Genomic DNA, 54,995 nt, shown 5'->3' with positions numbered 1-54,995 from the left:
ACACACACACACACACACATATATATATATTTACACTTTCAAAATTACCATGTCTTTACGATTTTTAACTTATATAAATATGTTATATTCCAATCAAGGTTTACAATCAGAAGTATATATATATATAAATAAGAATTATTTAAATATATAAATAAGAGCATAATATATATAGATAGATAGTTGCCATGTCTATATGTATATAGATGCCATGTCTACAATTTCTAATTTACATGAAGTACATCAAACATGTATGCAAAAATATGTCTTACATGATTGCTGCAAGATCACAGCTGCCAGTCATTTTCTGGATATCGAAGCCTTTCAGATATCGACAGTCTAGAGGCCGTCTCCTGTATCTGAGACAGCAACGCACTGTGAAACAGGAAGGAAAGAGTTATTATGTTCACATGTTTACAGGCCATGTCAGACTTTCCACTGATGTCTAAAATAAAAACAATAGTAAACTGCATTGTATCTACTGAAACAGTAACTGGATTAGAAGGACTTTTACATGCATTGGTTTATTGGACTGCTAATACAAAGGTTTCCAGTATCAGTTCAGCTAGGACAGGCCCAACTGAACGGGTAACGAGATCCATCTTTCATCATAATCTGTGCCCTCGAGCACGAAACACAATCTTCATTTTTAAAGTGAAAGTACTATTCCATGCAATCATTGTATTATATCATAAAAATTGCATTTTAAAGCAATTGCTCAACACGTTTTACAGTTTACACTTAATAACAGCATGCTGGTGAATCAATAATAATATTCACAAAACAATATTAAACAATATTCAGCAGAAAGGTGTTTTAAACTATCTATTCACAAGTTCACATTCACTCACCTGCATCGGTCTCCACGAGAAAGGCGATGAGTATGAGGACACTCAAAGAGCAGGTTTTAAGGTAAGCCATCTCCAGTATCTCAAAAAGTGTTTAAGTGTTGTTAAGTGAGTGGTAATCCACACAGAGAAAGTTCTGAAGAGCTTTGGCTGAACTTCACTGATGAGCATTCAATTTAAACCCTTCATTTGGGATTTCCCCCACCGTAGGAATTTATGTTCACTCCCCATTGAAATTCTTCAGATGTGAACTTGATATCTGCGCTCGGAGCAGGTGTGTGAGACAGTTAAATATTATCTTGCTACTTCCTGCTTCCATAAACACATGATTAATGTGTCTGATGTTAAACCAGCGAAGGATCAAATATTATTAATGTGCTTGATAATACTAATTAACAAATTAATTTAAAACTTTTTAAACATTTTATTCAAATTTTGTCTTATTAGACAGGCCTTTAGGAATATTTTGTAATGCATGCCTGTGATTATAACTACATTATAAATACAATCAATCAAGCTACTGATTCATGAATTCAAGAATCCATGAATTAAATATTTATAGATTAAAAAGGATTTGCAAACATCTGTACCTCTGTAAAGGTCATATGTATTTATGTTTTAGATGCTGTCAATACATCAATATTGTTTTATCATCTATGCCAGTGATGGGCAAACTTGGCCCTTCCAGGCCACTTTCCTGCAGAGATTTGATCCAACCCTGATAAAACTCACCTGCCTGTAGCGTTCTAGTTCTTGAAGACAATGATTAGCTGGTTCAGGTGTGTTTGATTAGGGTTGGAGCTAAACTCTGAAGGAAAGTGACCTGGAAGGGCCAAGTTTGCCCACCCCTGGTCTATGCAAACTTAAGTATGTGTGGTAGAACCACATATTACATAAATGACATATAAATAATCAGGAAATCATCATAATCATGTTGCACACTTGTGCGACAGAAATGTCTGAAGGTCAGTCATTTTTGTCAACAAAGTATCATACTGCATGTTGAAGAACAAATCCAATTTTTTAAGATGCAACTGATGATAGAGATTCATTTTGGTTAATTTTTACACAGTACAGTAACTGTTATGACTCATCTCATTGGCCTAAACCCAAATAGTTACTCAACACTTTGTACTTATTAACTCCAACAATGTAAGCATTTATAGTTGTCTCACCCTGTTTTCCATAAACCACAAAGCCAGTCATACACTCTTAAAAATAAAGGTGCTTCACGATGCCATAGAAGAACCTTTTTGTCTAAATCGTTCCATAAAGAACCTTTAACATCTGAAGAACCTTTCTGTTTCACAAAAGGTTCTTTGGTGCGAAAGAAGGTTCTTCAGATTATAAAAAGTAAGAAAGAGATGGTTCTTTAAAGAACCTTTGACTGAATGGTTCTTTGTGGAACCAAAAATGGTTCTTCTATGGCATCGCTTGAAGAACCTTTTGAAGCACCTTTATTTTTAAGAGTGTAAGGGTAAATTTTTAGAAATGGAGATTTACACAATCTGAAAGCTGAATAAATAAGCTTTCCATTGATGTATGGTCTGTTAGGATAGGACTATTGGCTGAGATACAACTATTTGAAAATCTGGAATCTGAGGGTGCAAAAAAAAAATAAATAAATAAAAATACTGAGAAAATCACCTTTAAAGTTGTCCAAATGAAGTTCTTAGCAATGCATATTACTAAAAAAAAATTAAGCTTTGATATATTTACAGTAGGAAATTTACAAAATATCTTCATGGAACATGATCTTTACTTAATATCCTAATGATTTTTGTCATAAAAGAAAAATCTATAATTTTGACCCATACAATGTAGTTTTGGCTATTGCTACAAATATACCTGTGCGACTTATGACTGGTTTTGTGCTCCAGGGTCACAAAATATACTTCAGTTAATATTTGATCTCAGCAATTAAGAGACATCTGTTGAATGTGTCACTACTGAAACATAAAGAAATTATCAAGTGTGTCGACTTGATTATGCTTATAAAACATTTACTTGTATATTCATCTGGTCAAGATCATTAAAGGAATTTGTCTTGTGTGAAACACAAAAGAAGATATTTTGAAAAATATCTCAGTGTTTTTTGTCCATACAATGACAAATGGGATCTAGTGGTGTCTTGGACCCTAACTTACTCATATTTTTGGGTGAGCTGTCCCTTTAAGGAACAAACACTTCTATTGGTATACCTTTTTATTATTTAACCTGGATTAACAAACTTAACAACAGTTTGAAAGGAGTTTCAAGCTCCGATTTCAAGTGTCACTTGTGCTTTTAATCCTTTTCACTCTGATCGACAAAATATGCCTAGTTTAAAGCGGTCCTAGTCTTACATTGAGATATTTGCCTTGATGAGAAGCTTTATGTGGTTTATTTTCTTCATTGCAGTTCTGCTGCTTTGTGCAAGAGATCGGTTGTCATGCTAACTTCTAGAATTATTCAAATACAGATTCAATTCATCAGTGAAAGTCACATTAATTACATGTGAGTGAATGAAGCAAATTATATACAGTGTTGCATGAATGAATCTGAAAGAGAAGAAGAGAAAGTAGAGGACTGAAGTGATGGTGCTGATGAAACAAAAAGATGGATGGATATAATTTTTCTCCAGTTGGGGTAAAATGTGCAGAAATAAATGAAAATTAGCCTGTGCTATTTTTAACCCTCACTGTAGTAAGGGTTAAAAATAGCACTGGCTAATTTTGGATGTGTCCTTTAGATGTTTTTAATTGTGAAAAAAGTAAAATGTGAACAATTTTGCATCTGCATGGGCTCAAAATAGTTCCCCCTCTTTTCCAGCTATTGTATGTATTTTGCTTATGCAGAAGTCTAAAATGAGCAAAGTGCTAAATTTAGATGTCATTCAGAGCTATAAATAGCACCCTGGAAAACATTTCAATAATGTTCTGCATGTGAAAACAATGATACGGTCAGACGTTCAGGCATTACGTAGACACGACAGGATTAAAAATGCTGACGTAGAAATAAAATACAATTCTACATTTACATTTAGAACAAGATGAAATAACATTAAAATATTTGTTTTTGTGCATAAGGTCATTTCGATGGGGTTTGAGTATTTTTGTACAGCTTTAAGGTATTTTTAAGTATTTGACATTTGCTTGCTTATTACTTGTGAAATAAGTTCCTCTATATATATTTATATTGTATATATTTATGGTAAACTGCAATTATTTTACCATTGTGCATTTTTAAATGTATTATGCTAAATATATAAAACATATTTAGTGCAATTAAATGTATTTTAACCATTTAAAAAAGTGCAAACTGCATGATTCATGGACTCGAAAATGAATGAATATGATTGATAAATATTTATATGTACTTATTAATGTTATTTATCTTGATGTTTACCTAATCATGTGAGTCTTGAATAACCTTTTAAAATCGTAAAATGCCTGATCAGCTATTAAATTTAACACTACATAATCATTTGGTTCCATTCAAATTTTTCCCACCCTAGTGTTTTTTTGTGGCTGAGCGGGAATTTTTTTAAACATTTGTTAAAAGCACACTCTTCACAAAAAAGGTTTTTCATCAGCATCTGTGGCTTTATGAAGAAGCTTTAACATCCAAGGAACATTTCCCTGTTCTTTCTAGCAGAAAAAGGTTCTTCAGATCATAAAAATGTTCTTCACACCAAGACAAAATTGGTTTTTTTAAGAACCTTTTCTTGAATGGTTCTTCAGTGCCATCGATGTGAAGAATAGACAAGAAGCCAGCAACACTGATAAAGGCATTTTGCAGCACACTTCTTGCATGGTTAATGTTTATCTTTTGAGGAAATTATTTGAATACCAACTATATTTCCATGACAGTTGTTTGAATGCCACACATTTTTGCAACATGGCTAACTCGGTTAATAACTTCTCATAAAATGGTTTGAGTCACACAGATGACTTGCGCAGGTGTCCTTCCCTCTTTGAACTTTAAAGGCACAATATGTAAGATTTTTTAAATTAAAATATCCAAAAAACACTAGAACAGTGTTATATATTTTGCTGACTTGTGTACTTACATTATCCCAAATGTTTAACCTTTTCAGTGGTGAGTTTAAATATTCTAGCGGTCCCCCCCAGAGTGAGTTTTTTTTAGGCGACCGTTATTTTAGAACGTTTCCATGGCAACGCGTCATGCTTGTCACGTGACACACCGCGGCCACAATAACACGGTATGACAGATAAATCGCTTTTATTTCGTTTTTCATTTTTTTGTCAAAATATTCATAAACGTGCTTAACATTTCATGAACACTCTGATATTCCGATTCACAAATGTGTGTAAATTAGTGTGTTTTGTCGTTTAAAGACCTTTCTAAATGATCTTGATCGTGAACTGTAACGTGAGATGGGCGCAGCCATGTTTGTTCGCGCTGCAGTTCAGAGTCCCGTCAGTCGGATTTACAGCACGTGAATTCACCAATTTCTCCCGAAAAACATGCAAATAAGTGGCCGGTGAACTGGGAGAAGGAATAGAGTGAACTTTATAGTTACTTACACTATGTGTATCTGATATGAATAAAACACGTAGGCAAATTATATTTGAATGGATTGTTATTGCTGCTTCCATAAACATCCGTGTGTATTTTACAAACTTTAAATGTGTTGTTTTACTAGTACTTATATGTATTTAAATGTCTGAAACCTAAAATAAACATTGTGGTTAAAAACACTGCATAGTTGTGATTATATGGCAAGTGCAGCGGCGTCTCAGCGTCAGCCAAAGCGCGAAAACGCAGTTTGAATTTGGCAGTTATGTGACGTCACCGAACGTTCTAAATCCCATATGTGGGACCGTACTCCCAGGGGCACGGAAATAAAAATCCCATATGTGGGACTGTACTCCCAGGGGCACGGAAATAAAAATCCCATATGTGGGACTGTACTCCCAGGGGCACGGAAATAAAAATCCCATATGTGGGACTGTACTCCCAGGGGCACGGAAATAAAAATCCCATATGTGGGACTGTACTCCCAGGGGCACGGAAATAAAAATCCCATATGTGGGACTGTACTCCCAGGGGCACGGAAATAAAAATCCCATATGTGGGACTGTACTCCCAGGGGCACGGAAATAAAAATCCCATATGTGGGACTGTACTCCCAGGGGCACGGAAATAAAAATCCCATATGTGGGACTGTACTCCCAGGGGCACGGAAATAAAAATCCCATATGTGGGACTGTACTCCCAGGGGCACGGAAATAAAAATCCCATATGTGGGACTGTACTCCCAGGGGCACGGAAATAAAAATCCCATATGTGGGACTGTACTCCCAGGGGCACGGAAATAAAAATCCCATATGTGGGACTGTACTCCCAGGGGCACGGAAATAAAAATCCCATATGTGGGACTGTACTCCCAGGGGCACGGAAATAAAAATCCCATATGTGGGACTGTACTCCCAGGGGCACGGAAATAAAAATCCCATATGTGGGACTGTACTCCCAGGGGCACGGAAATAAAAATCCCATATGTGGGACTGTACTCCCAGGGGCACGGAAATAAAAATCCCATATGTGGGACTGTACTCCCAGGGGCACGGAAATAAAAATCCCATATGTGGGACTGTACTCCCAGGGGCACGGAAATAAAAATCCCATATGTGGGACTGTACTCCCAGGGGCACGGAAATAAAAATCCCATATGTGGGACTGTACTCCCAGGGGCACGGAAATAAAAATCCCATATGTGGGACTGTACTCCCAGGGGCACGGAAATAAAAATCCCATATGTGGGACTGTACTCCCAGGGGCACGGAAATAAAAATCCCATATGTGGGACTGTACTCCCAGGGGCACGGAAATAAAAATCCCATATGTGGGACTGTACTCCCAGGGGCACGGAAATAAAAATCCCATATGTGAGACCGTACCGCTCAACAGGTTAAATCCAGAGAAATAAGCAATTTTAACTAGTGACACGGACCGTGTCCACAGTGTCGCCTGCCAATGACGTCATACACCCCTCGATTTCCGGCTTTGTTTTGTAGAAAACATGGAAACACCAAAGACGCTTTAATATGTTGTGCGTTTTAATAGACAGGTGACGACCGCGCACAGAGTAGCATTATAACAGACTTTCAAATGTATCTACTGTGGCATAATAAAAGCTCCGCTGCTTTCGAGCTGTGTGTCGCGCTCCTTCAGCGGCCTAGTTTCGCTTCGAAGGCTTTCAGCCTCACCCTGCTTCATTCTATTAGGTTAATAAATCATTAGCTCATCCATGAACATGATTTCTGGCCGAGTCCCGTCGGATTGCATCGGCTGTGAGGATAAAGACTACAACTCCCATGATTCCACACTCAGTCACGGCGTCATCAAACTACGCCTTTGTTTTTTTTGTTTATTTTGAATGCGCGCCCTCTAGCGGCGAAAATTACATAATGTGCCGTTAACTTCAACTTGGGTATAATTGATGTTTAGAGTTAACCAGAGCTTCGGAAAGAATCTGATCAACAATTTGCTTGCATCCTTTTTAAGGTGACGTGTAGGAGGCCAGCACCATGCATTTAGTTATCTATTATAGCCTATATTTTAGTAATAATATGTAGATACAAAATGAGGCCTTTACAGGTACAGAGTCAATTTGAACGCAACAGTCCACATAATTGGATGCTTGTGTATATTCTTTCATGAAAGGACTTGCATGATTCCTGTCTGATAGGCACCCTGATGTTTTCATACAGATAGGCTTTCATATATTTCATGAAATCCCACGCTTACACTGAAACTGTATTATCTGTGCATAAATCAAAGTGTGAGATTATTCTCTTTCAGTCCTTAATGTTGCAACTATGAGCGACTACTACGATGGCTGTCACTTATAATGAAACCTCTGTTTAGTCAAATTCCCTCCTACATAAATTCCCTAAAAGCTCTCCGCAATAACCACTTACTTTGGATAGCTGAACAACAAATATGACATCATGCACAAACACAAGATGATTTCAGTTTTAAATTAGATTCGCTGAAAAGAAATTACGCATTGGTCAACGTTGTTTTATAGGCAAACATCAAGTTAGGCTACCTAACAACAGAACCAAACTTTCTGCATTTCTCACTCATTTTTGGCTTGATTCAGAATGACAAGAGTTGAAACATCCATTCAATAATCATATTTATGTCTCAGAGGTCTGACCAATTTGATCAGTCAGTGTCCCTATTATTCCAAAGCATCACATTCCAACTACGTTAAATATGTTACTTCAAGATCATCTAGACACTATAACTATCTCAAACACCATAGAAATACAAACCCGATTCCAAAAAAGTTGGGACACTGTACAAATTGTGAATAAAAACAGAATGCAATAATGTGGAAGTTTCAAATTTCAATATTTTATTCAGAATACAACATAGATGACATATCAAATGTTTAAACTGAGAAAATGTATGATTTTAAATTTCATGGCATCAACACATCTCAAAAAAGTTGGGACAAGGCCATGTTTACCACTGTGTGGCATCCCCTCTTCTTTTTGTCCATTTTAAATTAGCCTTGGCCCAGAGAAAACGCCTGCGCTTCTGGATCATGTTTAGATATGGCTTCTTTTTTGACCTATAGAGTTTTAGCCGGCAACGGCGAATGGCACGGTGGTTTGTGTTCACCGACAATGTTTTCTGGATGTATTCCTGAGCCCATGTTGTGATTTCCATTACAGTAGCATTCCTGTATGTGATGCAGTGCCGATGGGCCCGAAGATCACGGGCATCCAGTATGTTTTCCGGCCTTGACCCTTACGCACAGAGATTGTTCCAGATTGTCTGAATCTTTGGATGATATTATGCACTGTAGATGATGATAACTTCAAACTCTTTGCAATTTTTCTCTGAGAAACTCCTTTCTGATATTGCGCCACTATTTTTCGCCGCAGCATTGGGGGAATTGGTGATCCTCTGCCCATCTTGACTTCTGAGAGACACTGCCACTCTGAGAGGCTCTTTTTATACCCAATCATGTTGCCAATTGACCTAATAAGTTGCAAATTGGTCCTCCAGCTGTTCCTTATATGTACATTTAACTTTTCCGGCCTCTTATTGCTACCTGTCCCAACTTTTTTGGAATGTGTAGCTCTCATGAAATCCAAAATGAGCCAATATTTGGCATGACATTTCAGAATGTCTCACTTTCAACATTTGATATGTTATCTATATTCTATTGTGAATAAAATAAAAGTTTATGAGATTTGTAAATTATTCCATTCCTTTTTTACTCACAATTTGTACAGTGTCCCAACTTTTTTGGAATTGGGTTTGTATGCTACTTGGTACATGCACTTTCTTCTGAGGCCCAGGAGGAAATGCATGTGATTTTTAACTTAAAATCTTCCTCTCCACAGAGGCGAGCTGTTAAATCAAGAACCGCTTTGACTGGATGAGTGAAGCAGATCGATTCATGACAGAATCACTTATTCAGAATGTTTTTTTGTTTGTTTGTAAGAACTGAGATTGCATTGAAAAGAAAATATATATAAATAAATAAAAGGAACTGGACTGAATTAAGCTGCATGGTTGTGATGTTAACGATTAGCTTTATCTAGCATCTTAAGTCATGTTTTGATTGGAAACTAAAATATATTCCAAAACATGACATGTTTCCATAGAGCAGTTGAGGTTAAATGTATTTGCAAAATGTGCAGGTGTGACCTTTAGGTAAAATCATATCACATTATGTCACCGACAGAAAGCATTACATTAATACTGGATCTAAAACAGTAAACTCAATCACAAAAAAATAAATAAAAAATAAACAACACCACAGAGACACATGTGAAAATGTACAGAAAACACTTTCCTTTACATGATACAGAACAGGAAATGTTACAGTAACAATGTGTATATCCTTATAAAATATTAAATTTCCATTCGATTCTTAGTCGTTGTCGATTTCAAATGTGTCTTTTCCTTTTGACAATGTTCCCAGCAATTGCAACATTTTCCATAGCTTAAACCAGAGGTGCCCAAACGCAGTCCTGGAGGGCCAGTGTCCTGCAGAGTTTAGATTCAACTTGCCTCAACACACCTGCCGCGAAATTTCTAGTATGTCTAGTAAGAGCTTGATTAGCTGGTTCAGGTGTGTCTGATTGGGGTAGGAGCTAAACTCTGCAGGACACCGGCCCTCCAGGACCGAGTTTGGGCACCCCTGGCTTAAACTGTCAGCTATTTGAAGGCAGTCAGATGACTTGTTTTAACTAATAACTGACATGTGACATTTTATGGGAAAACAAATAGTTTCAGCCAGTACAGTGGCTCAGGAGTGTGAGTCTTTTGCATGTCTGAACTTCATTCACATTCCAAGTGTTTTGCAATTCAGAAACAAGTTGGCATTTTGTCTCAGACGCAGCCTGAAAATCCAGTTTACAAATCATTTAAGTCAAAAGGCAGAGAAAGACATCTTTCATCGTCACATCACTTTCGGTGCACACAGCGGAGAAATAATATTAATTAAATAGTTTAGACGGAACATTGGTGCTCAAAATGCTACCGTTCCCACGATGGATCAATGCGTACAATGCATAAACATTCAAACACAGCATATGAAATGTTAAACAAAAATCAACAAACAAATCATATATAAGAATCTGTGAGCCTGGGACAAGCACTTTCGGTGTTTTGATCCAATCTATCTTCAATGTAGATCTGTAACAGACTATAGAAAGGCTGAATAAACCTGAATTTGAACTGCTACTGACACAATAGGCCACTTCATTCTTAAGAAAGAGGATACATGTTTGTGGAACGTGGATGGCGGTTTAAGAAAACCACATAGTTTGCTTTTAGCAAGACTAGTCTTGCACATTTTTATAAAAAAAATGACAGTCAAGCAACACTTGAAGTACAAGTAAGTATCGAGTGCTACTCAAGTTGCAACTGAACGTTATGACTAGTTTATGTTTATTTATCTACATAGTGGGGTTAATACATCTAAAGAGGCTCCTTAGCCCTGGTCCGAGAGGTCTGTGGTCATTTTGTCCAGACAGTCCCTCAAAAAACTTAATATGAATAACACATTTTCCAGACTTGTTAAGATAAAACAAACAGAACCTTAGATAGAATTTCTATAATTTAAAATGGCATGATCTGAAGTCTACCTACGTTAAGTAGGTAAAACCGTTTGCTCTGCTGTCTTAGGCCCATTCCCAAGTTACTTGGAGAGGGTCAGATGACCCTTCCCAGCCTGGCAATGTAAAAAGCGGAAAGTGCAGGCTGTCCTAGATAGAGCCGTTTACATCCTCATGGCTTTTCCTATTGAAATCAAATGGGAGAGGTTGGACAGGTTGAAAACATTTACTAAAAGTAGCACAAAAACATTAGGTCATAGCAGAAAGACAAGTAAACATGTCCAACTGGGGCAGAGCGTGACATAATTACAAGGTTAGGGCCAGTAAGGGTCTCTCATTATAGGGATGTATTATGCTGGCTCAGGTGTCGGTCAACTTCCTGCTGCTTTCATCCTTCTGAATTTCCCTCGTCATTTTTGACCTTTCTAAGCCCTTTATTACGGTGTCTCTGAATGGATTTCCAGATACGACACAGCGATCCTCCCCTATAGTGGGAAATAAATTAAATATTTAAATTAATTGCAGACTTTTTCGTAGAGACAACGAGTAACTACAAGTGTTCAATCCTGGGAAAAAGTGCGTAGCTCATAATGTCTGAACACTAAGCTTCTAATGGTCTTAACACAAATTACTTGTAAGAAAGTCAGCAAGAATTTATTTAAATGCATTCCTTAAAAAGCCATTGCTGTCTGTCAAAGACAGAACAAAGTTTTTGTCAGAATACAGGAAGTTTGATTCAGAGTAGTTCGGTGGATTTTAGGGTATATGCAACGCACCAGAGCGGTGTCTGAAGATCTGGTGAGAAGTACAATAGTTAATTTATTTCTATCACAGTGAAGCATGGAGGATGATGCTTTGGAATATGAAAGAATATTGCAGAATGGTGTGCTTCCCACAACTGAGAAGTTGTCTAAAGATGAACGATCAGATGTTATTTTTCAATAAGAAAATGCTCCTGTCTACACTGCAAAGACAACCATAAGTGGCTTGAGAAGTCCATTGGGATCATGTTTTGGCTTGGTTGGAATCCAGATTTGAACCCTATAAAGAATATTTGGTCTCGCATTAAACTCCAATTAACTGGGAGACATTTTTCAACTACTCATTAAATTTGGAGTTTTCCTGTAAAAAGTAGGCATATTTACCCACACAGCATAAACACTTAAAGAAAACAAATGGAAAAGCTGCTTAGTACTCAATAAATGTAATTCTTAAAAATTTCCTGACTAATGATTTGTGGTTAAAATTGTATAATGTGCATTAATAAAAGTACCATTTTGGCTTTGCCTTTTATTTTACACCCAGGAGTGTAGTTCACATTTATAAATGTTAAATATACAATTTAAATGAAGTCTATATAAGTTTATATAAAGTCTAAATATCCCTTATTATAAATATATATAACAATAAAGAAGATTTAAATAAATAATTGAAAAAAATCAAAAGTTTGGGGTCTGTAAGATTTTCTTTTTAAAGAAATTAAAACTTTTATTCAGCAAGGATGCATTAAACTGACCAAAAGTCCCAGTAAAGGCATGTATAATGTTAAGAAAGTTTTTTTTAATTCAAATAAATGTTGTTTATTAAACTTTCTATTCATTAAAGTATCATGGTTTTTTTAGGTGACTAAATAATTAGGGCCACTTTATGCAAAGGAACAGAATACACAATCAATCAACAGTTACAAATTAAGCCCTCACCTAAGCCTCAGGCACCGCAGGTCTTCTATAGTAACATCACAAAGAACATCGGAGAGCGTAAAATCTTCCTCAACAAACTGTCAAACACAGACAGATACAAGAACTTGGCATGACTCTTCCGTTTATTTATTTATGGAAACTTCAAACAGAGAGGTATTTTTGTAATCGTGGGAAAGACACAATATAGGCAGTGTTTATGGTGATATGTTTCACCTTGTCTATGGTCTCCGAGTCGGCACCCTGCTCCTTCAGCCAGTCAGTGAGCTTCTTGTCAGGCTCTGGGTGTGTGGCTATGTGAAATATAGAGGGGGTTGAGGATGTCTCTGTTGAGGGCAAAGGAAGGATGTAGGAATATTAAAGCACAGATGCCAAGAGCTGCATTTTAAGACTCACATTCGCATTTGAAATCAGTCACTTATTGGGTTCTGTATTATTTAGAAAGTTGCCTGTGTAGGCAGCAGACAGTACGGCGACTCACTAGTTTTCTTTTAACAGAACTTGTATTTGCTTTGTACTATAAACTGCTCGTTAACAACTCTAGACGTCAGAAAAGGATACTGGAAATCAGATAGAGGTGAGTTGACACTTTCTCTATTACCTTAGCACACAGACATACATATGATTTCAGTGTAAGTAAATACAGAGTAAATGGCTTATAAGCGAGTCTAAATCAATACATGTGTGTGATTTAGTTACACAACTAACCTGCAGCAGGCTGCTGTCTGATCCTGATAAGCTCAATGTCGTGTACCCGCTGTTGGAGAGTCTGTCTCAGTACCTGCTGATATTCTCTCTCCTTCTGTACCAGTTCTTCAAGCAGCCTGAAGTGGCAACATTACATTGAGACACTCTCCCGCAAACTATTCAAGCATTATGAACATATTCTAGTCATCTAAGATCACATTTCACTGACTAAATCCAACAAGAAAAGACAGAACACATTTAAAAATCATCATAAAATCATTAAACTCCATAATTAAAACTAGAGGCTTATCTTGCATATAATGCAAAGAGTAACAATAATCTGTGCTGTTCTTCACAAAAATACAAAGAAAAACAATTGAATGAATTATAATAGAATTTAAATTTGTATGTATTTTAATTATTTTATTTTATGTATGTATTTTTCAAACATATTGGAATATATAAAATACACACTATGTCAGGGTTCTGCCCAGTCACTCCGTTTGTCGTGTGTTTGTTTCGTGTTGTTTCATGTATGTATGTTGTCTTGTGTGAAGCACATGGCTTTGTTGATGTTTTTGTCAGCCATGTGCTTCTCTAGCCCCTCCTCCTTGTTTCCTCTTTACCACACCCTCTTGTTAGCCCTTGTTGGTCTAATTGTGCTCACCTGCTCCTTGTGTGCCTTCCTTCCTATTTATAGTTCTCCTTGCCCTCTTGTTTTTGCCGGTTAGTGGTCATTCTTACCCTCACTGTCGCTGTTTTTGTAGCCGTCTGTGGATGTGGCTGCGTATGTGCTCCTGTCTGCTTGGTCTTGTGCCCTAGTCTTGTCCAATCAGATTTGAGCTTAGATCACGTGCGTGGAGCAGCTGCTGTTGCACAAAAAGGCGAAAATGCCCAAAAAGGCGCGGTTTCGAAAACCGGTGTAAACAAACACCGAAGAAAAGTATCCCAAGAGAGTGGATGAGTTCATGTTATCTTTGGTATCCGAGAACAGATTTATTCTCGCATGCTCTTAATATAATTTCTATTCATTCTCCACTGAATTATGTGATCTGGAGTGTCCATTTTCTTCCACGTGTACGAGTGTTATGAGTCAGAGCGCGTTAACTCTAGACGTACATCAAATGTGGCTTGATGCTACTTTTAGGTCGGCGCCACCTAGCGTGCAGGTGTGAATTAGCAGAAGGCGATCAATCGTTTCGCACTCGGTGTGAAAGCAACGTTCGTCGGTGATTTGCCTCGCTTTTTCGTATCGCGCTTGGTGTGAAACGGCCTTGAGGCTGTTCCGGTGGTCATCCCTTGCTGTATCGACTCTGCTAACTGTGTTCCTGCTGTTGAATCACCTGTGCACTTCACTACCCTCTTGTATCTGTCTGTTTTGTAAATAAACCCTTGTCACTCACTCTGGGACTGGGTCCTCCTTCCAGATCCCAGACACACTAAAGTTCAGTTTTTTTTTTTTACTAGTATTTACTGTATTCAGAAAAGTGTGAAGTGTCATCAAAAGTTACAATAAAGATGTGATCCAAAAGATTTGTCAGTGCTGTTCTTTTGAATTTTTTTATTTATCAACAATTTGACATTTTATCATGGTTTCCAAAAAATATTAAGCGGGATATTAAGTTTTTTTTTTTTTTTTACATTAACAGCATATTAGAATGTTTCAGAAGGATCATGTGACACATGTGATTAAAATTCAGCTTTGCCATCACAGGAATGAAATAGAAAAAGATTATAATAAATCCTAATAATATTTCAGAATAATACTAATGTTTTTATTGTATTGTTGATTAAATAAATGCAGCCTTGGTGAGCTTTCTGAGACTTCGTTCAAAAACATAAAAATTTAGCTGTTGAACTGTTGTGTATATTTGTAGTAAATAATGTTTAGTACCGATCCACAACGGGAACAAATATTTACAAATGTTTTGCATTTTTAGTCAATATTTAGTCAGTATTTTTTCCCCATTCACTCACCATCGGAGGGGGTGGCACAAGCATATTTTGTATACGGTTTATATTTAACTGTCTTAAACAGAATGACAGTGAGTGTTTTTAAGGAATCACAGTGTGTACCTGCTGGTTTCCTGTTTGAGGCGTCCAAGCTGGGCTCCCAGCGGGTGCTGTGGCCGCTGAGCCTCATGGGATATGACTGAACTGAGGGTGCTGACTCCAGATGTGAGGGCTTGATCTTCCTGCGTCGTACGTGCCACTGATCCAAAGTCCCCATCATCCTCTTCATCTACGTCATCTGCGTCCTTATCTGCACCTTCACTTTCTGATGCAGGCCCGAAATGTGTCTGCAACTCTAGACAGATGCAAAAGCATCAGAACAACAAGTTTTCTGTTTTCTCTATTTCTGTCCCTCTTTCACACATTCACACCTGGAATTAAAATGGTAACCGCTGCCTGTACAGCCCGTCTGATGATGTTGTCCATAGCAAACATCCAGTGTGGTTTAATGTGGTGGTTCCTCAACACTTTATTTACCTGCAACAAACAGTGATGAAAGAGGAATATTAATCTCATCACTCTCAAACCAAACCACAGGAGGGAGACAATGATACACTGAGGCAGCACAAGAAAGAGGCACTAACAAAATGATTAGAGAACAGTCTCATCTAATGTTTTGAAACTGGCTCTGTGCACAGTTCATTAAAAAACATTCTTTACAAATAATTTAATTCATTAGATTAATTAAAAAGAGGGATGTAACAGATTTTGAAATGTTTTTGAAAGACGTTTCTTACGTTCACAGACAAATTTTTTTTATCAAAATATAGTAAAAAAAAAAAATCGTACTATTGTAAAATAATACGAAAACGGGAAATAACAGTTTTCTATTGGAATATTTTTCAAATGTAATTGAGACCAAATATAAAATGTATTCTTGTGACGGCAGCTGAATTTTCACACACACACACACACACACACACACAAATCTTACTGAACCCAAACTTTTGAAAGGTACTATATGTTCAAAATTTGTCTTTAAGATTCTAAAAATGTATACTGCAGTATAATTCGGATTTTATCAATAGTGTATCATGCCTGGGTAGGAAACTTTGTATACTGTACAAAGTAGCATTGGAAAACAATATATTTATACTGCACTCCACTCACAGAGTCCTGGAAACCAAACAGGACCAGCTGGATCTGGTTGATTGATGTGCTGTCGAAGTCCAGGTCCAGCTTGAGTTTCGAGATGGTTGTTGCCATGACACGTCGCTCAGGGCAGCGTATAAAGTCCCGTAAGATGCAGATGATCTGTTTGATGTGGTCCACTGACAACTTCAGCTCCTCCTGACCCTAAAAGACAAGAACAGAATCCTCATTGTATGATTCAGACATACCATACACACACAGTCAAATACACTGGGATACACACCTGGATGTGGTTCTCCATGAGGTTGGAGGTCACTTTATCCTGGTCCTCATTGAGGACCTTGTAGAGTATGGCACGTCTTTCACTGTCTTTCTTCAGCAGGAAGAGGCCAGAGTCGCTGTTCTCAGAGGAGGCCGGAGAGCTGCGGTCTTCTGCTGTAGGACTCTCATCTGGAACACTGAATCACACATTTTACACTGATTCAGTGAGAACATATTAATCTAAATAGTTTCATGCAGATGTAACATTATGTACAGTACAATACTGTTCAAAAGTTTACAGTCGGTAGGATGTTTTCAGTGTTTCTGAAAGAAGTCTCTTATGTTCGCCAAGGCTGCCTTTATTTAATCAATTAAAAAAAAATAAAAATTGAAATATTATTACAATTTAAAATAACGGTTAATATATAATAACATTTAAATATAAAATTGCATTTTTAAATAAATATATAATATTTAATGTTTCAAAATGAAATTTATTCCTGATGCCATTATTCCAGCACTATCAACAAAAAAACACAATTAATCTCTCTCTGTCTTTTTTTTTTTTTTACCAAAATTCATCTCAAATAAAATAAAATATTAAATTAAAACAGAAAGGTGGTTTTATTAACAACGTGTTTCACTCATAGGTGATCTCTCATACTTCAGCTTTAAATGTCAGTTTAGGCAAATTAACGAACTGAATTTAACCGTGTTAAACATTTAATTCATCTTAAATGTCAATGTTAACTTTAGCAGCCAAAGTATAAATAAATCTGGAGTGGTGATTAAAAACCATGATTTCGTTAGAGGAAAGAAGAAACGTGGTTTAATGTGCGACAGCTCTGTGATTTGGGGTGTGTGTGTGTGTGTTGAAACCGAGGTGAAGAAGTGGTCAGGAAAGTGTTCATGGGATTATTTTATGAGCAACCAGAGAGTACCTGTTGTAAAAGGCATTATCTCATTACACACATGTACATACACCTGCCCAGAAACTACGGCCCAGCACACCTGTCTCCTCATTCCACCGCGTTAATTAAACAGCGTTTCCAAGGAGTCGACTAGCTGTCAGGACAGGCCTCAGCACTTCATGCCCAGGAAGTTGATTTACTGTTGGTCTGAGAGCTGTATACTCAAGCTCCGTAAACACAGTCACATCATTAACATTCCAGACGCTAATCCAATGCTCACATAGGCGCATACATATAGCTGTCGCTGACCAGCGCGTGACCTAAACTCGTCTGGACCGGTTTGAGGACGCTTGTTAGGCTCTGTATTCACCTCAGTGCTCATCTTCTGAGCTCACCTGAGGAAGTTTGAGTTGGGTGGTTTGATGAGGTTCTCTGAGCTAGAGCGTTTTTTCTTCTCGAAGAACACGTCTTGTTTGGAGTCGCAGTCTGGAGACACAGAGCCCGGTTCACTGCTGCTGCTCCCCGTGGCCTCCGTCTGCAGCTGTACTGGCAATGAAACACTGCGAATGTAGTCTAAAGGGAGGAAAACACAAACAATGCATGGTCGTGTGTGTTTACACACATATGCACTCAAAGACATTCATTCAGACAGATCAGAGTATCACAGCATTTTTGGCTTTTATTTTCCCCCTTAAGTTCGAACCTATTAAAAAATATGAATGAATACTATATAATAAAGGGTTACATTTTTTCATGTGTTATATTTTGAATATTACACATTTTATTTTTTATAATTAAACACTATATTGGGGCTGCCAATTAAACATGTTCATTTATTGTTATTAATTATTAAATAAATAAATATATAAATCATGCCCCCTACAGGCCAATAATAGATTTATGCTCAATGATATGGAATTAAAACCAACAATATATTTATTCACTTCTAAAGTCACATTTTGTAATGCTTGTTCAGTGAGAAATAATAAATGCAACAATAAATGTCTTTTAAATCAGATCATATTGATATATTATTGATATGAGATTAACTGATTAAGTGGATTCATTAAAACAATAAAACCTTATAATTGACAGCTCCAATTTAATTTAATATACTAGATATTTCTATTACAATAATATTAGCACAGTATGGTAACATTTTACAATAAGATTTGATTTGTTAATATTTGTCAACTACATTAGCAAATATGAAACAAAGAATTAAAAAGACTTTTAAAGCAGTGAATGTTAATTTCAGCATTTACTAATACATTATTAAAATCAAAAGCTGTATCTGTTAATATTTTGGACCTGAGCTAACAAGAACTAACAATGAACAGTTTTATTAACTAACATGAACAAAGATTAATAAATACTGTAACTTTAGTTAATGCATTTACTAGCATTAACTAATGGGACTTTATTGTAAAATGTTACCCACAGTGTTACAGTAATTAATTAGACTCTTTCAGAAAGCTTCGAAGGTAAGTTAAAACACTGGAACTGAATTAATATTAAACCACAGAGAAGAGAAAGCAAATCAGAAGTGAAGCGAATAAAAAAGATGATACAAAGAACCAGTCAGAGCACACAAAGAGCATAAACTCAACACAATCACCAGTAACCAGCAAAACACCAATGATTATGAGCATATGATACTCAAAAACACATAGGCCTAGAACATAGATGGTGGGTACAAACCTTGCCATACTGTTACACAGAGAATCCAAGCCAAAGCAGCCGATTGGGTGGCATTAAGGGAGAAGGAGATATTGAGTTATTAATATTTGGCCAAAACTGGGAAGACACCAGGCCTACAAAGCTCTTTCTTTGCTCCAAAGCCTCCTCCAAAGAGGAAACTTAACCAAATTTACATGCAGAATTGCGTGCATCCTTTGCAGAAATTAAATTTTCTGTGAAAGAAAGCATTGCAATAACCTGAAACAAGAAATTCAAGATGAATGTTGATTATACACTACTGTTCAAAGGTTTAGGGTCAGTAAGTAAGTAATACTTTTATTCAGCAAGGATGCATTAAATCAAATAAAAAATTCCAGTTAATGCATTTAAAATGTTACAAAAGATTTATATTTCAAATAAATGCTGTTCTTTTGAACTTTCTATTCATCAAAGAATCCTGTAAAAAAAGTTTTATCACAGCTTTCACAAAAATATTTGGCAGCACAGCTGTTTCAATATTAAATTTCTTGAGCAGCAAATCAGCGTATTAGAAAAATTTCTGAAGGATCATGTGGGACTGAAAACTGGAAGGCACTTTTACCATCACAGGAATAAATTACATTATTAAATATACTAAAAAAAAGTTTTATTAAACTCACAATATTATGCATTTTTAGCCTTGCTGAGCATAAGAGACTTCTTTCAGAAACATTTAAAAAAATATTGAAAAAAAATATGCCAGTGTCATTAAAAAGTTTAACCAAATACATTAAAATATTTATGTGGGTTGTATATTTTTAAGCTTAGCTTAGTGTCAAGTCATTAGCTTAGCAACATGCTAACATCAAACTATTGTACTATTTTCTGCAAAGAGCTATTCATGTTGCTCACTACATAGAGAGGTTTTCAAATCAGTCACTTATGAGGTTAAATGACGGTTTGGATAGCAGTAGGCAGCTCACTCACTGACAATGTCAAAGAGAAACGCTGAGCATTTTCTGAGAAAGCAGAGCGCATGTTTGTGTGAAACACCACACCCTGAGAATGCTTTTCATGGGCAGCAGGATAGCTGACATGTGCGGCTGGATGGAAACCATTTGTGAAGGTGGTGTGAGGCCATATTGTCGATTTTCTTCTGTCTCCTCCCCTTTCCCAGGTCCTGTTGTTTCTTCCCATCTCTTGTGTAAATTCAATCTGGACTGCGAGAGGCCGGTTGAGGGCAGTTCGGGCCTGTTATGAGTATCCCAGACAGCGGCGAGATGCAGGCATGCTGGGCTATGGGGGGGTTGGCAGCTCTGCGTGTTTGCCTGTGCTCTCTCACAAGGCCCAAAATGCCTTACACACCATGGATGTGACCAGAAGGGTCAACCCGGGTTGCAGTATTATCACAGCTGCAGAAAGCATGTTAGACATTACCTGAGGGTTTGAAAGCGATCTTGTTCTTTTTGCCTTTGATGTTTTGACGCAGGAATGGATCTTTGAGCAGGTCCCCGGCCATCGCTCGTTTATTTGGGTCAGGCTCAAAGCAGGAAAGGATGAAGGATTTGGCCTCTGACGAAAGAGACTCTGGGATCTCCGGATGGATCTTAAACATGCCCACCTGGTACAAAGAGAACAGAGACGAATGGAGGAGATGATTTTGATTAATAGTCCATCAAAAATATGAAAAATACAATATTTTACAACTAATCAAAAAATATTGAATCTGTATTTTAAAAACATACTGCGATGATCCATAATGTTTTATTCATATATTCACATATTTATAATCTATAATGTTTTGTTAATATAGTTATATATACATAAAATGTCATCATTTTCTTGGTTGATTATCTTCTGTATTTGCACAAAATACAAATGTTCTGCAAAGAACTAGATTATAAAACAAAATGATCTCCATGAGCCCTTCAAACTGAGTCAAATACATAAACTTATGTAAAGACCTAAATAAACAGATAACATTTATTAATATAATTATATCACTTTCTTGATTTGTTATCTTCCATCTTTGCAACAAATCCAAAATGTTCTGTTTTATTTTACTTTGTAAATATACATTTGAATTTACACATAAAATAAATAAATTAATATATACACACACACACACACACACACACATTTTTTCCAATATATTATTAACAAATCTACTTTCTACTTGTGTTACTAATTTTGTATTTTTTTAATCAAATCAAAATCTGTGTTAACAGACTACTTCATATTTTTAAGTAAAATTATTTATACCTTAAACATGGCAGCCTGTGGTTCTCCCAGCTCATGGAAAGGAGGTTTGCCTGTCGCCATCTCTATGATAGTGCAACCTAGGGACCAGATATCAGCAGGTGCCCCGTAACCTCGAGGGCCTTTATCGATGATCTCAGGGGCCATATACTGTAACGTGCCTGGACAGAGATTTACAGGGGAAAAGCAGAACTTCATGAGATAAGAATGTGCTGTAACAGGATGCTAAACAAAATTTTAAAAAATCAATGAGAGAAGCGCAGAAGTGATGATGATGACAGTGGAAGGTGAGGGGGATGATAGATGAGCACACCTGCTCTGATGCTTCAGCAGTCGCTAATGAAACACAAACACACTCCTGTCTCAGACGTTATGCAAATCTAATTACTCCCTCACAGGAGACATTCTCATGTTACCAGTGACCAGGACTCATAATCGCTCACCGCACTGGAAGGAACGCTGTCTATTTTTTGTCAGGAAATAAGAGTTATCCAAGCCCTGGAGAGGTGAACCAGTCCACACCAGTGTATGGCCAATTTAGTCATTTTGCAAGGGTTTAAAATATGAGAAAGGGTTTTTAACATTCTAAAATATAAAGACAGCTATATATACTGCCAATCAAAAGTTTGGGATCAGTAAGATTTTTTTTCCAACACAAAAAATATGCATTAAATAGCCTCGTGGTTAGTGCGTCGACGTATAGCGCAACCGCGCTTACGGCGACACGAGTTCATCGAGTTCCCATCTCGCAGTCCTTTGCAGATCCTGTTCCACTCTCTCTGCCCAATGCTTTCCTGTCACCTCTCTACTGTCTTATAGCATTAAAGGCATTACGAAAAGCTAATAAATATAACTTTAAATATATATATATATATATATTTTTTTTTTTAATAAAAGCTGTTCTTTTGAACTTTCTATTCATAAAAGAATCCTAAAAACAAATTTATCACAGTTTCTAAAAAACTTTACTGTTTTCCAATATTTATAATAATAAGAATGCTTCTTAAGAAACTCAGTTTTGCCATAACAGGAATACATTTGACAGTTTTTACTGTATTTTTGATCAAATAAATGCAGCCATGGTGAGCAGTAAGAAACTTCTTTAAAAAATAGCTTCTTAAAAGAACATTAAAAACTCTTGCCGACCCTAGACTTTTGAAAAGTAGTGTATATATGTCAAATGATTTATTTCTAAATTAATCAAATAACTGTTGATTAATTTTTTTCATTTATTTTATTTTTTATAGATTAATCTATGCATTATTTAAAAAGTAGTCATTATTATTTTTCAATAACCTCTTTGTAAAGCCCTAATTTAGAGCATTACACACTTTATAAATGCATCCTTGTTGGGATGGAGGAGGTGCCTTAGTACACACTAAAAGAAGAGGAAAGAAACTCCCTTAAAAACTGTATGTTGGGGCTAACGATAGACTGAACTTTAACTAAGCGTAAAACCCTGACCTGGCAAGAGCACCAGGATGTATGATGCATGACACACAGCACGGGTCAAATGGAACGGGGAGAGGCTCACAAAAATTAACAAAACACAATGAAAAGTGAAACAAATACCAGTGAACGTCTCTGTACAGGGATTGACTCCAGCCAGCCTCTTGGACGTGCCAAAGTCAGAGATTTTCAACACTCCACTGTAGGTGTTGACTAAGACATTGTCTCCCTGTGGAAAGATGAGCGGTCAATGAACATCCACATTTTTGAGGGCACCCAAATATACTGTAGATCCAAAGGATTTGTTATAGTTACCTTGATGTCCCGATGAACGATTTGGTTCTCATGCAAATATCGAAGTCCTTCCAAGATCTGCCGAGTGTAGAAGATTATGGTGGCTTCTTTCAGAGGACCCCACTTTGAACGTAACAATGCTGACAGACTCCCTGTAGAGGAAATACGATGAATACGAAGAGCAAATCAAATTTAAAGTAGAGAAGACGTACTTGATGTTCTTCTTTCAGAAACCACACATGTACCTCCAGGGACTTGTTCCATGAAGATCTTAATATATCCATCCTCAGACACCGAGCCCAGGTACTGAACAATGTTCCTGTGTTTCAGGTATTTGTGGAGGGCTATTTCCTCATGCAGTGGTTGGGAATACCTGAATGCATCAGAATTATTTTAGCATTTTTTAAAATACTTTTATAGTATTTTAGTCAGATTTCGAATTAGTTTTAAATTTTATATGTTCATATTTTAGTCTAAGTTTTAGTAATTGGTCATTTAGTCATTTGGAATTGTTTTAATAGTTTTATTTAGCTTTCATTTATTTAGATTTTTCTAATACTTCAATTTAAACTCATTTAGTGTCAGTTATTTGCCAAGGCAACAGTTCAAATGTTCTTTTTCATATCATATTTATATTCTATTTTTGATAGTTTTAGTTAACAGTAACAACATGTGTTACAACATGTAAAAATACCATCTAAAATCTACAGTCTGTCATTCAGAGACCACTTTTCACAATCCAATCATATATATATTAACAAAATTAAGTCTCACACAATTTGTTCTTTTTATTTATTTATTCATTTATGTTATTGGTCAAATATCCCACGGAATCGGCGGAATCAGCTTGCTCCAAAAAGTGTACTGTGATTAGTTTTTCACAATCTATTATAATTTCAATATATATTTAAAAAAGATTCATTTAACTGTACAGTTAAAAAGATAGTTCACACAAAAATGAACATTCTCGGTCTCACTCACTCTCATGTTCCAAATAAAATATTCTGACAAACAGCATTGTAGCACAATTATCTTGATTGTACGCACAAAAATAGAACACAAACATTTTCTAAAATATCTTCTTTTATGTTTCACTGAAGAAAAACATGATAGGGTTTAGGCACGACATGAGGGTCAGTAAAAGAATTTTCATCTTTGTGTGAACTATCCCTTTAAGAAGCCTGAGAAAAAACAGAAAACACCTGCATCCAAAATACAACATATGCTGGTGAACATCCATGCTGGTCTGCTTTTCAGATGGGTTGTTATAAGTATCTCACCTGCTGTCTCTCTCTGGGATCTCTTTTATGGCAATGCGCACCTGGTTACTCAGGTCTCTCCCTGCATAGACCACTCCATAAGTTCCCCTACCCAGAACCACCCTGTCGCCATTCTCATTGCAGTCGTATTCGTACTGCAAAACAATTCGGGAATTAAATACAGCAAGCCTCACAAATCCAACAAAAACCAACTATAGGCAAGTTTCTGAAGTTCTTACCTCCAGGGTATCTCCTTCTCCCTCCCCCTCCAGCTCGACAGCATTTCCTGATCCGTCTGTGATCAACTCCTTCACCATGGAGCAGAACCTTCAAATAAGTGACAACCATCCACACATCGGTTACCTCCATGAGCACCACAGTTTGAAAGCTAATTGATTAACGTCAAGAAAACTAACCTGCCACACTGGTCCTCTGTGGAGAAGTAGATCTGGAAGTCGTCGGAGTTGTCATGGACATACAAAAAGCAGCAGCGCTCATCAAATTTTGAGATGCTAGAGAGTAGAAGAACGCAAGATTTGTTTCACATCTCTGAGATCATGAATCAGTCACATTTAAATGGAAAGCAGCGGAGTTTCAACTTGTATTTAAATCATGTAGACAGTCAGAGTGAGATCTGCTAGTTTTCAGACACTGTTTGAAGATGACTCTGGATAAACACTAGAGATGCACAAATAATAAAACTCTGACATTTTATGTCATGTTATGGCTGATTGATAGCCAATATAGCCAAATTAAAAATTTTTTTAAAAAAAATGCTATTCTAAATTTAAGCATCATCACATTATAATGAACAGTATGAAAATGAAGACATTTTTAAAAATACATTTTATGGTGTTATTAGTGCTTTTACAGATTTTTCTAGGGCCTTCTACAGGGCCAGTGTTATTTTACTATTATTTTTATGCTATTATAGTATTTACTAATATTTTGAATCTTTTTTGCTTTGTTTTAAAGTTTTAAGAATTTTGTATGTGCTTTTGTCTTTTTTATTAGTTCTGTAAATATTTCTATTTACCCATTTTTCAGTGTTAGTGTTAGTAATTTCAGCTTATTTCACTTAGTTGCAAAGGCAACATTTCACATTTTAGTTCAAGTTTTTAAATAAACGTTTTTCAGTATTCCTATTTTATTTCAGCTTTATTTTAATTAAAACTAAAAATTATTGTTAAACGTTTTAATTAACAGTAACGAAACTGCAGTGAGCATTAATCTAAATGTAAAAAGAGGAGAAATTAGTACAATCATTTACATCCAGTATCGACAAAGTCCCTTTAAGGCAAGTCATGTCACTCGGTGGCCATCTTTGAAATGCCTCTCGGGCATGCAAGAGCAGCTCCTATCTCTTTGAATGGGCAAACATCAAATTCTCCAAAACTGGTCGCCAAGTTTAGAATTACATTTCATATTTGAAATCACCAATGTAATCTGACAACAACTGCATCATAAATGATGTATATTTTGCTCAAATAGCGTTATAAAAAGCCTTATTTCTCAGGTGAGACCCGCCAGTGCGTATGCACAGTTCTAGGCACACGTCTCAGAGTGCTGACTGTTTCTATTGCAACCGGGACTTCCAACGGCAGCTGCAGTGGCGCACTGACTTTACCGATTAGCGATTGGCTCTTTTGCTCAGAAGGCGGGGCTTCAGTCGATACAGCGGCCATATTGAGTGTTGCATTTTTCCCCATTCAAAACTATACGAGTGACACGTCTTGGGTATTCTATAGTCTTTGTCTGTTTCTTTGTTTTTTTTTGCTTTTTTTGTCATATTGGTCGATACCAAATACTATGATACCAATATTGTGCATCTCTAATGTTTTTGCCAAGAAATTGCCAAGTAAAACAAGTAGAACTAGTTCCTACTTAAGCACTGTTTGTTTATCCTTGAGCAACATTCTTGTCAGACAGACATAGAATTAACCCTCCTAAATCTAACCATTAATTGCCCCTAAAATCAGTGAAGAATGATACTGTAGGTTGATAAGGACTGTTTTTAAGCCCTTGACCTAACCCTAAAATCAGGATAATTTAAATAATGTTTCCGGACTATATAAAAAAAACAGAAACTGAAAGGTAGAGACAGAGAGAATGAATCTGAATCTCACCTAATGCCTTTGATGGATGATGCTGTGAAGTTCCACTCATGTATTCCCTTCTGCAACCATGTCAGTTAGGAAAATTATATTATATACACAAAATAACATTATACAGCAAACATGGCTTCAAATAAACCACTGACCGTCTCAGCAGGCGACACATGCCATATAGAAACATTCTTCTCCTCAGCTTCACTGTTAATGGACACATACGAGGGCTGATACACTTTTGTTGGCTCCAGAATCAACACCTGCGTAGTGGAAGAAGTAATAAGGTCCATGAAATGCTGTTCAGTCAATACAGGTGTGTTCCTAGATGAGATACTCATGTGAGGTGGTGTACTACCGGAAAACGCAGGCCGTTGGTGGTTCCCTGTGTAGCCTCCACGATAATGTCCATCCAGAAGTTGAGTCTCTCTCTTTGAGGAGAATGCTCAGTGTTCTGCTTCTTAAAATGCTGAATCAGCTGAAGGTTTTGGACGACTGATCCCAGGTACCTGAAAGATTAAATGAATGTGAGCTGCTCCAACTCTATTTCTTATAGTTAACATGTACAGTATATCTGTAAATGATTTATTCTATATGTACCATATGGGTGGTTTGAGTTTGAAGAGTTTCTCTGCAGCCTGCACAGCTTTGGGGATGTCATTGGCCAGCATGCTGACAGTAAAGAACTGCCCCACGTCCCAGTAGTTATTCATCTTCTCCAGACTGCCTTTACGGCCAAGCAGACTGTTCAACCTCACACCTGAGAGAGAACGAGAGGGTGAGAAGGTGGAACCTGCCGTTAATGAATTGAATGCTCTGAGAGAAACAGGAAACAGGAAGTGTGTTCCTCCTCACCGATCTTCCGGAGTTCTATGGAAGTCTCAAACTGCTGTCCTGCCACTATAAGCAGCACTGCCAGATTAATGCCTGAATAGAGAGTGGGCTGCAACTCAAAGCCTTTTCTATACCTACAACATACATGCATAAATACAAAATTACTTTTTTAATGTGATGCTAGAGTGCTCTGGGTGTTATAACATATTTAAGTTGGTTGATAGTGTTTAATGCATCTACTAGAGTGTTCTGGGTGACTTTAGTGCATTTATTGCTACTGCTTGGTTGTTTTGGGTGTTTCAGCATAGCACATTTAATGTTGATGATAGGGTGTTTTGGCTGTTTTGTGCACATGTAATGTGGCTCCTAGGGTGTTCTGGGTGATTTTAGTACTTTTAATGCAGCTGTGTTGTTGTTCTGGGTATTTCAGCACATAAAATGTGGCTGCTAGAGTATTCTGGGTATTTTTTAGTGCATTTAAAGCAGATGCTAGGGTATTCTAATTTTTTTTAGCATATATAATCCAACTACTTGGGTGTTTTGTTGTTTTGGTGCATTTAATGCAGTTGCTAGAGTTTGTATCGGTGATTTTAACACATTAATGCAGCTTCTTGTTCATGGTTCAAGTCAACAGAGCCCAATATAAGGGATTCCTTAAAGGGATAGTTCAGCCAAAAATTCTGACATTAATTTCTCAGCCTCATGGTGTTTCCATAAGACCTTTGTTTATACTCAGAAAATAAATTAAGATATTTCAGATGTCACATGGACTATTTTAATGATGTCCTTACTGCCTTTCTGGGCCTTAAACATGTCAGTTGCGTTGCTGTCTATGCAGGGACAGAAAGCTCTCAGATTCCATCAAAAATATCTTAATTTGTATTCCAAAAATGAACAAAGGTCTTACGGGTTTGGAACGACATGAGGGTGAGTAATTAATGACAGAATTATCTTTTTTTTTGGTGAACTATCCCTTTAATTAAAAAACAGATATCACCTTTAAACATATTGAAATTGTGAGCTTCAAGAAGCTCATTTAACTCACTCACCACTGGATGGCGTTGTCCCTGTTCTTGGTGTCCTTGCAGTCAGAGTCGAGGAAGATGTCCTTATAGATGCGGCCACACAAGCAGAACATGTCAGGTGCAGGGTGCTCACATGACTGAAGAACCTGCAACATCACACGCAACGCCTGCTCTCGATCTCCTGGGCTGTTCCGCCTGTGTTCACACACGCAAACAGAAATGCATTTGTTCCTGAGATCAAAGGGCTGTAAAGGACAAAATGTCTGTTTGCCAAGCATATGAATAGGAGAATATACCACACAATGCAGATTTGTGGTCACCTATTGAGCGCAAAAGCATAGTGGAACTGAATCATGGGTTGGTTGGCCAAGTCACAGGTGGGCAACATCTCAATGGTCTGTACCAATTTAACCATAGCATCATAGTCCTGAAAACACACACCAAAGATTATTAAAGCTAAAGTCTTTCATTTTTAGACATGCTTTGTTTATACAGTAGTATATACCTGTATGTCTCTGTAGGAGAACAGCAGGTTCATAACAATGTCCTGAGTCAAAACCTCAGTGTTGTCGATGCGGAGTTTGATACGGGAAAGCTCCTTGGCCAGCTCCTCACCCTGGTATTTATCTCGAGCTTTTCGGATGTCGTTCAGTAGGGTGTCTTTATATGAAGCACTGTCAGGGAGGAAGAAGATACAACAGAAGATGGGATTTAATGTTAGTGGAAAAATTTGTAGGTAGTATCATCAACTTCAAATGGGATGCTCACAGACCTCTGAAATTCACCGAGCATGTGATGCATCTAAACATCATGAAACAACAAAACAAACTGTGGCTGGTCACTTTACATGTTCTTGGCCAGCTGCAAAGTGGGTCAGACTTCATACTAATAGTCCAAATCTGAAACTAGTTTGTACTGTTACAGGATATGAAAATCTTGGCACAAGAATCTACAAGGATGTTCTAGACTTCTGATATCTGAGCTCCAGGTGAAAGGACACCCTGACACTTGTTAGAAGTTATTGAAGTTCCTAATAAATCTTGCATGCACTTGTGCGTGTCTGTCTTGATGATATAATATGAGCGTTACATCCCATTTGGGTTGAGTCCCATTTCATTACTCCAGGGACGACGAGAATCATTGTACACCTAGTTTAGATCTATGATGCAATGTTCAACACAAGATACAAAATTCCACTGCATTATTGTTGTTATGTAAAAAAGTAGTTTATATTAATCATTCATATAATATTTTTTATCAGTCAAAAACTGGAAGACGCTTGCTTGATTTATGTTTAGCTAAATATGGTGTGACACTGTTATGTAACTCTGTAAAGGATCGTCTGAGAATGGGCATCCTGCCAAAAGTTATCATAAAGCTAGCAGTCATACCAAGACGTGACATGAATATCTTTGAGCAAGCTGACGAAGCGGTCCACCAATGGGACGCACAGAGGTCCTAGAAGGTTGTCCCAGTTGGGCTGCATGTACTCTGATGCTCTCCTCTGGGCCACGTTCTCACAGCACAAGTACTCGTTGTTGGGTGTCATCAAGTACGGGATGAAATAGTAATTCCCACTGGATGCCTACAAAAGATAAACAGATTCTAAATTTGTGCATTAAAAAAATTATATAGACCTATTCTTAGTCATGTCATATAATACATGACAGTCTGCACCACTGTGTAAACGTACAGACTGTCTGTGTGTTAGTGATCATGTACTCAGCAGCTGGCATCCAAGAAATTCAAAGTGCCAAGGAAATCTTGTTAACACCTTTGTGACCATGTACTGTCCCAGAATTCTAGCGTGAAACGGAGGAGGTGGCTAAAGCACATCTTAGCACTATGCCACATCAACACCTCAAATGTAAGGGGTCACCTAAAGCCTCTTTCAAGTCAAACAGTCATCATACACTTCAAGACTATTTCAGTTGTTAGGCATATGGTCTAATCATAAATACTGAGCAAATCCTTAGACTCTCAGCTAAAGCATGATGTTTATATGTATAAAGTATATTTTATTTAATCTATTCTACTGTTATTTTACATATACGCATACAGAGGATATGCAGGATCCTCCAAAAAAAAAAAAAAGAGATCATAACAAATCTATGATTTTGTTATGTAGGCACCTAAAGTCTTTGGATTCACTTAATGGTAATGATTAATAATTTAAAAGTAACCAAGTTTCTCAGCAATAAACTCACTGACTTTGATTCAGAGCTTTTAATTCCTCAACATGTCAGCCAGACTGAAAGGAAGTGAGTCAGATAGTAACAGACATCAGTGGTCACTCTCATTCCAGTACATGCATATGGGATTTTCCCAGCATGCCCGCTGTACCTACTTTGTGTCTTAGGCCGGAGCCCCTGTACTCGGCAGGCAACTGGACCCATGGGAAGCCTATTTTAACTGGCCTTGCAGCCTACTCCAGGTAACAGACAAAATAGGAGAGAAAGAAAGGAAAAGAGAAAAAGAGAATGACAGAAAAAGAATATACAGACTATAAAGTACTAATGGAGGCAAGAAGACACAGATGGATGAATAAGCCAAAGGGATTTCATCAAAAAATTCTGTTATCATTTATTTATCCTCATGTCATTCCAAATCTGTGGGATTTTTTTTTTCTGTGCATACAAATTAATAGCTTCAAAGTGACGCAAAAACCTAAAGTATCAAATAAGTAGTTCATACAACTCATGCTCTATATTACAAGCAGGGCCTAAAATTAACTTTTTGCCACACCTGCCAATGGCCGGTGACATGATAAAATTTACCGGGCAAAATTTTTTTTAACCGGCCATGAAACTCTTTTTGCAAAAACAGGCTGTTATTACTACTACAATGACTAAACATATTTACAATGTTTTTAATTTGCCCTTCTGGTGCATTTTCCCTCAATTTTACCTATTAATTATAGCCATTCAACATAACAGTATAATTGAAAGCCATTATTTTTAACATTTATTAGGCTCTGAAATATATAAGGCCTAACAACTTTTAATTGAAGTGATTTTAAAACAATCTTCACATAAACTATATTATATACGCATAAACTATAAATCGTAATCTTTATTCAAGTTACAAAAGTTAATCAGCGACTAGAACAGTCCAAGGATTTCTCTTTTTCTTTTGTTCTTTGATTTACATCAATGACAGACTTCAGCAGGTTTCACTTTAAAATCAGCGCTGCCTCTTTAAAACCTGATGCATATGGCGAGGATCTGACACATATCCGATTTTCTCCCAACTCTTTACGGTCATTTAAGACTTTATAACTTATTTAAGACTAAGGTAACTCGCCAAAACCGCGCATTTTGACATAATTGTGTGTTTTTTTCGTGAGTTGAGGCACTACTGGTGAGCTGTCTGAAGCGGCTCAGCGTCTGTGTAACTTACAGCCGAACGCGCAGCCTTTCAAACTATATTTCACTGCACCGTTTAGGCGGCGTAACCCCAGGTATGTGTCACCACATTCTCGGGTTATGAAGAATAAAGAAGGGAAAAATTTATCTTACGAAATGAAGCAGAAAAATCTTCTCAGGTAAAAGTTATTAGAACCGTGTCTAGGGGCAAGCTGGCCATCACACTGCTCTGACCTTATCAGTCCGTTTGTATCCTATTATTTGATTCGCTCTTGTCGCTTATGACAGAACAGCTAATCACGATGATCTTGTCTTCGGAAAATATTATTTTATTCGCTTATGTCAGAAACAGAATCTTCATTGCATTGTTATAATTCGTAAAAGTTTGTACCCGCCAACTGGCGACTTACACCGTTACATGGACTCGCCAACGCTGATTTTTACTCGCATTTGGCGCTTGGCGAGTGTTAATTTTAGGCCCTGATTACAAGCCTTCTGAAGCCCCGCAACAGCGTTGTATGAGGTAGTGTTGTGCTAAACTAAAAGTACAACTAAAAGTATTAAAACATTTTTTTTGTTAATTTAAATAAAGCAGAAATAAAATAAAATGTATATATTATATGAACATTTTAAACAAAAGTAAAAAAAACATTTATTGCCAACAAGCTAAGTACTAAAAATGAAATAAAAACAAATTAAAGCTAGATAGAAATAAAAAATTAAATGAAAAATTTAAATGACAAAAGCACAAAAATGACTAAAACTTCAAGTGAAATTAAAATGAAAACTAAAATTATGAAACAAAAGCTAATTCAAAATATTAATAAATACTATAATAGTATATAAAAATAAGTACTGGTGCGTGGAACTGATATACACTACCAGCCAAACGTTTTTAAACAGTAAGATTTTTTATGTTTTTAAAGAATTCTCTTCTGCTCACCAAGCCTGCATTTATTTGGCCCAAAAACAGCAAAAGCAGTAATATTGGATACTTTTATTTAGCAAGGGTGCTTTAAATTGATTAAAAGTGATGATAAAGACATTTATAATGTTACAAAAGATTTATATTTCAGATAGGCTAAATGCTGTTTTTCTGAAGAAACCTGAAAAAATTCTACTATGTCTATTATGTTTTCAACATAATAATAATGATTTAAAAAAATTTGGAACAGCCAATCAGAATATTAGAATGATATCTAAAGGATCGTGTGAATGGAGTAATGATGCTTTGGAATCACAGGAATAAATTACATTTTAAAATATATTCAAATAGAAAACAGTTACTTTAAATAGTAAAAATATTTCAAAATATTACTGCTTTTGCTGTACTTTGGATCAAATAAATGCAGGCTTGGTGAGCAGAAGAAACTTCTTTAAAAACTTACTGTTCAAAAACTTTTGACTAATAGTGTTTATTTAAGCAATAATGAATAATAATTTACTGAAAATCTTGACAATCGCCCTAGCTTTCCTTGGTGTTCATGAGAGACGTAACGATTCGTAAATCAATAATTTTTTAGAATCAAATCTTGTGGTTAATCCAGTTCATTTGTCTGAATGATTCACTCGTGAACTGACAGTGGTCAACAGTTCACTTGAAAATGAATATTATGACAGATACAGATTTAAATTTCACCCTGTTCCTCACACAAAGCTATCATATGACCCCAGAAGACTTTGAAAATAGCGCTCAATGGTTCTTTTACATGCGTTTTGAAGCTCTAAAAATATTCAATACCCATTGTAACTGGATAGAAAACAGTGACCTGCAGAACAAAAAAAGTTGTATCAAGTTTGGAATATGAGATTGAGTGAACAATAACAGAAGTTTTGGGTGAACTATTCCTTAAGGCTGAGAAAATGTAAAGGATTGGAAGAAAAAGCCTGAATAATTCCTAAAGAATAATGGCAAACATAGAATTTCCTTTCTGTTCACATAACCGATGATATAGAAGTTAACACAGATCCATCTTTTGCTTGTTTCTGGGCCATTTCAATGAATCACACAGTTATGAAATGCTGTCAAGGTCAGCTTCTTCTCAACAGCCGTTCAATATTAGAGGTTTATTTAAAGACTAGCACTCAAAGACCCTCTCCTTTATCAAAACAACTAACACCCACTAACTCAATGTACCATGACACCTTGAGAACCCTTATGAGTTCATCAGAATCAGCAATAGTCTGACTGGGACACAGTGAGCCACCAGAACCTCGTGTCCACTCACAGGTTAGTGTATGTGCATAAAGGAGAGTTCAGGAAATGATCTGCTCACTATGTAAAGTGTTGTATATATTCTAAGGCACAGAAGGGCATGCAAACATATGTCATAAGAGCTCCAAAAATAGTCTCATACACAAAGCTTTTGGCACACCAACAAAAGATGCCAGCCTGTCCTCAAACTTCATCAGATTACCAGTCTTGCAAGTAGTGTTTTGATACTTACTGTGTTTTTCTGTGTCACCATGTCCTATAAGAGAAAAAAATAAATGCATTACATATTACTTTATTTCACAGTATTATATAAGTCCCAAGCCACCCCGAAAAGTTTTGCCGTCATGCCATTTATTACATTTATTCCATGACTGATGGCCATGTGATGCAGTGAATGAGACCTGACTGAATCAGTTGGACACAGCAGCGTCACAGAACATTTACAAATACACAAACAGATCGCGTGATGCTCCTCCCCATGCATTATTGTCATCATCTCAGTATGCTAGAACACATGCCTTCCAATGTCTCTGTGGAAACGTGGTCATGTGCAGCTGTCCTGGGACTGACTGCATGCCTTAGCTCGAATACAGGCCTTGTTGTTCTGGCAGCTCTACTGTCCAGTGCCCAGAAAAGATAAACTCCCTCCTAAGCTGAGAATAGCAGGACCCATAGCAGGACCTAGTAGTGGGCGGCCTCTTTGTTCAGATGACAGAAATACCAAATGTGAGTGTAACAACCTATAGGGAGAGTATAACCTCCCACCAAACCTTGCAAGCATTTGTGTGGCGGCACTTAGAAAAAGTTATGAGAAGAATATGTAATTCATAAGCTATATTTGATTAAAAAAAGATAAATAAGACAAAGTCTCATTTTATGGACATCTTTTTTAAAAAAAGTAAATGTTTTTATTATTATTATTTTATAAATGTATAAAAAGACTTATTAGATGTCTTTAAACAGGAAACGTACTTAAGTAATTTTATTTTAAATAATTAAAAATATATTTTGTCTAGAAATTAGTTAAATAAGACTAAAGCTGCATTCACACTAGCAGTGACTTTTGTCGCTGCATGTCTCCAGGGGCTGGCGATGAGGTCGCTAGTGGGCGTTCTCACGCTGACAGCGAATCAGTTCTTTTGCCACTAAATACAAACATTATTGGAGGCAAAAGAATGAAATATAATATAAATATAAATTGAATCCATACGTAAAAACAAAAATGAATGATGACGGCAAGGATCAGCCTCATTTCCGTCACTGCTGAGTTGAGAGGAGAACGATCACATGAGCTCTGTCTTCTTTCCTATTGGCTGTCGCTCCCGAAAGTCGCTCTTCATTTGCATAAAGTCGAAGGATTCTGAACTTTGTCACGTCGCTGGACATGCCCCATCCGTCGCCAACGGCCGCTGTCGCTCGTGTCACCGGAAATCGCCAGCTTTCCACTGAAATGAATGGGATCGTGTCGCTTTGTCGTTGCGTGTCGCTTGCAGTGTGAACGTGGCTTAAGCTTCTTTTAGTTTGTCTTGTAGTAACTTTTTTAAAATTAATAAAAAGTTTTTTTTTATCTAGAAATTAGCTAAATTAGACAAAGCCTCTTTTTGAAGTTGTCTTTACAAAAGGTACTTTTTAAAATTCTTATTTATTTATTATATTTAAATGTACAGCACTATTTGTACTTTCATCAGTGGCACTAAACAGAACTGCAAAAATATTATTATTACCAAACAGGTTTCCCTTTCCCAAACACACTCTCCATCTTCCATTGTTTGGACAAAAAATGTGTCCTGCCTCAAACTCGCACTATTGATTAAATCAATATTACTTCTCATTATCCCTCTCAAAAAAAAAAAAAGTGACAGAGCTATTTATTTTTTGGGGAAGTCAACCTACGAATGGCCTTCTCATCTGAAAAACGCCACAAACCCCCTTTAAAAACAAAAGAAGCCTATGATATGTCCTTTAGATAGCTAGGTAAACATATGCATGTTTATGTGTGTGTATTAGACTGTAACTCTCACCTTAAGTGACTGTGCCGTGTCAGGGTCCATGTCGTGGTAGAGGATGACATTGTTGGCCATGTCAAAGCTCTCACGCACACCGAGGTGATAAAACAGGGAGGGCTGTCTAAACACATCGCTCATGTCCACAACTGCAATGTCTGCAATTAATCAGAGACATAGTAAGCATGTGAGACAACCATATAAGGCAGAATCCAAGTACTGCAGTACAATGTGCACTGTATTGTTGCACACTGCATCAGTCTCAGGGCCTGTTCTTTTAGAAATAACCATTAATTTTCAATTCTATGTCTGTTTATTTTATTATGACTTTCCATTTAATCATATAATATAAAATCTAAATAACCATTTGTCTGTTGAAAGTAGTCCTAAGGGCATATTTGTTCTACTGCATATGGCCATATTTGTTATTTTCCAGTCAAACACAATCTGTGCTTATTCTATGGAAACTATGCAAACATCTGAAAATGTGTTTGAAAGCCTTGCAAAAGTGTAAGCCACAAAATGCAAGATCAGACTTGATGTAACCAGGAGCTGATGCATGACTCACAGTCTTATTAGGAAAAGGGGGGGGGGGGGAATGCAAAAACAAAAAACTGATCTGAAGAACCACAAAATGCAAGATCAGACTTGATGTAACCAGGAGCTGATGCATGACTCACAGTCTTATTAGGAAAGGGGGGGGGGGGGTAATGCAATAACAAGAAACTGATCTGTAGAATGCTATCGAGAGGATATTTAAATGGTTTTGTTCACTTCTGCTTTGAAAAATGAGACTTCATATTTTCAGCTCTAAAATGCACTTTTTCTGGTCCTCTAGAGTTCCTTCTCCAGAAAAAGTGCTGCACATGAGCTACATTCTGCATGCACAAAAATGCACAGGATCAAACTTTTAAAAAGTTGCCCTTTTCGCCCTCCCAAAGCTCAGATGTAAGAGTGTTTTGATCACTCAGAGTAACATGTGCAGCCACACCCGCGCGCGTGCGCGCGAGAGAGAGACTTCATACTAGACCTGGCGAATAAATTCCAGGAAAGGAATGTGCTGGAGGCAGAAGATCCTTTTTTGCACTCCTAATATTCCTTGAGAGAGATTGTCATGACCCTATAGTCACACCCTCCCATGGGAAAGCCCAATGACCCTAAACCTAACAATTTGTATTTTGCATAAGTACATTTAGATAAACATTAATTTTCTGATCTACTATACTGTTTGTATGTATGTATTTTTATATTTTCTAGCAATGACATATACATATTATGTATATAATATATATATGTATATATATATAATATAATATATATATTATAATTAGAATCTATACATATATAAATAATCTATATATTATAACAATGTATGAATGTATGATATATATATATATATATATATATATATATATATATATATATATATATATATATATATATATATATATATATACACACACACACACACACAAATATGCACACACTCCTTTTGCATATTACTATTTACTCTTCATTTATATAAAAATCATAGAGCTATGCCATTATTTAACAATATTATTTATAATGTTGCTTTTTGTATTGTTTTTTTTGTCCACTATTACTTAAATGTCTTACATATTTCTCTTTGGAAACAAAGTATTTCAATTTTCAATTATTATTTCAATAACAGACACAAGCTCTAAATCGATAATGACATGTGTCAATGAGTTTCTATTCTTCAACATCCTGTACCATCCTGCAGAATTGGCTAATTTGTGGAAACCCCTCAAACTACTCATTTTGGATGCTTCCTTAATAAAACACGTAGAATTGTGGGGCTGCAGGAATTATTCTCGCGCATCAAAGCCTTGTAGTGCCACGTTAACTCACCTGCGTCATAAAATGTATCAAGCACTGTTGTCTCCCCAAAGTCTAATCGTCCGAAAGTCACTGTGGTTAATATGGCACTCTCCGCGTCGCAGGCGCGCTGGAGACACTGGAGCGCCCCGGATTCCGGGCTGTTCGCGGCCACTGCCTTCAGTCCATCATTCAGCACATAAACCGCCCTCAGGGACCTCTGCTTGGTCACCGGACTCGGGCTGGTCACATCAGCCCTCTCCACGCCTGCAGACATGGAAGCTGTAGCGGTGTGGTCGCCACCAGTCTCTGCTGTAGGTTGATTGGACATGATCTCCATAGTGCGAGTAATTGTCCCTCTGCGCGGTCCTCCTTTTCTTTCCGCAGTTAATCAGTAATGCATAACCAAAGTTTAGTGCGCACCTGTGGCACGGAGAGGCGCGTGGCTGTGACGTCCAGCGTCTTGCGATTCATTAAAGCAGCGCGCATCACTACATATTACAATGTGGTCCAGTTTTATCTCGTTTGCGCCAGCGGTTATGCAGTTATACAAAACGCTTTGTGAATTCCGTGCAGAAAGTCAGGAGAACTTGAGGCGCACCGCGCGCGCTGTGTCTCCAAAGACACGCATTACCATCCTATTTGAGGAAGTCATTCCTCCTGCCCTTTCTACAAAATGCACGATCCGACTATTTCCTCAAACGTGTGTCCTTCCGTTCAGGCGTGGGTATATTTCACAAGAGACTCAAAACTGCGCAAATCTAGAGCGCGAGGAACGGCTCGCTGTGGTTACTGCATTTACAGTCAGGGGCGTCATGCATTCATTATTTTTGAGGGGTGTGACACACAACAGCCACAACAGCACTTATTGATTTTTTCCTTTTTATTCGAAACATCTCCAAATGCTTTAACTATATCATTAAATATCTTGATTCTCACCTTTATAGATTATGTTGATGACTCATCTGAACACCTCTGATTGGTCAGTGCATTCCTAAGCTCAACAGCATCGTGTATGATTGGTTAATGCGCAGTGCTGTAAAAACGCGTCTGTATCTGGCTCAGCGCCAGCCAGCGAACGCAGATTTGAATTTAGCAGCTGATGATATGAAGTACTGAACGTTCTAATCACGCAGGTGTGATTGTATTAAATATAGAAAATATTAATGGCTATTTTTTTGTCTTTTGAAAGCTGCATTCAAAATCCACTTGGCTCAGAAATTCACTTTGTATGGGCATGACACCTCTGTGTACAGTCACTATTAAAAATAGTGACTAAAAATAAAACTTGTCCGTGTTGATATGCGCATGGCAAACAGAGCTATGGCAGGTCAAGGACTCCAGCTCCCCAAACTGGCTTAACTTTCTACTGTTATTTTTCTTTCGTTTCAGATCGGGCCTGTTTCATAAAACAAGTTTACCAAATAAGCCAGGCTTATTTCAGTTAGTCTGAGGTATTTAGAACCAAATCAGCTGACTGTAAGTCAGACTAACTGAAATAAACCTGGCTTATTTGGTAAATTTGTTTTATGAAACATGCCCCATATAATAATAGTGAAACTGGACTAGCCTAGTACACAAAATACCTAGCGAGATTTTGTGGAAACTTTTCACACCCTCTAACAATGTGCATAGGCTACATTCCAAAGACCTTTGTCTTTTTTTTTTTTAACTTATCATTTCCAGCACACTTAAAATGTTTTCATACTTTTTGGATTATTTTTACATAACTGAAAATTACGCACACTAAAATAGCCTATATATATCCACAAGTAATATTTACCTTAATTTTCTTTGTTTTTTACACATCACATGTCTGATTTTAATTTTAATTCACACTCTTCAGTGACACTGTTGTCTTGGTAAACAAACACTAACTTTTCAAATTCATTATATGCACAAAATCACAAAATTGTTTGTTGTGGTGGACATGACATCATAACTGAGGGACAGTAGTAACTGCTATAAACATTTCACTCAACAAATATTATGTTTCTTTTTGTTTATTTCACCATTATTATTATAATTATAAAAACAATAATTCACTAACAGCATATGCTGTTCTGTGTCAGCTGCGTCACACGGATACAGTGTTTTCGTTCAGATCAAATCACAACAATGTAGGAAACAGATCCGGCGTGACGCAGCTGACACAGAACAGCATACGCTGTTTACGTCCTGCGGATATTCTCCAAAATGGCACCAGGGTGATGCGGAGGAGACGAATTGTTGAATAAAGTCGGGTTTTTTTTCTTCTTTTGCGCACAAAAAGTATTCTCGTAGCTTCGTATAATTGCGGATGAACCACTGATGTCAGATGGATTCTTTAACAGATCTCCTTGCTACATTTCTGGACTTGGAAACATTTCAGTTGCTGTCTATGCAGTGTCAGACAGCTCTCAGATTCCATCAAAAATATCTTAATTTGTGTTCCGAAGATGAACGAAGGTCATACGGGTTTGAAACAACATGAGGGTGAGTAATTAATGACAGAATTTTCATTTTTGGGTGAACTAACCCTTTAATGAAAAGTCTATAACATACTTTGGTTAAAATTTGTCAATGGTAGTGTAAAACAACACCCTTTCTATTATATCAAAAACAGCTCTGTTCACAGCAAGCTGTTTCAGTGCATGTTTCTTTAAATGCTAATGAGCTCTGCTCACCCCTCCCCTCTCTTCCATAGGGTGATTAGCCCTTCTCATTAGACTGTTTACTTTAGCGCATTTAGCCACAAAACTAGCCAACTAGCACATTATTAGGAAAGGCGATTTGCAAAGATTCATAAAATAACCTTATACTCACTTCTTCTGTAGGTGAGGCTGGATCAAAAATGATTCAAAAACAAAGGCAATCCACTGTGTCTTCAGCGGCTCAGACGTCGGGAGTAAATGACGACTGCTATGTTCATACATCCAACAACAAAGCACCTCAATCACTTAGGAGCCTTTTTTACATTTACATTTAGTCATTTTGCAGATGCTTTTGTCCAAAGCGACTTACAATTGGACAATACATAAAGCGATTCTTCTTAAAGAGGCAGACAGACACAGGAAGTGCTCATAATACCAAGTTTCAGGCATTTGTTCAAATAAGTACAAGCTAGAAAGGGAAGGAATAAATTAAGTAAAAGACAAAGTTTTTTTTTAAGTTTAGGATGAAGTCAAGTAGCTTCGAAAGAGATGAGTTTTCAGCTGTCGCTTGAAAATGGTCAGGGATTCAGCATTCAGGATAGGGGTGGGAAGATCGTTCCACCAGCCAGGAGTGGTGAACGAGAATGTTCTGGAAAGTGATTTTGAGCCTCTCTGTGATGGCACCACGAGGCATTGCTCACTAGACTTCTGGAGGGGTTGTAGATTCGTAGTAGTGAGTGGAAGTAGGCAGGTGCTGAGCCTGTGGCTGTTCTATATACAAGCATTAATGTCTTGAACTTGATGCGAGCCGCAACCGGTAGCCAGTGCAAGGAGATAAAGAGAGGTGTAACATGGGTTCTTTTGGGCTCGTTGATGACCAGTCGTGCCGCTGCATTCTGAATACTTTGTAAAGATTTGATTGTGCTTGATGGAAGTCCAGCCAGAAGAGCATTGCAGTAGTGCAGCCTAGAAATGACAAGGGCCTGGACAAGAAGTTTTGCAGCATGCTCCGTTAGAAAGGGCCTGATTTTTTCTGATGTTGTGCAATGCAAACCTGCTAGATCGAGCAGTCTTTGCAATGTGGTCTTTGAAGGTCAGCTGGTCATCAAAGATTACACCAAGATTTCTGACCGAAGTTGAGGGGGTAATTGTAGAAGAACCTAGCTGGATGGTGAAATCATGCTGTAGAGTTGGAGTGGCAAGGAAGACAAGAAGCTCAGTCTTTGCCAGGTTGAGCTGTAGGTGATGTTCTTTCATCCAAGCTGAGATGTCCTCCAGGCAGCCTGAGATCCGTACAGCTACCGTTGGATCATCTGGTTGAAATGAGAGATAGAGCTGTGTGTCATCAGCATAGCAATGATAGGAGAAGCCATGTGCCTGTATGATGGGACCCAGTGATGTAGTGTATATGGAGAAGAGGAGGGGTCCAAGAACTGATCCCTGAGGAACCCCAGTGACCAGTTGATGTGCTTTGGATACCTTCCCTCCCCAGGCCACCCTGAAAGACCTACCAGTGAGATAGGAGCCTTTCTTGTCTACTCCTGCTCTGGCGTCAAAACAATGGCGGACTGGTGACAGCTCACTCAGGGCGGGTCGAAGGTAAAACGCTAGTGTCAATCAACAATTGTGAGAGGGGCCTGGGTCTGTGTGACGTCACATAGCCAAGAAACTGAGAACGGCTTGATTTGAGAAAAGGGTTATTATTTATAGGGATTAATAAAAAACACTTGGCACTTGGAGTGGATTTTTATCATTATAGGGTGGGTGTGTACAAACACTACCAACACACATTTATGTTCAAACATGTAAAAGTGAATTTTGCATCCGATGACCCCTTTAAGTTTTAATTTGCTCCACAAATGTCAAGCATATCAAACACATTCAGTGGATTAAAAAAAAAATTCATTATTTTTAAAAAAAGATGGGGTCATACCATTTGACCACTAACTAACTTTGCCAGATACTACTACTACAAAATACATTTACACATTTTTCTAATTTGTCTTTTGTTCTTTATTAAGGTAAAAAATAATGGTAAGTTTTAATATAATTTATCATCTATTTCAGTTGTTCATGGACAAGGCAGGCAACATATATGAGATCATTTGAATAATACATCCCGTAACTCACGCAAATTACAAAAATATATATTAATTACAACACAGGATTTGTTTCTTCAGACATGCGGTCGACATACTGGCGTCACAGACTGAAATGACTTGATGAAACTGGTTTCTCAGTGCTCAGCTCCTGTGTGGTGTAATGCTAACTATTACAAGTAGTACTTCCTCAAACTTGTCTTGCAGACAAAAGTGTTTAAAGGGTTTAGGATGATACATCTTTTGTGTTTGAATAAAATATGCATGTTTCCAATTATTCTGTCTGCAAATGTATTAATATTTTAACTTTTTACAATGATTCACCCAATTTACACTCACATCTAAGGTGGGTTCACATCTAAGGTTTTACCTTATCAGAGCACTCAGAGGCTCTGATCTTCATTTCTGCATGGGCATCATTAGTGATGTGACCGTCCTTGGAGACCCAGGCATCTGCAGGCCTCACTGGACAGCACCCAGGAGACCTGATCCTCAATTACCAAATCAAATACCATAAAGAGCAGCAGATGCCTATGGAATGATATCAGTGAATGTCTTAAATGTGTTTGAGAGAGAGAGAGAGGGGGGTCCATATGCACACTAGCTGCTGACTGTGTACTTGTGAGGGCGGATTGAATGTTTGTGTGTATCTGAGCTGCTTGAGGTTTGTGATCTTACCCTCTAGGAGTTGAACTTAAAATAACCTTCATCTCATAAAACATCTCACATATACATGCCCTTTAAAATGTTACATAACAGTAACCCCTAATCAAACACATTTCTAGGAATTTAAAATCTGTCCACAGATCAGGTGTTGATTGAATGGAGGCTTCTGATATGTTCTGGAAAGGGAAATTATCTTTCTATTAATGTTATTCTCATTTCAGACGGTCAGTAAGGACGGATTTCACAAATATGAAGAGTCCATCCAAAAAAATAAAAAATAAAACATGAAAGTGAGCTTGTTATTTGTAAACATAAGTTTTCAAATATATTCAATGCATTAAAAATAATGTTTAAATGTGGGGTAATAATAATGATGTCATAATAATAATACTTATTCTTATTATTAAGATTACTACTATTGCAACATAATTTAAAGACATGTGAGTGCTTATTTTATATACATATATATATATATATACACACATACACAGACATTTATAAATTGTTTTTTAATCTCTATCTGTCTCTCTCTCTCTATATATATATATTGAATTAGGGTAATATTATTAATTCTATAAGTCTATAAACTAAAGACTGTTATTTTCTTACATAATTGCTTAAATGTATTCAATTCATTTATTAAAAATACATTTTTAAAGTTCGGAGTACTGAACAAGTAATAATAATAATAATAATAATAATAATAATTGAACACACTTTGTGTGTGTGTATATGAATGACATCAAATAGGTTAATAAGCATCTAGAATAAACAAAGAAACATTGCAAGAATTTTTGATATCTTTTTTAATAAAATCTTCACACATAATTGCATTTAGTACATTATAAAATAAAAGAATATATAGAAGATTTCAAAGAAATAACTGAGTCAAGAAAACAAAACAAAACATGAGTTTTCTCATTGTCATCACCAACGTAAAAGAAATAGGAAAGACAGAAGAGTTTGGAAAGCTCCAAATAAACAAGGCCTCAATGTGGGGTTGCTGTGGAAATCGCAAAGGGTGTGAAATTAAATGCACCTTTGCATTTAAAGAAAATAACTGAAGGCCTCCAAGTCAAAAGAAAAGAACTTAAGGTGAACAGGTTTTAAGTAAAACGCACTGGTTTCTCCTTCATTTGTTGTGTTCTCTGACTAGCGTTCAGATGCAGTACCAGAGAGGTTGATGATGGGGTAACTGTGTCACAGTTGTGCAGGAGACCAGCTAATCCCCATGTCGACCGCTATCACCTGTCTCCAGGTGTGGGTCATCATCACCCTTTAATCACATGACCCACAGTAAGGCCACACCCGGGCAACGGGTCTGTGAGTCAGCGGCCAGTCTGAGCATAGCACGCAAAAAAAGCTTCTTAAAAAACGAAAGCAGAAAGAGTACAAATGAATGGGGGGTAAACAGTTGTTTTCTTTATGCAATTGTTCTGATAATTGTTGTTCTTTTTTTGGCACAATCTAATTGGACTGTGGTGTGGAACCTCAGCCTGACCCTTCATCTTGCTTGAGTTCATTTGGACAGGGATTTCTTAATCTGCTCCACTTCCATCTATAAAACAGAGCATAAAACAAAGACACGGCCTGTTAAACACAGTCACGGGAAATAGAAATGAAATAAAACATACTTAACATTATATATCAGCAAGATTGTTTAATGTTCGAGAATCAAGAGACCAAGGGCCAGATTTACTAACAGCTTGCATCAGCGCAAACCGTCTTTTGGCGTTAAAATAGAACTGTCAGGATTTACTAAAGATGCACAGTGAAGAATTAGCGCTGAAAAGGCGTGGACAGTTATTTTTGCGCCTGAACTGGTTGAATATGCATTTGTGGGAGTGTCCCTTTCAGTTGCAAAATTTATGGGAGGAGAGTATTTAAACGCAACACAATTTACTAACGTTTCAAATTACTTGTATTTGGGCCATTATTTAACGCCCCAAAAAGCACGTCTTAAACTATTTTGTGAGCATCGGCTCTGCTTTTTGCGACTACGCTAATTTGGTCGATATGTAAATGAGACTCTGCGTCTGTGTTCTTTAATTTGCACATTGTCAGTAAATCACCTGCAGAAATTTCCATGCCCATTGACGCTGTTTTGGAATTGCGCTCTTGCGCTAATTTGCCCTGTTTAGTAAATCTGGCACCAAGGCTACATTTATTTGATCAAATAATACAGTAAAATCAGTAATATTATGAAATATTACTACATTTTAAAATAACTGTTTTCTATTTGAATATATTTTAAAATGTCATTTATTTCTGTGATAGCAAAGCTGAATTTCCAGCATCATTACTCCAGTCTTCAGTGTCACATGATCCTTCAGAAATCAGTCTAATATGCTGATTTACTGCTCAAGAAACATTTAATATTAACAATATTTAAAAAACGCTGCATAATATTTTTGTGAAAACCGTGTTTTTTCAGGATTATGTAATGAAGACTGAGCATTTATTTGAATAATTCAGTGTAAAAAAAAGGTTTTATACTTGAAATGTAACTTTACTGAAAGTACTCCAATCTTTTGAATTTTAAAAAAAAATATTAACAAAATTGCTGAATTTAAATTACATGCATTACTTACTCAAAATTTTGTAAAATATTCAAAAATAGAAAATACAGTTGTTAGTCAGTTCAGCATATCTCAATATCTTAATATGAACGAATTACTTAATTAAATAATAACATTAAAATTATAAATAAAATATTAAATGTCAAAATTAATAATGATATTTATAATAATACCTTTTTTTAAATAATAATAATAATAGCAACAACACATATTTGGCTGGTTAAATTTGTTTTAATTACTATAAAAAGGTGTTGCACCTGGTTAGAGCTACGTTTATGACAAGTATAATGCCTCCTTACCTGCAGTGATATGCGAATCCTCTTCTCCTCATCCAGTTCTCTCACCAGCTGTTTGATTTCTTGTCTGAGAAAACAAATTTGAGAATTAACACACATTTCACAGGCATCAATCAATCAACTCGTTCTTCCCACATCTAATTTCCTTCTAAACTTCCCTCCACTTCTACTTCACTCTGTCTTTCATCTAACCCCCCGTCCCGTCAGTTCATACTTGTGCTGGCTCTTCATGAGCTCCACAGTTCCTTTCAGGTCTCGTAATTGTGCTCTGAGCTCCTCCAGCGTTGTGGCACCCTGTTCGTTCTTCACTCGGATGTCAACAGAAGGGGAATGGGGCCGCAGACCAGCGCTGCCCTGGTGGAGAGAAGCCCCTCCGGACCCAGAAGATGATGGAGGGGCACTGGGCTTAGGGGGCAAAGATGATTTTTCAGGAACCTGTGGAAAACCCCCATGAGATATCAGAACAAGAACATATCCAATCACATTTATTCTGTTTATCTTCCATTTCAGGCCGTTCCACAGGGCCTCAGTCTCTGTGGTTGTGTGTGTGTATATACAGTATAGTGGCACCATTAAGTATTTGCACACTTAAAGGGATAGTTCACTCAAAAATTAAAACTCATAAACATTATTTACTCATCCTCGCATCACTCCAAATCTGATTGACATTCTGTGTACTGTGAAATACAAAAGAATATAATTTTGAAGAACTGCTGTGCATTGAAAGTCAATGGGGTCCAAAACAACACAGAGTGTAGCAGGGATTATATATTTGTTTTATAATCCATAATTATGTCCCCACTGGATGCAACGAATGCCTCGTTTATAATGGGTTTTCATGTTTTTGAATCATCGCTCCGGCCTGACAGGGCATCATTACAGTATGGTGAGGGGCGTAACATTTCCGTCTCACGCTTGAGGTATTCGGCCAATCACAACGCCCTGGATAGCTGGCCAATCACAGCACACCTCGCTTTTCAGACCGATGAGCTTTGTAAAAATCGACGCGTTTCAGAAAGGCGGGGTATAGAGGAGAAACAATAATGTACAGTATGTGGAAAATAATGTGTTTTTTGAACCTTAAACCACATAAACACATTTCATTACACCAAATACACAAAATAATGTTCTTTTTAGCAACATCATATGACCCCTTTAACTATTCTAACTCAAGCTTTCAGAAGAAAGAATGTCATACAAGTTTGGAATGACACGAGGTTGAGTAAAACATGACAGAATTTTTATTTTTAGGTGAACTATCCTTTTAAGACACACTTAAAATATAAGAACACCAAATATATATTTAAAAATAAAGTGTGACTTAAGTATCCAAAAGTAATACTTTTTTGTGTCACTGTACATACAATGTTTGACTAGGGCGCTCCCTTGTGGTAGGACAGGGATGTGCATGCAAAAGGAGGGGAGGGTGTTGGGGTGGGGTGACTGGGAGGGGGCGGGGCTTACTGTTATGACTGGCACTGCCTTGGGCATCTTCTTGGAGTTGTCAAGACTTTTGGGAGTGAATGAGTCCTGCTCCTCCTTTCCCATCTCCTTGTCTCTCCTCTCCTCCTCTGGAGATGGGGAGTCCAGGAGGTCAGGACTAGAGAGAGAGGACTAAGGAGGAGAGAGATTTTTAAATGATCGTGACCAGATAACCCACAGACAGGCGAAGCAGGGCAAGCCCATGTGACATTCACACATAGCAAATAGCACAATCATATCTGACGGATTTACGTTGAACACCTGAAGGGTCACAAATTTATGAGACCTCGTCAGCTGATTGCATCTGATAGGTGTGAAAACAACCAAATGTGATTGACTTGACACATTAATTGGTTAAAAATAATAACAAACAAGCATGTTTATGTTGTGTGGTAGGGTTATTATACAGAAGTCAACATTTGAAGTGGATCAAAAAAGTTAAAAATAGCAAGAACGGCTATTGTTTTGGTTTTAGGACAACTTCGATGAAAGGTTTTGATTCACTTCAAATGTTGACTACTATATTTAACTAAAACTAAAACTAAGATTTTTTCAATCTTAAAAAAAAAAAAAAAACTGTTGCCAAAGCAATGTTTCTTATTTTCATTTAGTTTAACTTGATGTACTAAAATAAAAATGAATAAATATTAATTAATATTTAAAAGAAATTAATAAATATATAATACATATGTCTATTTTTAATAGGGCTGCACCCTAATAGTTGACAAGAAGAGGCTTGGTCGACCAAAATTGTATTAGTCGCAGAAAAAAAAATTCCACAGAATGTGACGAAGTCATGCAGTCAGTGACGGACAGATCGTTAACGGTTGGTGTTTGTGGTGATACAGTACATCGGGCAGGACATCCAAACGCTCACCTATCATTCATCAACCTCAAATATGGCTTTTCATCTGAAAGATGTATGTAGTAGCAACTTTACATGACTGCTCAATCTAATGTAAACCTAGAAAAATGTGCGCTATCGAGGTGCTGGTGCGCTCACTTGCTCTTAAAATACTCCCTCATTTTTGGTCATACAGATAAAAGTAATACATCCTTTGAATCTGTAAAGACTCTACGTTTATTTGTGTGCTTTTGTAAAATAATTAAAGCAAACAGGATGCACTTTCAGCAGTCTCGGTCTGAATCTTTTTATAGCTGAACTTGAGCGTGCCAAAAATAGTAAACCAAAACTCTGTATTTAGGCGTCCATTACCACGGAGAAGATGAGTCAGTGTCGCCAAATTAATCTCTTAAGCCAAAAACAAAGAAAGCAGTAGTTTATCAATAAATTATTAAAATGTTAATGCAGACTCCTTGCTGTTTTTCCGAGACACATTCATTATTATTGTATCTGCTGGTGCGCTGTGGCAAGCTTTATGTGTGCGCTTGAGTGCTTATTAGGCTATGTAGGCAATTAAAGGCTCATTATTATGATTTATATGGTTTATTAATAAACATCCAACTAATAGTCAACTAATAATTAAAATGAATGGCTACTAGTCAACCAGAAAAATCTTTAGTGGAGGGCAGCCCCAATTTTTAATATAGACATTAAAAAAACTAATAAACATTGCAAAAATAACAAAATTGTTAAATCTTCCCCAAAAAATTTATAAAATAAATTAAAATATAATAAAATAAAATAAAATAGTATCTGGTGTACTCACAGACGTGAAGATCTGCGATCGTGGCCGTCGGTCCATTACACGGGGCCGTGATGCGGTCGGGTGGTTCAGCTTCTCTGTGGATGAGACGATGGTGTCGAAGTCTTCTACATCTTCAGCCGAGCATCACACAATCACAAACATAAACACACATGACCACATATATATCACATGCATATGAATCACGAACACAGGAAAAAACGACAGACTGTAATCGCACATCTCCAGAATGGAAGTGAATGAAGTGAGATGGACAGAGAGCTGTTGTAATTTGATTAGATATAGATTATTAGAAGCCTTATTAGTCATGACAGGGTTATTGTGGATTGAAATGCAGCACTGGACAGGGACTCACCGATATCTACGGATTTGTCTGCAGAGCCTCGGTCAGCTGCCACACCACTGCTGTCAGACTTCGGACTGTCACACCTGTACAAAAGAGATTTAAACCAGAATGAGCTTTATTAAAACATGAAAATGTATTGAGAAATAATGTGATAAGAGATGGAGAGGATTTCTAATATGGAACTGGAAGTCTGATTCATTCATTATAGTGAAAAAATGAATCTACTCAAAATGAAATAATTCACTGATTAATTGGATTCACTGCAAATAAGTTGTTTTGATGGTTCTAAATAAATCAATTGAAAAATTAAATGATTCATTGTTTCACTGCACAGAAGTAATTTGGTTCGGTTCCAAATGAATCCATTTGCTGTACAGATGCTGTTCGGATGATTCTAAAGGAATCCATTAAAAAAACTAAATGACTCACTGATTCATTGGAATGACTGCATAGAAGTTGCTTCAATGGTTTTAAATGAATCAGCTGACAAAACAAAATGAGTCACTGAATCATTGGGATTTACTGCACAGATGATGTTTGGATGGTTCTAAATGAATCCATTCCGAAATTAAATTATGTCACTGTTCTGAGATTCAGTCATGTAAAATAGGGTGTCATTTTTATAAATTATTTAGTGTACATTTATCTGTTAAAAGTCTGTTTATCACACTAATTGAGATCAGCTTTTTTGTTCCAGATAAAATCTGTTCTGTATTTATCTATAAAAAATTAATGATATCATCTGATACTTTGATAAGATATCATGATGCATCATGGTTTATTTAATTATGACTTGTGTGTGATTATGTGATCATATTATGAGGTAATTGCTATCTCTGCTATCTCAATTACCCTGCTTTTATTAGACACTTTTAGCTTATGAATAAATGAAGCATGGCTGGAAAATGCACTTTTGAAGAAAAATCACTAGAGGGCAGTATAAAGTTTACAATCACTTGTATCAACCAGAAGTCTCTCACCTCACAAAACATTAAAAAAAAAAGTAATTCACCATTATTATAAATATTTTGTATCTTTTTATAGTTATATATAATGGGCTGAGAATCCTGCTACTTTGAGAATGTGTGTGTTCTGTACATCTGTGTATCTAGTACTGGTGATGCTGATATGTGTTTGTTTGAGTGCGAGACTGACGGTAAATTGGGCACTGCTGGTCTCTCGGGTCTGTCTGGGCGTTTGGGTGGCAGGGATGACGGTCGATTCAATGAGTTGTTGTTCTTCGGGGGGAGAGGCTTCTTTGGGAGGACAACTGGGAGGGACGGCTTTGCAATCTCACCCAGCTTCGACTCCTCACCTACATGTAATCATCATCTTTATTAAAGGGCATAAAAAGTCGTACAAGTTTGTTTACAGGAAACTAAGAGAGGGTTTGTTAAAGCAGAGAGGGAAAATGTTATTCCAACATTTTTTAGTTTACTTCAGAGAAACAAGAAGTCTTTGAAAACACACAAGCAGTAACCCTTTTAGAGAAGGGCAGCACAGAGTTATAGGTTTTGCTGTAGTAGAAGGTCAGAGTCACAGAATTAGAGTTGACCAAAGCAAATTAAAACAGTTGAGAGAGACGTTACCTACCTTTTTCCTCAGCTCTCTGTGGGAGAGATTCAGGCCGCTCTGGTGGAACCTTTTTAGCCTCTGTCTTTTTGTCTGGGGATCAATACACATAATATGAGGGTTCAACGGGGCACAGCTGACTCATTACTTAAGCTTTCAGCTAAAGTGACAGAAACATGTCAAAATGTAGGGTATGAGACCACACTGAACATCTGTAAAACAAACATTATAATATAAAATGAAGAAAAATACTTAAGATTCTGCACTGTTTATAGGCCACTAATGACTTTGTATTTATTATTATTTATTTATTGACCAAGTGGTTCTTAGTACAGATAATCAGATGTTCTTTCAGATATTTTTGGGATAATTTAAAATCATGCTGGAGAATGTAATCATCAGGTTTTAATACTTGAAAAAAGTTTTTTGATACAGCTTGACATATCCACTGTATCCCACAATGCAATACAGTTTAAAAGAGGTTTTAAAAAACTATTATATTATATTACACATTACTTGAAACATGATTATATAATTGTTTTACATGGCTGAGATGGCTGTCAAATCGATTAATTGCGATTAATCGCATCCAAAATAAACGTTTGTTTTTACATAATGTATGTGTATGTACTGTGTGTATGTGTGTGTTTATATATATATATATATATATATATATATATATATATATATATATATATATGAATATATTAGTGCCGTCAAACGATTAATCGCATCTATCTGTGTACTGTGTATATTTAACATGTATAAATAAACACACACACAGTATATATTTTTACAAATATTTACACGTTAAATACATTTATATATTCACATTCTTATATTTTATATAAATATATTTAATATATAAACATAACATATTTTTCTTAAATATATACATGCATGTGTTTGTAATTATATATACATAATATACACAGTACACACATTTATTAGGTAAATAAAAAGTTTTATTTTGTATGCGATTAATCGTTTGACAGAACTAGAATTTACAGCATATTTCTTAGATAAATACACGCACATACCTGCATATATTTATGAAATATATGCAATATATATTTATATATAATAAAAATTATATAAAAATGTATATATATAATGAAATATATATATTTCTTAAATATATACACACACATGTGTGTATTTATATATTTAAATATACACAGTACATACACATATATTATGTGAACACAAACTGTTATTTTGGATGTTATTAATTGCGATTAAACAATTTGACAGCTCTAGTTAGTATGCTACAATTCAACATTTTACTCAAATTATAATGCTGATAATGTAATTTGTGATGGAAACAGAAGTATTTTCATTAGTGGGCTTAGACTTTTGCACCAAATTAAACAATTCAATTGCAAGCATATCACTGAAATTACATAAACACTCAATTATAACAATGTTAACTCGCATACAAACTGATAATGCAAAAACAGTCATACATAAATGTCTAACATTTTTCCATATACCAGTGTTGGAAACAGAACTACTGAGTGATCTCTGCGTTCCATCTTTGTCTCTCAGTCCCATTTCATTGTACGTCAGTACGAAGATTATGTGGGCAGAGTTTCAAAACCTCTGAAGGGAAGCTTTGAAGAACTCTTGTCTATTTATATTTTAAGAGCTTTTTGGGTAATTTGGTTGCACCTACACATATTCACAGAGAATATATTCCAATGATCATTAAACAGACAGCTGATAGATTTGTCTTGTCTAATATATAATAAATTATAAGTGTTCCTGTGGCTCAGTGGTAGAGCATTGCGTTAGCAGCGCAAAAGGTTGTGGGTTCAATTCCCAGGGAACACACATACTGGTAAAAAATGTATAGCCTGAATGCACTGTAAGTCGCTTTGGATAAAAGCGTCTGCTAAATGCTTAAATTAAATTAAATTAAATTATAATATAATATTAATATAAACCATTATTTTAAATTGCAATAATATTTCATTATATTTTTTTCTGTATTTTTGATCAAATAAATGCAACTTTGATGAGCATAAGAGACTTCTTTAAAAACATAAAACATCTTTCTGATCCCAAACTTTTGAACGGTAGTGTACATCACCATATGTAAACAAACCAATCAAATCAAACAGTCAGAGACGGGCATGTAAGCTTACATACTGAGAGGAATTAAAGAAAAAAATGCAGAAAGAAAAGGAAAGAAGAAGAATTTGTTACCTGTGATCTGTTTAGTTGTTGGTGCTGCAGGTGGAGGAGGTTTCTTAGGTCTCTGTAAGCACAGACACAGTTAAAACAAACAGTACACTTATGAAAACACCCACATGCACTCATTAAAAGAAAGTGTTCAACTCATACTAAAACACATACAGTTAACCATACACATTTGTCCCATTAAAAACACAATCCCTTCAGGCCAAACAGCACTAAAACATGCTGCTACATCAGGCAAAGGGTGAAGAGGGAGTCAAAGGTACAGGGCAGAGGGGAGCGTGTGTGTATGTTTCACCACAGCTCTGCCTTCACTCAGAGACTGAGGCCCGCTGTCATAAGGATGGCAGCTCCCCGTTGGAAACAGCTGAAGTGGGTCAGTGAGAGACAAACAAGAAGATCTCACCTCTTTTTCTACCTCAGGAATGAATAACTTCACAAAGTTGTCTGGAAACACTCCCTGTTTGCCGTTTAGCTCTCCAAGCCACCAACCAGCATCTGCACACTCCTACACACAGCGAAAACACATTTCATCAGTCTATTTTTGTTCTAAAAAAGCCAGACGTGATGTCAGTAACAATTTGTTCAACCACGTTGAAAGCGTAAATTGCAATTAGAATATATTTGATGTATAGTATACTGTAAAGTTATCTGGAGAGGATTTTTGGATCAATGAGATTTCACTTCTTTCATTAAAAATGAAAATATAATTATTTAACATTTTACTTTGTTTTTTTTTAGTACAATTTTTGAGTTGTAATCACCAAACTCACCTTATTGATAAGCGTAACGATGTCTCCCTCTTTGATTGACAGCTCATCTTCGTTCTGACCTTCGTACGGGAAAATTACTTTGCAAAACTCCTTTGCTGTAATTTGAATTTTCACAATGTCACATCAAGAACCAATTGTCGTATCTGCATACAATTTGACTACATAAACAATTTAAGCATTTAAATAATCCACAGCACAGGTGTGATCTAATCCTTTTACCTTTGGCCTTACTCTCAGGCTCCGCCTTCATGGTTTCCTGGGCAACAGCTGGAGCGACTTTCTTCACCATTTGAGGCTACAGAGAATCAAATATTATGTAAAACACTACAATGATAATTTATAAGCACTACGGTTCAAAAGTTTAGGGTCAGTAAGGTGAAAAAAACACACAAAAAAAAAACATAAAAAGGTAATATAAAAATTTTTTAAAGTAATATTGCGAAATTTTATTACAATTTAAAATAACTGTTTTCTATGTAATATATTTTAAAATGTTATTTATTCCTTGAATGCAAATCTGAATTTTCAGCATCGTGACTCGTCCACAGTGTCACATGATTCTTCAGAAATCATTGTAATATGCTGATTTGCTACTTAAGAAACATTTTTTATTATTATCAATGCTGAAAACAGTTGTGCTCCTTCATATTTTTATGAATATAATATATTCTTTGGTGAATAGAAATTTTAATAGAGTAGCATTTATTTGAAACAAATATTGAGTAAACTTTTGAACAGTAGTTTAAAAAATATAAATTTATATTAGACATTTCATAC

The 54,995-nt window shown here is 36.6% G+C and overlaps 3 protein-coding genes across 11 annotated transcripts in view; all 3 read right to left on the bottom strand.

The window, feature by feature from the left end:
* The window catches only part of ccl20b (chemokine (C-C motif) ligand 20b), a 2,316-nt gene extending 1,338 nt beyond the window's left edge, over positions 1–978 (bottom strand). Inside the window, exons 1-2 of the mRNA XM_016274334.1 lie at positions 849–978; positions 270–372 (exon numbers count right to left, since the gene is read on the bottom strand). Coding sequence (XP_016129820.1) covers positions 270–372; positions 849–918 — 173 coding nt within the window. The 5' untranslated portion in view covers positions 919–978. The remainder of the gene's footprint in view (positions 1–269; positions 373–848) is intronic.
* A 9,899-nt stretch (positions 979–10,877) lies between these two features.
* On the bottom strand, positions 10,878–38,677 carry LOC107586739 (mitogen-activated protein kinase kinase kinase 15). Of its 7 annotated transcripts, XR_001609392.1 has the most exons (32): positions 37,940–38,677; positions 36,086–36,225; positions 34,297–34,320; positions 30,832–30,909; positions 29,876–30,069; positions 28,990–29,158; positions 28,805–28,911; positions 28,509–28,679; positions 27,481–27,593; positions 27,226–27,385; positions 26,984–27,134; positions 26,781–26,888; positions 26,647–26,696; positions 24,937–25,032; positions 24,760–24,847; positions 24,542–24,675; positions 23,507–23,634; positions 23,283–23,413; positions 23,091–23,196; positions 21,522–21,679; positions 20,697–20,880; positions 19,302–19,310; positions 17,996–18,173; positions 16,712–16,886; positions 16,447–16,632; positions 15,708–15,813; positions 15,400–15,631; positions 13,345–13,460; positions 12,853–12,962; positions 12,640–12,716; positions 11,250–11,424; positions 10,878–11,123 (listed from the first exon to the last, which is right to left on the bottom strand). XR_001609392.1 is itself a non-coding variant. In XM_016274230.1 (31 exons), the coding sequence occupies exons 1-31, from the start codon at positions 38,244–38,246 to the stop codon at positions 11,328–11,330; spliced, it is 4,083 nt and encodes a 1,360-aa protein (XP_016129716.1). In that variant the 5' UTR covers positions 38,247–38,677; the 3' UTR covers positions 10,878–11,327. The 7 variants fall into 7 exon arrangements, 6 of the variants coding, with proteins under 6 accessions (XP_016129716.1, XP_016129718.1, XP_016129717.1 ...); XM_016274230.1 differs by having other exon boundaries at positions 10,878–11,424; XM_016274232.1 differs by lacking the exon at positions 11,250–11,424.
* Positions 38,678–44,113: 5,436 nt separating this feature from the next.
* sh3kbp1 (SH3-domain kinase binding protein 1) overlaps positions 44,114–54,995 on the bottom strand; it is a 64,071-nt gene continuing 53,189 nt past the window's right edge. Inside the window, exons 7-18 of one of the 3 annotated variants that reach the window (XM_016274236.1) lie at positions 54,438–54,513; positions 54,219–54,313; positions 53,852–53,953; positions 53,455–53,506; positions 51,268–51,339; positions 50,830–50,989; positions 49,684–49,757; positions 49,332–49,441; positions 47,644–47,793; positions 46,394–46,614; positions 46,183–46,246; positions 44,114–44,862 (exon numbers count right to left, since the gene is read on the bottom strand). In XM_016274236.1, coding sequence (XP_016129722.1) covers positions 44,824–44,862; positions 46,183–46,246; positions 46,394–46,614; positions 47,644–47,793; positions 49,332–49,441; positions 49,684–49,757; positions 50,830–50,989; positions 51,268–51,339; positions 53,455–53,506; positions 53,852–53,953; positions 54,219–54,313; positions 54,438–54,513 — 1,215 coding nt within the window. In that variant the 3' untranslated portion in view covers positions 44,114–44,823. The remainder of the gene's footprint in view (positions 44,863–46,182; positions 46,247–46,393; positions 46,615–47,643; positions 47,794–49,331; positions 49,442–49,683; positions 49,758–50,829; positions 50,990–51,267; positions 51,340–53,454; positions 53,507–53,851; positions 53,954–54,218; positions 54,314–54,437; positions 54,514–54,995) is intronic. The other 2 variants (XM_016274237.1, XM_016274238.1) reach the window with 2 other exon arrangements.

The sequence above is a fragment of the Sinocyclocheilus grahami genome, unplaced genomic scaffold (assembly GCF_001515645.1).
Source record: "Sinocyclocheilus grahami isolate Dianchi unplaced genomic scaffold, SAMN03320097.WGS_v1.1 scaffold85.1, whole genome shotgun sequence".
Taxonomy (NCBI): Eukaryota; Metazoa; Chordata; class Actinopteri; order Cypriniformes; family Cyprinidae; genus Sinocyclocheilus; species Sinocyclocheilus grahami.
The sequence above is the reverse complement of the archived record's forward strand: the minus strand, read 5'-3'. Positions and strand labels throughout refer to the sequence as shown.

What these genes read in the sequence shown, in the direction of transcription:
- LOC107586739 (XM_016274230.1), bottom strand. Translation starts at nt 38,246, where the DNA reads ATGGAGATCATGTCCAATCAACCTACAGCAGAGACTGGTGGCGACCAC. An exon ending in CCCAACTCAAACTTCCTCAG is followed by an intron (nt 16,887 to 17,995) that starts GTGAGCTCAGAA and finishes TGTGTGATTCAG; the next exon opens with TGTTCCAGATGAGAGTCCTA. An exon ending in CTGCGGTGCCTGAGGCTTAG is followed by an intron (nt 11,425 to 12,639) that starts GTGAGGGCTTAA and finishes TTCCCACTATAG; the next exon opens with GGGAGGATCGCTGTGTCGTA.